Below are 72,089 nucleotides of genomic sequence, written 5' to 3' on the forward strand. Positions count from 1 at the left end.
ACGCCCAAAAGAAATAACATAGCATTTGGAAACGTTCAAAACCATACGAGTTTTCTTACACCAAATTGCAAAAGCCACTAGTTGTTGTTGTTGAAGAGAGAGGGAGAGAGAGAGATAGAAAGAGAGAGAGAGAGCAACACTTGGTTTGTTGATGATGTAATAAAGCTTCAGTTCGTTTGCGTCTTTTGTAACAATCCAGGATCAAGTTTGCACCATTCATGTATAACAGGAAAAGAAACGAACCAAGATGGCTGCCTTGTGGAACTCCGGACTTAACCAGGTTTGATTCAATTTATTTGTTTATTTATTTATTTATTTATTTATTCATTCAACATCAACAGACTACAATTGTTCTAATGATGGTTTGTTATACTATTACTAATCACAGAGTCAAAAAATTACAAATAGGGTACGGGTGGGTATTTCCAGTCCATTAAGCGGTAGCCTGAACAATATTCAGGAACTATGTTGAAACTATATTTATTCGAGACAAGATTTTTATACCAATTGATAGAATAATATTTACTGAATATCGGCGTCTATTTTGGTCTTAATAAAACGCTACTGAATTTGAGTTATAGTCGCGAGAAATGATGCAGTCGCTGCGACTAAATTGAGCCCATTTTCTATAGTGGTGTCTGTGTTTTTTAAATCCGACAGGTCGAAATAGCTTGCACAGCGAATAAATGCTTTTCAAAAACAGATCAAAAGAGACAAGAAAGGAGAGACCGAAAAATAACTCCTCGCTATTGCCTACATTCCGGGCTCATTGAATAGTTTTGCAGTGACAACAGCTTGCTGCTGGCGCTAGTGTATCACTGAATCGGTCATATACACTAGCGCCAGTCGTCACTCAAATACCAGATATGTCAGCACATATATTGGTAGTAGTGTAAGTAACGCACCATACGCTGGAATTAAAAACAAAATGCTGCTAACGGCTATTGAATGAAAATTGATTTATATATACATATCAGAGGAGAATTTTTGTGTTCTTCCGTGATAAAAAGAAGTAGAATTATTCTGTGATAGCATATTCACAGTTGTTTAGTTTCTAGAATAGGTAAACGTGATCATAATTGTGTGTTTTCCAAACCATTATCAAGAGCGGATACGCGTAAGCGATTGCTGCTAGTTTTTTCAGCCTGGTTATGTACTAGTGGAAAAACAGTGGTTTTGATGTTTATTGAATAAAATTAAGCAAACTACTTACATTTTTATGAAAATAGTTATAACACATTAAAGCCTATGAGTGCTACATTCGTTTCAGTATTTTTATATAGCGGCAAAGTTTTTATTTGGGAAAGTGTAGCCAAAAAAGGTAATGTATGCCGAAATTAGTAGCGTGATGGGAATACCCTCCCTTACCCTATACACAGATTTTCTTAATTGTCATTGATAGAGAAAAACACAGAAAAGTTTCGGCGGATAGTTTCACGTGACAGATTAAAATCAAAGACAGCGGCAACTCTATAGAAGACTCGCTGTACTCCGGTCATAGCACTGTTTTGTCCATAGTTGGTGCGTTGAAATGGTAGTCGCAGCATTGCGTCATTCCGCAGTGCCCTGGAACGTACATTCAGATTAATCATACCCAAAATGGCAGGACAATCGATTCTTCCCTGCAACATATCAGCAGCAAACAAAGCTCTCGCGACGTTCCTTCGCACCTTCCAAGTGTCTCCAAATGGATCAACCGGCATCGTCTCTCGTAACTCGGCAATCGGAACGGATCTCGCCATGGTAGATGACGGAGCGCAATACGTAAGGAGCGGCGTTGAATCGACTCAATCCTAGCAATTCCGTTTTGGTAATACGGATGCCAGACGATGAAACCGTATTCAAGAGTCGAACGGATGAGTGAGCAGTATAATGCCTTAAGACAATACACGTTGGTGAAGCCTTTACCGATGCGGAAGACGAATCCTAGAGTTCTGGATGCTTTGTCCACAATGTAGGAAATGTGTCGTCTAAACGATAACTGACTGTCCAAGATAATGCCGAGATCCTTCACTTGGTCGACACGTTGGATTTCAGTACCAACGAGCTTGTAGTTGAAAATCACTGGCTGACGGATTCGGGCGAAAGAAATAATGGAGCATTTTCAGGATTCACGAGTATGCAGTTCAAGTTACACCAATCCATAAAGGTGTCAAGCTCTCGTTGAAGACGAATTGCATCGACATTGGAGCGAAGTAAATCTGCAGATCATCGGCGTAGGATAAACGAGAGCCTTCAAGAACGTGGTTGACATCATTGAAGTATAGCAGGAAGATTAACGGTCCCTAATGACTGCCTTGTGGGATTACTGGCGAGGCCGAAAACGCATTAGATTGAAAACTTTCAACCGTCACAAGAAGTTTACGACCTACGAGATAGAAATTAAACCAACGCAGCACACTTCCCCTGATACCGAGTCTTTCCAATTTGGCAATTGCAGTAGCATGATTGATTTTGTCGAACGCCGCAGATGTATCAGTATAGATGACGTCCGTTTGAGCACGGTCCGCTAAGCTTTCCGCAATATATGGTGTGAGACACATGAGATTTGTAGTGGTTGATCTGCCGGCGATGAATCCATGTTGATCATCACTTAGGTATTGTTTGCAGTGTGACAGCAGCGGATTCATGATTACAAGCTCGAATAACTTCGAAATGGCACATAATGATGAGATTCCTCGGTAGTTATTGATGTCTTTCCGATCCCCTTTCTTATGTACAGGAAACATATGGGCAGTTTTCCATACGGACGGAAATACCCCGCTTGAGACGGACAGGCTAAACACCAGCTGAAGGGGGATAAGTAGGTCAGCGATGTGCTTTTTTAAAAACTCTGACGGTATGCCATGTGGACCGGCTTTAGTCGAAGATTTTAACGTTGAGGCGGCTCTAGAGATCATTGTTTCGTCGATGTTAAGAGTACCCAGCATATTCGCAGTCATTAGCGCAATATTATTGGCAGCCTGAGTAACTTGGTCGTCTGGGATCATTTCATCGCAAAACGTTCGCCCGAATTTATCAGCAAATAGTTGACTGATATACTGAGGATCCGAAGAAACCTCACCATTCAGGGTCATCGTTGAGGGAAGGCCCGATTCTTTACGCTGATCGCTAACACACTTCCAGAAAGTTTTCGGTTTCAACTTCAGATTACGCTGAATTCTGTGTAGGTGTCGTATATAGCATTCCCGACTGGTTCGTTTGTATGCAGCGTTCAATTTTATGTAATGCTCACGCAGGGAAAGGGTACTTCGAGTATGTCCTATGCGTAGCCCTTTTTTCCGAATACGAATACGAAGCTCGCGGGTCAACCAAGGTTTACTGTTTGGCGAATGTACTATCTTAGGTGCATGACGATCGATTGCGTGCCCAATTATATTTAAAAGAGTCAATGCTGCGTTGTCGGCATCGTTTCCGTCCAGAACACCAATCCAGTCGATAGTTGCAAAGAATTCGGCAATGCTTCGGTGATCAGCATTCCGAAAGTCGTACGAAACAGGCGGAATGATTTTCATATAATCAGAATGATGGTCGTGGAGGGCTAGGATTAGTGGAGGGTGGTGTCTAACTAGCTTAACCAGAGGCGACGGAGCGAGCGAAATCACTGGGGCAACATCCTGCACGCTGACGAAGCAGAGATCTAGACTGCGATTGTTCTCGTTGGTCACGTGGTTGATTTGTCGCAATGTGGCAGAGCTATAACAGTCGAGAAGCCGTAAAGCTCCGAAGTGTACAGTGGAGTGATCGGGATCCGGATAGAGAAAACCATTCCTGGATGGTTGCCACAAAAGTCCTGGAAGGTTGTTGAAATCCCCGATAGCTCGTCGGTTGCGGTAGCCACATCGATAACTGACATAACCGACCTGGAGTGAACATCGATTAGAGCGTCATCGCGTACTCGATCAGGCGGAATGTAAATTCCACACACAAAAAGTTTGCTGTTTGCGAGTTCGATACACACCCACACCTGCTCAATACTGCTCCATTGATCATTTTCAATCACTTTTGATTTCAGTTTTTTTGTTCACCGCAACAAGCACTCCGCCGGCCGCTGACTTTCGACTGTTTCCGGACCCACGATCACAACGGAAGACTTCAAATTCGAAACCGAACACCTGACAGGAGTGAGTTTGCGGGTCAAGCCAGGTTTTAGTTAACACGATGAGTTCGTAGCATTCATCGGATGCAGCCAGGAAGTAGTCGCTCACGTTGCTGTTCATCCCTCCGGCGTTTTGATAGTAGATGAGCACGTTGTCGTTGGCAATACGGGCCGCATAGAACATGTTGCTTTATGTTGCTGCATAAAGTTTTGCTGTATCTTTTGTAGTTACGGTGCTACAAAAGATAGAGCAAAACTTTATTCAAAAAAATTGTAGATAACAACTAGTTCTACAAACGTCCCAATATATAACTTTGTCAAATTTTGCTCGACTGAGACGGTACTGTCAAATAAATCATAATTGAGTCAAACTTATCGGACCATCCCTGGACTTAACTGAAAACGAAGACGAAACATAATCTTCTATTATTACGGACATGTCAAGCTAATATTAGATTGACTAAGCTTATATTTCTTAGAAAACAGAAATCTAACGAACGGCCATTTCCGTTGAATATACTGTTTAGCTGCCAATCAAGCTGTACTAAATGCGTCCAGCAAACAACCGGATGCAAAATTGTTACCAGAGCGAGTTATATTCGGATAGAGAAGTCCGTTGGCGTTGATCTGCCATGTGATGCTGCGAAAAATAAAGTCGCCGATAACGGTGATGTTTTCCTTAGTGTACAGCTGACTGCCGCTATTTACATAACAGTTTCATCTCCATAGAAACTGGGACTGTTATGCGAATAGCGGCAGTATATACACGAAATACATCATCTATGCAACATAGCAAGCGCTACGCGAATACTACTGCTATGTTTTCTATTCCGTGCCGTCTTGCATTTGTGTGATATCTACGCAGCTTTGGCTGTGCGAACCAGCGAAACACGATGGAAAAGAGGAGACTAACAAGTGTGAGTGTGAAGAAACAACACACTCACCTTTGAGTACGCTGCACCGACGCTGTGTGGTTCAATATTTCACTTCTCTGACCAACTGTGATTCACACAGGAAAGAGCGGGTGTAGTTCACCCGCGTGTAGAAACACAGTGAACGTGCCATCCCTGCAGCTGAGATACAATCCAGTCAAGCGATTTGATAAGCTTTTCGATGACATCAACATTATTGACTCGATCCGGAGGAAGATAGATGACACCGATGAAAGTATACACTCCCAACAGCGCCAGCGCAGCTTTAATCCAGAGTTGTTCGATTGCTGAATAATATCATAGCAAGCGTCGGAGCGCGCCAGTTTGCATTCCGTGCCGTTAATTCCTCCAAAGTTCTGATAATTCATCAGGAGTACTTTTCAGGACGGATTCGACAGAGTTTACTAAAGCAATATCAGTGCGAGTGAAAGGCAACCGAAAGGTGGCTAAGGTCATTCTCGATATTTTTTTAAACTGCTATACGCGCTAGAGGCCTGGTAAATGGCTGGATAATGCGGAATATAGACTCCATAGTGGTCGTTAGCCTCTTATCCAGCTTTTTTTTTTTCTGGCAACTCTGTCGTTGTTTACATCGTTTTCGAGTGTTTGCTAAATTATTTTCAATATTTTCAAGTGTAAACCGTACTTTTTATTTCAATATTCAGTGAAAACCCGCTTTTTGGACGATTAACTATCTGCGCAAATTGAAGTTCAGTTCGGTTCAATCGTGTGTGATACCAATTTCGATAGTGCTTCTGATTGTGATCAGTACGGTTCATACGTGCATTTTTCATCCAGCGCCTTTGTTTGTACGTGGCAGCATCCAACGCAAAATGGATACAAGAGTGTGCGGAGAATGTCACCTATCGATCAACGATCTCGAGCCTGTGCGTTGTGGATTTTGCGATTCCTTTTTCCACATCGGACAGCAATGCTGTGGTTTCAACGGCCGGGCACACAAAGATCTGTTCGCTCAAGGGAAAGCAATATTTATTTGCACAGCTTGCAAAAATGAATTGAATGGCAAAAGCATCCGTGCGTACTTAGCTGAAAAATTAAATTGTGTTTCGGCTCCGCCGCCGGTGGATGCTGTATCAAATCAATTCATGCAGCTGGTTGAAACAGTTGGATCCCTTAGTGATAAAGTGGATCGTCTAATGCAAAGTCGCTACGATCAAAACTCAACAGCTACATGGCCCAAGCTGGGTGTTAAACGTCGACGTGCTGATGATGAGCAAACGGTGCGTGAATCGGCTGACCGTGGCACCAGTACGATCGATTTTAGCGATCTGTCTGTTGCATCTATTACACCCGCCCCCCGTCCTGCTAGGTGGTGGCTGTACCTGTCCGGCTTTCAACCTACAATAACTAACGCCGATGTTATGAAAATTGTCTCTCGCTGTCTCGATCTGGATGAACAAGATAGCTTTGATGTAACTCGCCTGGTGCCAAAAGGGACTGATTCTTCGAAGTTGACGTTTGTTTCGTACAAAATTGGATTGGATCCGCGTCTCAAACAAGTAGCTTTGAGTGCCTCTTCCTGGCCAACAGGATTGTTGTTCCGGGAATTTATCAACACATCAAAAAACCGTTATGCTGGTTCGACTGTAATAATGAATCCACCCGAAGCAGTTTGAATTGGTTTTCACCATTGCTTTTAACTAATGACGATCGGAATGCTTGCATTTCTGATATGCTGACCTCGTCTTCGTGCTTTTGTCATTCGTCTGCTATTGCTGTTTTGGACCCGGGACACTCTTTATCAGGCATTATGGAAGCCCCTAATCCCTCCGACACAGTCGTGCCCGTAGCAGATATCCGCCATCATCGTCGTCGTCCCGGTCCTGTGTTCGGAAGTGGAGACGGGGTCTTCCAGCCTGTACTCTCAGGCAAGTATAATTGTATACCAGAGCGCTCGGTACCTGATGATTGCTTGCATTGTAGTATATCGAATCGTGGGTCAGCTTCTCCATCACATCGGCTGCGGATCTCTGACCACAACGTGCGCAACGACGAATGCTCACCGAATTACAGTGATAATACCAGTCTATGTAACCGACCTGATGCCGAATATCGCGTTATGACGTCTTCTCCACCGGGACGCAATGTGCAAAGTATTTCGGAAGCCCCTGATCCGTCCGACACAGTCGAGCCTCCCGCAGCCTGCGTTCATCATAGTCGTCCTGGTCCTGTGGTCGGAACTGGAGAAGGGGTCTTCCCGCCCTCGTACTCAGGCAAGTACTCATCGTCTGATGACGTTATACTGTCTGAAGTATCTTCATCTTCCAGTACCAATGCACGTGGCAACTTTCGTGCTGCCTCTAATCTACATGTTTTGTATCAAAACGTTGGTGGTATGAACAGTTCCATCAATAATTATTTGCTGGCCAGTTCTCACTGCTGCTACGATATCATCGCGCTAACCGAAACCTGGCTCAACGATCGCACCCATTCATCTCAAGTGTTCGACAGGAGTTACGATGTCTTTCGCTGCGACCGCTGCCGGTTAAATAGTCCAAAGATTTCCGGAGGAGAAGTACTACTTGCAGTTCGTCGAGAGCTGAAACCACGCGTTATCCCGAATGATGCTTGGTTAGGCGTTGAACAAGTGTGGGTTGAAACCAAATTGTCTGATCGTTCCCTCTTTCTGTGTGCGATATACCTGCCACCTGATCGCATCCGCGATGCAGCCCTGTTATCGGCCCATACTGACTCGGTTGCCACTGTGTGCTCTAAACTGAAGCCGTTAGACGAAGTCTTAGTTATCGGTGATTTCAATCTCCCAGGAATCAAATGGCATCCCACGCGATTAGGATTTCTGTACCCCGATGCCGACAACTCGACGCTATCACCAAGTACTGCTGCCCTGCTGGATTCATACAGTACCAACCTGCTGCAGCAAATAAACTACGTCGAGAATACTAACGGACGGATTCTAGACCTCTGCTTCGTAAGCAACACTGAATGTGCTCCAGCAATCTTCGAAGCTGCCGCTCCACTTGTTAAACACGTGCCCCATCATCCTCCATTGCATCTTGTCCTTGAAAACCGAGCCGCAAAACACTTCCGCCAGACTGTACCTGCAGTATACTATGATTTTAAAAACGCTGACTATGACACCATTTCTGACGTCCTATCAAGTATCGATTGGGTAGATGTTTTAAATTCGGACGAAATTGATACTGCAGTGCAAACATTCTCCAACATCATGAGTTATGTAATCGACAGGCACGTACCCAAGCGAATGCTTTCAAAGTTTTCGCGTACCCCATGGCAAACAAGAGAATTACGTCAATTGAAAACCGCAAAGCGAGCAGCTTTACGTCGTTTTTCAAGGCACCGTACTGTGATGTTGAGGGATTATTATGTGAAGCTAAACCATAAGTATCGACGTATGAGCCAATTATGCTATCGGTCCTACATCAGCTCTATGCAACGAAAACTGAAATCGAACCCGAAGTCGTTCTGGAAATTTGTAAATAATCAAAGGAATGAGTCTGGACTACCTTCCTCAATGATGTATAATGGGCGCTGGAGCTCCGAACCGCAGATGATTAGTGATCTCTTTGCCGCTAAATTCAGAGGTGTTTTTTCGGAGGAGTTTTTGAACCTGGAACAAATTGAATCTGCTGCTGAATCTGTACCCTTTCTTGGTCATTCGTTCACTCAAATCGAGTTAGACGAATCGATGATAAAGTCAGCAATAATTAGACTCAAAGCGTCTTACTCCGTTGGCCCTGATGGCATTCCATCTGCTTTGCTGAAAAAGTGCACTGCCAGCTTGTTGACTCCACTGCATCGTATTTTTAATATGTCAAGTTCCCGACTTTTTGGAAATCTTCGTTTTTGTTTCCTGTCTATAAAAAAGGGGAGAAAATGCATATTGAAAATTATCGTGGTATATCTGCCCTGAGCTCGGTAGGTAAACTTTTTGAGCTTGCTGTATTGGATTGCATTTTTGGATTTTGCCAACAATACATTGTTGAGGACCAACACGGATTTATGCCAAAGCGCTCAACTGTGACTAATCTTTTATCGTTTACTTCTTATATAACAGATAGCTATAATCATTCTGAGCAAACTGATGCAGTTTATTTTGACCTAACAGCGGCATTCGATAGTATTAACCACGAGATTGCCATAGCCAAACTGAAAAAGCTAGGATTCGGCGGCAGAGTTATCAGTTGGTTGCGTTCGTATCTCACTGGCCGTCGGCTAGCAGTGAAAATTGGTGATAATTATTCTGAAGAATTTTCTGCTCCATCTGGAATTCCCCAAGGCAGCCACCTAGGTCCGTTGATATTCCTTCTATACATCAATGATGTGAATTTTAAACTCGAAGTTCCCCGTTTGTCCTTCGCCGACGATTTGAAAATCTTCTATCGTATCAGCTCTATCGCCGACGCCCACGTGCTTCAGCAACAGTTAGACAACTTTGCAGACTGGTGTTGCACAAACCGTATGAAAGTTAATCCGAGTAAATGTGCCGCGATTACATTCTCAAGAAAAAAAGAACCTATCTCTTTCGACTACAAGCTTTTAGATACTAGCATTGGAAGGACTAACTGCATCAAAGATCTAGGCGTGCTATTAGATAGCAAACTATCGTTCCAGCAGCATATTTCATATGTAATCGGGAAATCATCTCGTTGCTTGGGATTCATAATGAGAGTGTCTAGGAATTTTACGGACATTTACTGCCTGAAATCTCTCTACTGTTCACTCGTTCGTTCAGTTCTTGAATATTGCTCGGTAATTTGGAACCCTCATTACCTCAATGGAGTACACAGGATCGAAGCTGTCCAACGAAGATTTGTTCGATATGCTCTTCGGCGGTTACCGTGGAATAATCCACTCCAGCTACCAAGTTACGAAAGTCGTGCACAACTTATGGGACTTGACTCACTGCAAGTGAGGCGTGAGCTTTCACGTGCTATGCTGATTGCCGATCTGCTAACCAATCACATCGATTGCCCTTCGCTTCTCGGCGAATTAAATATCAACGTCCGCTCTCGAGCTCTTCGTGATAGTGCCTTCTTCAGATTGCCTGTTCGACGTACTAATTACGGAACCCACGGTGCTGTCATCGGTCTGCAGCGAACCTTTAATAGAGTTTCTTCTGGATTCGACTACCACATTCCACGTTCTAGAATTAAAGTGAATATTTTAAGTATACTTAAGCATCATTAGGACCATCTGGGTCTGTTGACTGGTAACAAATAAACAAACAAACAATAAACAAACAAACTCCGATCCTCGTGCTACCAGGCGGAATACGAGCAACCTTAGCGGAGATTGGGTAACCAACCCCGGTGGAAACTAAGGTCGTATACTAACCGGAAATGAGGTATAGAGAGAGACTCGGTAGTGTTACTCCAGTACGGCTACACACCTAAATTAAAAAAAAAACTTACAAAATTCAAGCAAATTTGGAGCGGTATATTCAGCATCGACCTAGGCGACGGAACAAGGACGACGAATGGTGACTCGGTACTTGGAACTGCAGACCGTTAAATTTCGCAGATTGCGAGCGGGTGCTCATTGAACAGCTTGAACCCCGCAAACTCGGCATCGTAGCTCTGCAAGAAATCTGTCGCAAAGGAGAGAAGGTATGAAAGATCCGTGGCGGAAAGGCCCAATTTTACCAGAGCGGTAGCACTACCAACGAACTAGGAACGGGCTTTGTAGTGTTGGGCGGAATGCAGGTTCGCGTGATAGATTGGAAGGCGATCAACGAGAGAATGTGTGTATTGAGGATAAAGGGCCGTTTCTTCAATTATAGTATCAATATCAGATTATAGCTTGGTTCGACCCATGCACCTTCCAGCATTGGACAAAAGGTAGGAGTCACAACGACAACTTGTTAAGCGTAGCTACCTATTACCCCCTCCTACCTTCCTTTCCACTCTTTCCCCTCCATTCCCAAAAAAATCCTTCTACATTACTTTCCCTTACCGTCCCTTCATCAAATGTAGAACCATCATTTCAAAAAAAATATTAATCATAGCATCATTAACGTGCACTGCCCGGTGCACTGGGTAGACCCGACGATGAGAAAGAAGCGTTCTACGCGAGGCTGGACGCTGGAGGCAACGTACGACAGCTGCTCGTCACGGGACATCAAGATCGTCATCGAGGATATGAACGCCCAGGTCGGTAGGGAAGAAATGTATAGACCGGTGGTATGACCCCATAGCCTGCACACCGACACGAACGATAACGGCCAACGATGTATAAACTGCGCAGCTTCCCGAGGCCTGGTGATCCGAAGCACCTTTTTCCCGCGCAAGGATATCCTCGAAGCCACCTGGAGATCACCTGACCAACGTACACTGAACCAAATATTGATTCAGACCATTTCCTAGTAGCAGTACATATGCGCTCAAACCTGTCCACCATATACCGGACACGTCAAAGTCGCCCTCCTCGGCTTGATGTTCAGCAGCTGCCGAGGGTCAGTAGATAACCAGCAAGCTGCCGAGAACTACGCGCGAATACTGAATGAGGCACTGCCTTCTTCCGAGGAGTTAGGTGCTTCTAACCTCGAAGACGGTTGGAGCAGAAAACGCATGGACATCGGAAAGGCCGCTACCTAGGTATTGAGCCTCGGAGTACACAAAATGATTGGTTTGATGAGGAATGCCAACAAGCGGTGGAGGGGAAAAACTGCTTGGAAAAATTATCTAAGTATTGCCACTAGAGAGAACCTGGCCAAATACCGACGAGCTAGGAACCAGTTGACCACGATCCTGAGGAGGAAAAAGCGCCAAAAGGAGGACAGAGATCGTGAAGAATTAGAACAACTATTCCGAGCTAATGACACGCACAAGTTTTATGAGAAGGTGAACCAAACTCGGAAGGGCTATACACCGAAACCTGACCTGTGTAGGAACATGGGAGGGAATCTAATCCCAAACGAGCGCGAGGTGGTCGACAGATGGAAGCAGTTCTTCGATGAACACCTCAATGGCGAAGTCGCAGAATGAGGCGGAACGGAAATTAACCTAGGAGCGCCCATGGAAGATAGTAATGTCCTAGCACCTGATCTCCAAGAAGTCAAACGAGAAATCGGGCTGCTGAAGGCCAATAAAGCCGCTGCAAAGGCTCTACACTGGGTTATTTTGAGGATTTGGGAGGAGGAAAAGCTACCGGAGGAATTAATGGAAGGAGTGGTTTGTCCCTGGTGAACACCGCCTACAAGGTACTCTCCCAGATCCTGTTACGCCGGTTGTTACCGATAGCAGAAGGTTTCGTAGAGAATTATCAGGCGGGTTTCATGGGGGCTCGCGCAACTACGGACCAAATTTTTACTATCCGATAGATCTTGCATAAATGTCGGGAGTACAACGTGCCCTCGCATCACATCTTTATTGATTTCAAAGCAGCAGACGATACAGTCGATCGAGGCAAGCTATGGCAGATAATGTACGAACACGGTTTTCCGGACAAACTGACGCGACTGATCAGAGCTACATTAGATCGAGTGATGTGTTTCGTACGCATCTCTGGGACACTCTCAAGTCCCTTCGAGACATGGCGAGGGTTGAGACAAGGTGACGGTTTATCGTGTATGCTGTTCAACATCGCTCTTGAGGGGGTGATCCGACGAGCGGGCATCGAAACGAGAGGCACGATTTTTACGAAGGGTAGTCAACTTCTAGGCTTTGCAGATGACTTCGATATCATAGCCAGGAACTTTGCGACGGCGGAGGCAATCTACGCCAGACTGAAAGCGGAGTCTAGAAGAATTGCGCTATAAATAAATGCGTCGAAGAGAAAGGAAGAGGCCCAAAGGAAACAAACGCGCGTCTCCCACAGACGGTAACCACTGACGGTGACGAACTAGAAGTGGTAGAGGAGTTCGTGTATTTGGGATCGCTGGAGACCTCGGACAACAACACTAGTAAGGAGATCCAGCGGCGCATCCAAGCGGGAAATCGGGCTTACTTTGCCCTTCGTAAAACGCTACGATCAGGAAGCGTACGCCGCCGCACGAAGCTAACAATGTACAAAACCCTTATTATACCGGTAGTTCTTTATGGACTTGAAGCCGTGACGCTGCTCACGAAGGACATACGCGCCCTTGTCGTGTTCGAGCGGAAAGTGCTGCGGACGATATTTGGCGGAGTACAAACTGAAAGCGGAGAGTGGCGGAAGCGTATGAATCACGAGCTACAAGGACTGCTTGGGGAGACTCCCATCGTACATCTAGCGAAAGTTAGCAGGTAACGGTGGGCCGGACACGTCGTAAGGATACCGGACGACAGTGCGACGAAAATAGTCCTCTTCAACAACCCCACCGGCACCAGGAACAGGTGGGCCCAACGTGCACGATGGCTTGACCAGGTCGAAAGCGATTTGGGACTTCTGAGACGACTAGAAATTGGCGACGAGCGGCCCAAGACCGAGTTGAATGGAGACGAGTGCTTGAAACAGCTCGAGCCACCCCGGTTTTATGCTGAAGAAGAAGAACAAGAAGAAGGAGAATATGCGCTAGAGATAACCTGCAGTACCTCTGAAACACTTGTCAATACCCTGGCACCAATACACAACACGTCGTGCAGAATAATCTCCAACTTCCTACCATCTACTCCCAACCTGGCGGTTGGGACCGCCGAACTGGGCTCACTTCCCCTTGATCTATTTGTCTATGCTGTGGTGCGTCACTGTAGAAGAATAACCACTCTGTGTGCTGAATTCAAATAATTCAAGACTGTTATATAAGACACGTTATTTGCAGCCAGCCATAATTATATAAGCGCACAACAACATTGATTCTTTCCCGGGCGATTCGTTGAAACAAATTTGGTAAATTTCGCATCGGTCTGCGTAAATAATCCCAAAACGCAAGTTAAATTTATTTATACTGCTTTAAAGCCGCTTTTGATATCGTTAATCATACTATTCTTTTAACCTTCTGTCTGTACAAAAAAATACTTACGTTGTCTGTACATTGGGGTCAATTTGACCCCAAAATTCAAATCGCTATATCTCAGCTAAAAACTGACGAATTTCCGAATTTTCAAATGTTTTAGAAAGGTAATTTAATGCACTAAATGATAAAATTATGAATTGCGGCATGGCGGGGTGGTCCTTTTACAAGGAGGGGCTTTGGTAAAGAAAAGTCGAAAAAATTGGATTTTTTCAAATTTCTGACGTTTACATCACGAAATGTTTACCACCGAGAACGATGCTTTCTTCTACAAAAATATACGCGAACACGAGATCTTCAAAGTTACTTGTGGTATTTTACAGGATTTGCTCGCAAGGTGGTGGTTATCTGGAAAAATGGATCTTTTTTGGACGCAAATTTTTTGGGTTCTAATAGTGTGAATCGTTCTTGTTCTCGCTAATGTTGATTATATAGAAAAGATATGAAGTGAACATAGTTTGGTGGTAGATAAAACCTTGGTGAACGGTTTAGAATTCATCCGCCAGGTGGTGTAATTTTATAAATAATGGTCGCAGTTCAACAAGTTGATTGCATGCAAGTTTCTTGCCTTCGGCAAGATTGGTCAGATGGACTAGATTTATTCTATGATAGACAGTTTAGTACAGTATTTAATCACCAGGTGACGCTAGTGTGCTTTTTGATTTGTTTTATTTATTCTATATGAATATACTGTTTCGACAAAAGTCGTCGTCTTCGACATTAATTCGCAAAATAAAACTAGTAACAATTATTCGCAATACTATATAGCCGATTCAGCCAGGATGTATGTTAAAACGATCCGCAAAAATTGAACATAATGCCGGAAGAAAATGAATACATCACTAGCGTCCCCTGGCGACTGAATTTTGTACCAAAATTTTTAGAATAAAGTGGTCTCAACTATTTAAACAGTTATGCCGTAGACAAAATTTTTACATCTAGTCAGTATTCTAAGCTGCGATAACAAACAAAAACAAATGGACCACCTAGCGATCAAATTCTGAACCACACTACCAGCCATAGGTTTTATCTGTCACAAGACCATGTTTACTGCAAAGCTTGTCTTTCTGTCCAAATTTTCCGCGAGCAAGAACGATTTACACAAGTAGAATTCATAAATTTAAGACAAAAAAGTTGATTATTTTCACATTAACGCCACCTGGCGAGCAAATCCTGTAAAATGCCACATATAACTTTGAAGATCTCATGTACGCGCATATTTTTGCAGAAGGAACTGTCGCTCTAGGTGTTAAGGATTTCGTGATATAAACGTCCCAAATCTGAAAAAATCCGATTTTTCCGACTTTTCTTTACTAAAACCCCTCCTTGTAAAAGGTTCTTCACGCCAAGTGACCATTTAAAATTTTATCATTTAGTGCATTAAATTACCTTTCTGAAACATCTACAAATTCGGAAATCCATCATGTTTTCGCTGAGATATTGCAGTTTGAATCTTGGGGTCAAATTGACCCCAATGTACAGACAACGTAAGTTTTTCATAAAAATTGTCGCAAAACGTAAGTTTTCGAAATTTTTTGATCTTATAACTTCTATAATGAAAGATCTCTGGTAGACACACCTAGTCGCGAAAAAAGTAGATTAATTCATTGAAAAACAAAAAAGTTATAGCTTCTCAAAGTGTCCTGGGGTCAAATTGACCCCAGTGTACAGACAAAGGGTTAAGCAAGATGGAGAAACTTGGGTGTACCACAAGATTGTGTAGATGGTTGGAAGCATACTTTACGGATAGGCAACTTTTCGCACAACTTGGTAACTACCGGTCTTCCCCATTTGCCAATACTTGCGGTGTACCACAGGATAGCAATTTGAGACCACTTCTATTCTGTATCTACATAAACGATGCAGCGTTACTACTCAATCTAGGTGGAAGGTCTTCATCAGGTAAATGATGACACGGGCAAGATGGGCAAGGCACAAATCTTCCATACAATTGCGAAGAACGTGCTGCTCGAGCCACAAATGCTGATACCTGATACCTGATACCTGATACTACTCAATGAAGATGGAAAGCTTTTCTTCGCTGATGATTTGAAAATCTATCTTGTAGTCAGTCAAATCGAGGACTGCAGTATGTTACAGAAGGTTCTGACTTCGATTGTTGGGTTTAAGAACACTAAGTCGACATAGACAGGCTACGCAATCTTTATTTGGGCATCAAGTGCAAATCATTGTGTTCGGCATCAAACTTAGAAATGCCTCAATGCGCGCCAGCCACTATTCTTGAACCCAAATTTATTTTATTAGGATTATAAAGGCTCTAAATTAAGAGAGATGCTGGTTAAGTTATAGCCATTTCCACGGTGCTCCAAATAGCGTTATTATCAAAAAAAATTCTCCATAAAATCCGAGTATACCAGTCGATTTGTATTACTTTCCACCATCTTCAGTAAAAATTTAAAAAAAATCGTAGGCACAGTTTTGGAGAAACGGCCATTTAATGTCAAAAAGGCATAAATCTCGTAGAAAAAGACAAAATACATATACAATTGTGCTTATTTTATCACCCAATGATTTGCAATAATCATATTGCTGTCATTATCATAAAAAGAACATAGTAGGCCTTATTCTGCACTACAACAAAAGTTAATGTAAGATTTATTTCTTTGAGATAGAGTAAGGTGGGGCAAAAGTCCGATTCAATGATTTATCAGTGCCGATTCCGCATAATTTGACAACATTGATATGGACTTGACATACTTTGACAGCTTAAAGTCCATCGTATATATTTACTATTTACGAATCATAATTGCTGAGTTAAATGGAAATGTTCAATTAGTGCGGTTTGGATGTTTTATTTCGCAATACAGGAAACGCAATATAAACATAGTTGAAGTAGCATTTCACATTACTCAAGCATCTCTTTTGAAAATGCGGTGAGAAAAATTTACAAAATATATTTCTATTTTACATAATTTAATCAAATCCTGCCCAGCACCAAATGGGACAAAAGTGCAATTCAATTGGTGTATTAGCAAGTGCACTAATTTCATAAATTCAAAGTTCGAACTTTTGCCTCGCGGTCAACGCACTTTTTCCGTGCTAATTTGGCAAAAGTGCCATTCGGCACCTGATCAGAAAAATGATGAATTTTAATACTATTACTCCAGATGATTTATAGCTGAATGTGAAGATGTTGAGTTGTTACATCAATATTAAATTTAGTTTACTCTTGTGCTTCATTTCATGAAAATTGAAGACAACTTCAAATGTCGCACTTATGCCCCACCTTACTCTAATGGATATTCACGAAGAAAATCGTAGAAAAGTTTTACGAAAAATAAAAATGCCCACTAGCGTGGCAAAAGTTCGTTTGAATCCAATTCATAATTACAACGCATTATTTACTTGTCCATGAATCGCACTTTTGCACCGCCCGTGAATCGCATTTTTGCCCTACAAGACTTTTTAAGGGGTTTGATCAAATTATGGAAATAGAAATATATTTTGAGAATTTCTCTCACCGCATTTTTAAAATAGGTGTTTGAGTGATGCGAAACGCTGCTGCAATGTTTCAACAAGCAATAGCCTCCATATCAACAGGAGCCGTATTTGCCATATAACGAAATATTACATCAAAACCGCTCCAAAGTAACATTTACACTTAATTCAGCAATTATGCTTCATAAACAACAAATGTTTACGATAAATTCAAGCTATCTCAGTATTCACCCATTCATACTAATGTTGTCAAATTACGTGCAATCTGCACTGATAAACCATTGAATCACACTTTTGCCCCTCTTTACTCTACACATATTCACAAATATGCAGTTAATTAAAGCAAAATTCATTAATATACGAGAACAAATTGGAAAACTTCTTTTAATACTACAATATTTTATGTTTAAAGCTTGGCACTCACTAAAGAAGGCTACAAGTCCTAGCCAAAACGGCTTGTAGCCTTCTTTAGTGAGTAGCAAGCGACTTTACATAATAATTTATTCATATTTCCGTTATGTTGCATGCAGCATATCTCAAAAATATTAAAATACTTCTACCGATTATTTGGTACTCTTGTGTGCACTAAACAAGCGTATTTGTATAGCTATTGCGTCAATTTTCTACTGATTTTTGCTCTTTTCGTTTTAATAGGGCATACCTCCAAAACCGTGCCTACACTTTTTTTAAAATTTCATCCATATATAGTGGCAAGTGTTGCAAATCGGCTGGTGTACCCATATTTCATGGAGACTTTTTTTTTATAATAACGGTTATAATAACGGTAACGGGGAGGATTTTTTAAAATTTTGACTGAAGATGGTGGAAAGTAATACAAATCGACTGGTATACTCAGATTTTATGGAGAATTTTTTTTTGATAATAACGCTATTTGGAGCACCGTGATTTCATTAAATTTCTCTTCGCAAACATTTATTCTCATAATTACATTTGAGAGATTTAAAAGCATTTCAGCATAATCCAGTGTACCTCATATTGCTATTACGTCATGCAAATATCTCTGAATAGCCCATAAATTCAAACGAATTGCACACACTCGGTCGAATTAAATTCTACTTATTGCGTCGTTAAATTCACACAAACATATATTCCAATGGCGCATCTTCCAGTGGGTGACTCAACCAGACGGCATTTTTTGATTGACAGAAATAGGCTTAACGAAGCAGAAATAAGGCCTCAATCATGCCAAACTTAACCGAAAACACTGACTGACTGATGTTGATGATTGCAGCAGCAGCAGCAGTTCATTTTCGACGTCACGCTGCGAATGAACGTGCGTAGGTACACTTATTTAGCAGACATGCGAATGGCAACAAGAAGGACAACTCGGCTCGCAAATGGTGTAGAAAATTAATTATCACCCAAACGGCATCACATTGAAACGGTGCAATTGAGTGCAAAATAAACTATCAATTCATCATTCTCAATTGAGCAACATGGGCAGTATAGCAGCAAATATCCGGCAGGAGTGTCACGCAGTGAATCCTTGAAATATCTTGCTTAGTCCTGATTAGTAAAGTTTATGGACCAGAAACAAATTTTGGAGTAATAATCACGGCTGTCAGGAAAATAACCATTCGCTCCCTTTTTCTTTCAAATCGATGGAGGCGCCTTGTATCACACGATTCCGGTTTGTTTTCAATTGCTTAGCATCAAACGTAAAAAATGATTCCTTTTAATCGCGCTTAATTTGCTCTGTTTTCTACTGCCGAATAGGTGCCCTTCTCCCTTTCTCTGAATGAATTTTGCATGCTAACCTTAAGTTCACCAGAGCCAACCAAAGTCTGGCGCTTGAAAAATAGAGAATATTGTAATTAAAATAAAGGGTGTGAAGCTCAAAACCGCGTTAAGTTGATAATCTTCAATATGTGCTCAGTTACGGCAACAGCGATAGAAACAATGTTGAAGTAATGCATTGCATCCTTGGTACAAAGCTTTAATAATGGTGCACTGAACTGTAGACGCTAGCATTAAACGAAATAAGTCCACACGCATTTGCTGAAGAGATGCACGAAGCACTTCGTCTGCGGACAACGCTTGATGGCATGAAATAATTAAAGATTACTATCACTAAAGACAATGCAGAGTATTGACAGAGGAAATATTCCTCAAAGTCAAATGAAAAATAATAATAAACTTTCTGTCTAACGTCTAATATGTGACAAAAAGGTACGTTTCTAACATTTCTCTGAGGCTAACAAAAAATATTCCTGTGACACATTTTATTCGCTACTACCCTTGCCAGAACAAAACAGCCCTGCACGGGATTCAATCTCATACCGCAATGCGAGCGATGGCGAAATCATCACAGCAGAACGCGGCTATGCAACTACTATAATGATGAGGAGAACCATAAGTTTTATTCTGCCTCGTCTGGATCTTCGGTTTCGTTCGTCGGTCCGCTGGCCGGCCGGTCAGTCCGCGCTATCCGTGCTGGAACTGATGCTGGTGTAGGCGTTTGCTGCCAGCCAGCGCAGCGGTCTCCCGTCGCGGACATTTAGCAGCGATTGTGCAGAACTAATGCCACAGGATTTAGCGTTAATTTAAACTTTTTCCTTTCGCCAATGCACAAGCGCAGAGGAAGTGTGCTCCTAAATTTCCTTGTGTCTTTCGTTTCGTTTGATATTCTCTGCCCCCAGTTGTTTCGCCGGTTGACGGTAAAGCTTCTTCCATTATGGATTTCAATTAAACACAAAGAAAACTATAGCGCATTGCTCAACCAGTCGTTTAAATGAAAATGAAACGGCCCGATTGAATTGTTTGTTAAATTCATTGTCGTTCGTTGCTGGTTGTTGTTTGAAAACTTTATATAGTCATCTCGTTGCAGCAGAATTTTTTTGGACAACAAACTATCATTTAAATTCAAATTTTCCAGTAATTTTTATTAGACAATAATATTTTGAAAGTGTGAAAGTGCAGTAGTATTAAGGATCTCGTTAACATTAATCCTAGTAGTAAATACTACAAAATGTTAAGCAATATGATTGAGATCGTATTCCAAAGTAAACGCAAGTAAAATAGATACAAATTCTAGCATTATTTTTGATAATATTGTTTCAAATACAGACAAAAGCAAAAGTGTCAAACGATCCAAAATTGGTCGAATCCAATTTAGCGTAATCCCAGCCCAAGCCCTAGCCCTGGCCCTAGCCCTAGCCCTAGCCCTAGCCCTAGCCCTAGCCCTAGCCCTAGCCCTAGCCCTAGCCCTAGCCCTAGCCCTAGCCCTAGCCCTAGCCCTAGCCCTAGCCCTAGCCCTAGCCCTAGCCCTAGCCCTAGCCCTAGCCCTAGCCCTAGCCCTAGCCCTAGCCCTAGCCCTAGCCCTAGCCCTAGCCCTAGCCCTAGCCCTAGCCCTAGCCCTAGCCCTAGCCCTAGCCCTAGCCCTAGCCCTAGCCCTAGCCCTAGCCCTAGCCCTAGCCCTAGCCCTAGCCCTAGCCCTAGCCCTAGCCCTAGCCCTAGCCCTAGCCCTAGCCCTAGCCCTAGCCCTAGCCCTAGCCCTAGCCCTAGCCCTAGCCCTAGCCCTAGCCCTAGCCCTAGCCCTAGCCCTAGCCCTAGCCCTAGCCCTAGCCCTAGCCCTAGCCCTAGCCCTAGCCCTAGCCCTAGCCCTAGCCCTAGCCCTAGCCCTAGCCCTAGCCCTAGCCCTAGCCCTAGCCCTAGCCCTAGCCCTAGCCCTAGCCCTAGCCCTAGCCCTAGCCCTAGCCCTAGCCCTAGCCCTAGCCCTAGCCCTAGCCCTAGCCCTAGCCCTAGCCCTAGCCCTAGCCCTAGCCCTAGCCCTAGCCCTAGCTCTAGTCCTAGCACTCCTGATAATTTTGTTTATTCAAAAACCTATATCTACTGTCAAAATTTTAAAAAATATGGAGCAGTTTTTAGCATAGATTACTTCTTCATGCGCAAAGTAGTACCCACGATTTAAATTGTCAGTCGTTATTAATGTTTCAGTGTATTGTGCTGCAAGTACCGAAAAATAAATGCATCCAGCGAAACCGTATGCACTGCGGTTGCGGTGCGGTTAACTTTTCTCTCCAGTGATAGCTACTGAATCCAATACTGTGGGGAGTTCGTACGATTACGACGCCATTAAAATAAAATCTTTATAGTCCCCATTCAAGCAGAAAGTGCCAACCCCAATAAAAATAAAAACAAAAATTCATGGAGCCAAGGTTTCCTCTTTGGCATCCTGCGACGAAATGCGCTCCCACGCGTGTCGCGCATTTAGTATGACGGCGTTCGTTGTTCCTTTGTTTTTGGTTCTGGTTTATCCCGACATCAAGCTTTCGGGTGATTTTAACGATTCGAAATTTTCACCATATCATAGCCGAATGCGATGAAAAGTGTAAAAATGGCTGCTTTGCGTCGTAAAACGGGGTGTCGCATATGTTATGATTTATTTTATTCTGAACTCTGGTAGGTAGGTTTTTGACATTGTTGTGCACAGTGGGTGCTTTTTAATTCCGTGCAGAAAGCATATAGTGGTTACTGCTGAACTTGACCTTTTTCTTATTCAGCAGACTATACGCAGTCAAGGTATTAAAGTGCGGAATTTGGTATAAACGATTCCACCAGCCGTGAGCGGCTAACTAGTATCGTATTACGTGGCCAACCAAAAACCATAAACTGGCCAAAATGAGAATTATAATTAAGCAATGTACATGTACCGGAGACATATATCTAGAGGAAAAATTAACTGTCATTACTTTTTGTAGTGATCTGTACAGTATTCGTACAGATCACTAGAGAAAGTAACGATAGTAAATTTTTCCTCTAGATGTTTGTCACGTTTCCGAATATATGATTGCGCTGATATGATAGTAATGCTGGGCATAACTTTGATTTCGGTAATATTAAGATGATACTAACAAACAAGTGCCATAACAATTGCGGTCTTAACAAAAATATCATTACGGAACAATTCTCCAATTAACTTAGATTACTAACACCAGCCAAGCCAGTATGCTGGAAGCCGGCAACTGGGAGCTGTAGCAAAAGTGTGCCAAAGTTTTAATCGAATTCATAAGCGAAAGAGTCGAGTGGAATAGAAATTTGCCAAGGAATTGCGTTAAGCAGATCGTGCACATCACACTCGTCCCCAACGCAATAGACATTTCTTTCGGGTTTCTTTCGCCCTAGTCCTTCCCAGCCTAGGATCGTCTAGCGTCGCAGCTATGAAATGAATAAAAGATTTGGGATTTTCCGCTTTTCCGGATATTCTATTTCAACTCGGTTCAATCCTTCCCATTGTTGTTGGCGCGGGCATCATCCGTACGCTTTTTGTACCGCCTGAGGCGGTCGGGAGCGGAATGAAATTCTTTGCATAGGATGCGGTTTATTCCGGCCATTTATTGTCTGCTTCGTCGGTAGCTTTAGGTGCTGATGGTACCGCTGCCGGGACGGAGTTAGAGGGAACGGAAATGAGTATCTTCCGCTTTCTCCACTGGATGGGTCAACCCGACCAGTGAGCAAGTTTATTTGGAAACCAATTGTGCTATTAGCATGGTGCAGCTAAGTACAGTGCACATAGAAACTATGTTATAGTCTATTTAGAAACATAACAATATTGCTTTTATTTGAAATTAGTGGTTATAATCAGTAAATTGAGTCCCTCAAACCAAAACATTGAATTAATCTAAAACGTTCAATTGCTATAATTCTTGTTTTTAATCGTTACTAACAAAGCTTGTAATATCTGCGTTTGCCATTTGTTAGTCTGCCACAATCGGGATAGCTTCAATGTGATTATGTTTTTTTTTTCAGTAAGTCATGGGAAGCAGATAAAGTCCCGCTTCCTCAAATGAATTTAAATATGTACTACCATTATGTGAACTTATTTTCCCATACCGAAAGTTTGCTTTGCACTGTTTCCTGCTATAGCAATAGCAATTATCCATTTGTGGTTGAGCAATTTCGTCTAGAATTTTGTATTCGTCGGATCGACGCTCTTTAGTGGTAATGAAATCTGTTGTACATGCTAATTGCTACATTAAATTACATTTTTTACTTATCATATGATCACTTCTTTAAAAAACATTTAAAAGGCGTTCACCAAGGTGCTCGACAGTTTGAAAAAAAGTTGAATTTTTAGCACATCTTGACATCTTCAACCTTACTTACTGACTTAGGTGGCTTGCCGTCCTAAGATAAAGCCGGTTAAACAAAGTTTCTCCATGTAACTCGGTTGAGAGCTACCGCTCTCCAATTCCTCGGACACCGAGTACTGTCCGCCAGAGCTCGCTCCGCCTGGTGTAGCCATCATGCTCGCTGCGCTTCTGGTCGTCTTATTCCTACCGGATTTGAGGCGAACACCATCTTTGCAGGATAGTTGTCCGGCATTCTTGCAACATGCCCTGCCCATCGTATTCGTCCAGCTTTGGCCACCTTCTGGATACTGGGTTCGCCATAGAGCTGTGCGAGTTCATGGTTCATCCTCCGCCTTCATACTCCGTTCTCCTGTACGCCACCGAAGATCGTTCTTAGCACTCGTCGTTGGAAAACTCCGAACACTCGCAGGTCCTCCTCCAGGTCCTCCTCGAGCATTGTCCATGTTTCATGCCCGTAGATAACAACCGGTCTGATAAGCGTCTTGTACAGGGTACACTTTGTACGGGGACTTAGTCTGCTCGACCGCAATTGCTTGTGAATTCCATAGTAAGCACGACTTCCGCTGATAATACGCCTCCGAATCTCACGGCATTGTCCACCATTACCGATGAGCCAAGGTAGACAAATTCGTCGACTACCTCAAACTCATCGCCGTCGATCAATATACTACTCCCCAAGCGGCGTCGTTCAGCCTCGGTTCCGCTGGCCAGCATGTACTTTGTTTTAGACGTATTTACCTTTAACCCAATCTTTTCTGCTCCGCGCTTTAGTCTGGTGTACTGCTCAGCCACCGCCACAGATGTTCTGCCGATAATATCCATGTCTCGGCGAAGCAGACGAATTGACTAGTTTTGTTGAATATCGTGTCCCGCGTGTTGATATCCGCTCGGTTTATAACACCTTGTAGCGCAATGTTGAACTGCAGGCATGAAAGACCATCACCTTGACAAAGCCCTCTGTGTGATTCGAATGAACTTGATAATTCACCCGAAATTCGAACACAGCGCGCTGTGTACCATCTATCGTAGATTTAATCAGTTTGATGAGCTTCCTAGGGAAGCTGTTCTCGTCCATGATTTTGCATAGCTCTTTCCGGTCGATGGTATCATATGCGGTTTTGAAGTCAACGAACAAACGATACGTGGGAACTCTGTATTCACGGCCTTTTTGGTGGATTTGCCGCAGTGTAAATATTTGATCCGTTGTAGACCGACCTTCGACGAAGCCGGTTTGATAAGTTCCCACAAATCTGTTCGCAATTGGTGATAGTCGGCGGAAAATTCCGGCCGATTTGGGACAGCACTTTATAGGCGGCATTGAGAATGGTGATCGCTCGATAGTTCTTACAATCCAGCTTGTCGCCCTTTTAGCCGCCCGGTAGCTGTTCCGTATCCCAAATTCTAACAAATAAGCGGGTGCATAACTGCATACAAACGGCCAGTTTTTCTGATCCCATTTTAATCAGCTCCGCTCCGATGCCATCTTTCCCAGCTGACTTGTTGTTCTTTAGCTGCATAATGGTCTCCTTAACTTCGCCTATCGTTGGGGCTGGCACCTCTTCCTCGTTTGTTGCTCCGTCGAAATCGCTTACCCCGCCGCCATGGTTCTCCGCCTGGGCACCATTCAGGTGTTCGTCGAAGTGCTGCTTCCACCTATCGGTCACCTCACGATCGTCATTCAGAATACTGCGAGTCTTATCCCGGCACATTTCGGCTCGCGGCACAAAGCCTTTGCGGGATCCGTTCAGTTTCTGGTAGAACTTTCGCGTTTCCTCAGAACGATGCAGCCGCTCCAACTCGGCATATTCCTGTTCTTCCAGGTAGCGCTTTTTCTCCCGAAAGATTTGGTTTCGCTGCATCTTCTTCTGTTTGTGTCTTTACACATTCTGACGTGTGGCACTGCGCATCTTGGTCGCCTGCTTAGCGTTCTCATCATCCATCACCCTCCTACATCCATCGTCAAGCCAATCGTTCCGCTGATTGCGGGCTACATGCCCGATGGAGTGTCAGTCCTCGAGAGGGGCTTCGTCCAGCTCGTCCTCTTCCGGCAGCGCAGCTTCGAGTGAATGCGCATAGTTTGCGGCGCCGTCTGGCTGCTTCATCCGTGCGAGATCTAACTGAGGCTGGCATCGGTACCGCATGTTGTTCACAATGGAGAATCTTGGGCGCATCTTAACCATCACTAGGTTGTAATCCGAGTCAACGTTAGCGCTTCGATAGGATCTGACGTCGATAATGTCTGAGAAGTGCCCACTGTCGATCAGAATATGGTCGATCTGTGATTCTGTCTGATTTGGTGACCTCCAGGTGTACTTGTGATGGATTCTGTGCTGAAAAAAGGTACTACGTACGGCCATGTTCTTGGAAGCGGCAAAGTCGATAAGTCTTAGGCCCATTTCATTGGTCCGCTGATGTGCGCTGAACATTCCAATCACCGGTTTGTATTCCTCCTCCTGGCCGACCTGAGCATTGAAATCCCCGATGACGATCTTGATATCATGTTTTGGGCTGCGGTCGTATTTACCCTCCAACTGCGCGTAGAATTCATCCTTGTCGTCATCGGTACTTCTGAGGTGAGGGCTGTGCACGTTGATGATGCTTCTATTGAATAATCGGCCCTTGATTCTCAACCTGCACATTCGAGGATTGATTGGCCACCACCCAATCACCCGTTTCCGCATCTCGCTCATCGCTATGAAAACTGTACCCAGGGGGGCTCCGTAGCCGCAAGGTTACCGAGTCTGCTTTGTGACAAACGAGTGGTCGTGGGTCCGAATCTTAGTAGAATCAAGCCATTCGATGTCAAGTGACTTTAGCATGGGTTTATTCTCAGGCCCCTCATTTACCCTTCCTTCATGCTGAATTCTATATTTACTCTCTGAAGCCTCTTGACAGTACAAATTTCTCTCTTATAGTTAAGTGTACTGTTCACAGGTACGAAAGGGTCATCGCCACTCGCCAGGTACGGATATAATATAAGATAGTACTGGCAGCGAGGAATAAGTGGGTAAAGTAGATCAAGCTTTGAAGGAAGTGTAAACCCCAATAAACACAAGCACGCATAAAATATAATAAACATATCGCTCACTGATTGGCGATTATAGCAAAAAGAAATGCAGTGCAGGTCATACAGCAAACACCCGGGCGATATCACAATAGATCAACTGAGAGCTATGATGTTTTGAAAAAAAAAAGTAATCTGATTTCTAAACCGGCCTTTTTAAAAAGTTACTCTCGAAGAAAAAAATCATGTTTAGTGGAAAATGATTTCTTGCGTGGTATCCAACACATCAGGAAAATTTCATTCCAATCAAAAATGACCTTTTTTCAGCGTTTTGAGCTGAAATTGCTCGATGAAACAGATATTCTACCTCATATTTCAATAATAACAACTAATGCTGTGAACCATTTCGAGAAATTTTTAGCTTTTTAGTTAAAATTTGACAGTTTGATGTATTTTTTTATTTATTCCCTTTTGGCACAGACCATAGGTGATCCATAAAAAGTTTGATGGTTATTTCTCCTCGAGTGGTTAAAATCAGTTCAGAATGCGAACCATTTCATATTTGACAGATTGATAGTTGTTTTACTCAATGAGAGCATATATGAGGTGAGGATGAATATATGTTTCTATAACAGCGAATTTATTTACTCAGTCCAGGCTGGAATTGAATGAATTCTTGGTGTTCATTTGCTCATATTTGATAGATAAAATTTATCTCATTTCATTTTGAGTTGAATAAACAAACTTGTTACATGTTAAACATCCATACATTAATGAAAAATAAATTCAAGGAAAAATCAGTGAAACACATCGAAGCTCTTTCCTCACCTGTGGCATATCTCATTGACTCGCAGAAGCGAACCATCGAACTGTCAAAACTAACCATGCTCACGAATAGGGTTATTTTCGAAAAACCGTCGAACTGTCAAATTTTAACCAAAAAGTTAAAAATTTCGCGAGATGGCTCACAGCCTAAGTCCCAAAAAGTCGATTTTTGACCAAAAAAATGTTTTTTTCGAGATAACATCAGATCCCAACGTTCCATGCATTTTAAAGTCATTAGGCATTAAAATTTTTTTTCGAAAATCTCGATTTGACGTACTCCCACTTTTGGTGATTTTGTTACAAGTCAAACTTTGACGGTTGTGCGACACCAGTTAATCAAGTCCGATTGAGCTCAAATTTTGTATAGGCTGTTTTCTCATGGTAATGAACAATTTGCAGGTTATCCCGTTAAAATCCATTTTCATTGGCACTCTAATGATACATGAAGAACTTCTGGGGGGGGGGGGGTACTTAAACGCTTATAGTTAATTTTGATCGATTGTGGAATATCGCTTAATCGTGCTCATTGTTTACATTAGCCGACTCCACAACATCGACCAACGTAGATCGTGTTAAGGTGGCTTACCGTCGCTCCGATGTGCGGCAAAGGGTTGATCCCTATAAAGGGCGCTTGCCATCGTTGCGCAAAACGGGTCAAAGCGAATGATGAGACTATTACCTGCATGGGCTTTTGCGAGCAGGTCATGCGAAATATGTACGACTGAACTTGTCTGTTGTGAAAGTGCTTCATGAGCGAAAGAATCTCTCTTGGATGTGCGACCACTGCATCGAATTGATGATAATCACTCGCTTTAAACAGACTTTATCGTCCGTTGGCCAGGTTGTGTCTACAATGTCTGCCAACCAAGGTGAAGTCATTAGCGATTTGAAGCAGGCTATTTTGATTAACGGAAAGCGGATAGAACAGCTGTCTAAGAAAGCGCAAGAGACTGTCTCAAAAATCGCCGTTGGCGAATCTTCCATGAAACATCGTCGTGATGAGCGGTTCAGGATTGCCAAGCCGCTCCTGAGAGGTACGGAACCATCGACTTCTGAAGCCGTAATATCAGCATCTTTGGCTCGAGCAGCACGAGCAAGCCGTAATAACTCTTCCTCATCCGAAGGAGTTATTCTGGTCGTACCTGTTTAGAATTCAGCTCAGCGTCGATGCGGATGCAGTAATTGATCTGTTGAAGGAATGTTTGTTGTGAGATGGATCATTCAAGACCATTCCCTTGATCAAAAATGATGCAGACTTGTCTATTATGAACTTCGCCTCATTTAGAATCATAAAACTACGTGGCTCTGCGCTGAATACGGGGACATGGCCACAAGACACGTCCTTTCCATGTGAAAAATCACGTAAACTTCTCTATAGGGATCTATAGTTACGTGACTTTCAGTTGAACATTATTGGAAAATACAAAAAACATCATTAAATTCACGTAAATAATACTGGAAAAGTTGGATGGAAAGGAAAATATTCACATACCTTCTCCCGTAATTTCGACGTGAAAATTATTTTGAGTGTAGTCCCCGAAGGCAAGCGCAAACACTTCTTTAATAATACTTCCGATGACGCTCTCCCCGTTACCAGTTCTGTGCCTGACCCGCAGCGGAACTCCAATCCACTGCTGATTTACTATCAGAGCGTGCTGCTAGATAGAGTCCGTAGGATTGTTGCACTGGCCCCGTAACTGTCCTGTACTGTAATAGCCGGTTGTGAAGTCTGTCGATAAAGAAGGGTCAAGTCTTTTATAGCCCAAGGCTTTTCTTTGCTTACTACCAGAACGTGCACGACCAAAATCGATCACATTTTTACTGCTGTCACAGAATGGAACTTCGATATAATCGTTTTACCGGAGGCTTGACGAGAAGATCCACTCGCAACAGCGGGAGCGCATTTTCCGTCTTTAGAAGTGATCGCAACCTGTAGATCTGTTTCTAGACGATCGTAAAACCAGCGCTGCGTGCTATAAATGTAACCTTTTTGCACACTTTATGCAGGCTTTTAATTGTTTTCCTGCTTCCTTGGAACAAATTGCCTCCGCTGTTAGAAATACTCCTAACGAAGTCGTAAACCTCAATGCTTCGCGGGTAACTGAGGGGATTGTCGAGACTGCTATCAGCTGACTAAAATATTCGTTAGTGGCTGGCCCTGACGATATTCAATCTTGCATCCTGAAAAAGTGTCCTATTATTCTTGAAGTTCTCGACCCTATGAAAAGATCATCATCATCATCATCATCATCATCATCATCATCATCATCATCATCATCATCATCATCATCATCATCATCATCATCATCATCATCATCATCGAAAAAACAAAAAAATAGGAAAAATTTTAGGCAAATCAATAAACAATAAATTTTTGATCCTAAAGGTAAAAAATATAACATACAAAAAAATTTGGCAAAAAAGTAATTCGATTATCCGAGTCTGAAATAAAATGGAAAATGTCAAGAAACTATTATTGAAAACATCTGCTGGTTTCAAATAATGAATTTAATATTTCCATTTTAGTATGCAACACCGCTTACGCTACCAAAACGACATTCCACCCTCACTAGTGAAGCCGAAATGCTTTCACAGTAAAGCTACATAAAAGTGTTTATCCACAATAAATCGTAAGCCTGCTCAACTGAAATTAACAGGATTTAAAACCACCCCATAAAAGTCCACTAACCCCCTTGATACCCTGATTAATGCCCACTAATTCAATGAACTTCCAATGAACACCGCCCTGCGATGTCAAACCTACTTGTAATCCAACGAAACAAGGGCTGCGATTGGACCACCAGCAAAATCGGTAGCGATTAAACCAAATGCAACGAGCGGCACCCGCAAACTGACAGCCCGCTTCGAACCGTTCCTCGTGGAAAGCACGTGACTGCTTATCAAGAGCAGAGAGTAAGAGAAATTCGCACGCTTTGAGAGTGAAATGAAAATTCTCTTTTTCCACCCAGCTGTTGGGGACGCGATTTTCCTTTGTCAATACACAACACAAAACACACGACTCGATTGAATTCAGCCTACGACGATGACGACGGTAGGAATTTAGGAAATACAAACAACAGACGAAACAAGTGAGAAAATACCGGAGTACCGGCTAAGCCAGGACAATTTCAATTTAATGTGGATTAGTTTTGAAAATGATCGAATCATTGAGAGGCGAATGATACGTTTGAATTCGATTAGAGGTTATTTAGCTCAGTTTAGCTTGTACTTTTTGAACGGCTCATTGTATGATTTTTTCATTAATATACAAATAAATTATCGGAAATGTTAATTATAGCCCCGACAGCGTTACTTTAGAACAGTAATTATAGGAATTTTTCTATTACTTATCTTGTAAAAGGAGTCGAAGCCCGATTAAAAGATGAAACATTTTATAATTTAGTAGTTCAGTAGACACTGAACGGGTTTGTGAACGTTTTATTTAAACCTAGCCAAATGGAAGTGAATATTTCTAAAAAATGTTCATATAAAATAGTTTGAAATTGACAGCGTATGTATATGTTTTGAAGATTTCAGATAAGTGTAGAATAAAAATTATAAGATAACTACCTTGAGGAACATCTCAAGTAGGTGTAACGTAACGTGCACCTACTTGAGATATTCATCAAATTAGTCACTTTGGACTGCCAATCACTCATTTTCAGGTTTATAGAAGAATTAAACAGGTGCGATCAAATTTTTTTATTAACCAAACAATTCAACAAACGTAACTTTTGCTAATGTTTACTGGTGGTTGGTTTTGTCAAACGCAACCGTGAAATCAGTATAGAAAACATAAACCTGATGTATCTGTAACCAAATCCCATGCAACATACAATGCTAAAAGGATGGAATCCGAGGTACCGGATTGACGCGTCACCAATATCTGCCCCGTAAGAAGACCAACAGGTCACAGACTATCACCAAATAGTAGGAATTGCAATTTAAACCGAATAATCACCATCGCAAAAAGTCAATATGGTCAACAACTACAATTCACAGCTGGAAAGTTTCATCCTCGTACCATGAACCCAACGAACCTTTTAACATACGGTGTTGTATCATAACCCGCATCCGGTCATCCATTTCTGACCCAATCTCATCAATTCTATGGCTGTACGTTGTGCCGCCTTAGCGGTCGTTGTGAACAATTTTTATCGCTACGATTCGAACTACTACCCTTGTGGCGCACCAAATGACAACTGCAATGGAAGCGCTGGTGCTATATGTAAATGCGGTGAAAAAATATGCGTACCTGTAGGTGGATTTTTTTTTCTTTTTTTTTTTTGCTTTCCTAGTTAACCCAATCATATTTGCAACTGACCGACCCCAATAAACCAATGTAAATATTGACCGTGTGTTGGTCGATTCCGCACCATTTTCCGGAATTTCGTGAATAGACAGAACACCGCACTGGACCTAGGATGGACCGGATCCACCCTCTAGGGCGCTGGACGGTTATTAACTTCACATGAGTGGCTTTCGTTCTACGACACTAGCCGTATTCAGTGAATGACTTTTTTCTGCAAAAGTATGCATTTATAATAGCAATACTGGCTGTTACTAGTAATATTACTTCTCCACCTCTGGCGAGTACTCAACGGTAAAGTATTAGCATTGTAAATCAACACTGCACTCGTTACTTCATAATTACTTGATGTGTTCTAGAATAAATAGAAATTGTTTTGCAGTACTAGAAATGGATGAATTGGAACTTGAAACGAACCCTGCACCTCTTTGCAACAAGTTTGCAACATCACATGCGACCACTAGGGAAGCTGCTAATTTTTTCCGAATCTGCGAGACAATGGAATGTTTGAGCATTTTTCCCGCCCTTAACAAAGCGTATGCTATATTCACGATTTAAAACACACATTTCACTATACAGACGGGACGTTTTCGTATGTATTCTGAGCACTTTGCCAGATAAGAGAGAAAGTGTATATTATGAACAGTTTTTTTTTTCTTTTTTTTTTGTATTCTACCGTGGCTGCAAACACTCGCCACACTGACCGTTTTATGGGCTTAATTTTTTTGTCTTCTATAGTGCCATCTACTAGCGAATTACCCGATATCGTTTGAAGCAGAAAACTAAAATTTATTTTGAATGTTTTTATCTTTGTTTTATTTTATTCTGCATTTAAGTTATATTTTTTCAACATTTTTTGATAAACAAGCATGTTATTCATCAAAACTATATCGAAAACATCTACTGCTTTTTATTCTTTACAGTTTACACATTTCCTATTTAACGATCCTTAACAGCTGGAATTAAAATTTTACTTTTGACGTGTTCAACTAGTCGCAACCAACCCGAAGGAGCTCATATACTCTCTCTTTTATTTATATAGATTGAAACCATCATTGTGTGTATCCTCCAGTCACGGCACGGCACGGCATGGTACAGAACTGACAATACTGCCGAAATGGTTGGTGCTAGTTTGCTTACTGTCCGCCGATTCGCACATATCAGCAACTCTAACTGACCTATCGGCAGTGTTTGCAGAACAAATTTTCGGTGCTTCGGTGTTTTAAACCGCTATGCCACCAGTCGCCACACTGCACTGCATGAAACTTGACGGTACGATAACCGTACCAAAATGTGATTATGTTTCTGTTAACGACTGGATGAAAAACTTACCCATAATAAATTGATGAATTGAGTAACGAAGTAATTCTATCAACTCTTCTGCATTGCTTTGCTGAGGTTCAAAACGAACATCACAAAATTGAAACCACACTGTAGTATCTATCAGAATCCAGAATAGGCCCGATTTTGTTCCTAATCTTGGGTATTTATTTGCTCTCTTTTAGATTTTTTTATGGGCCTTTTTGTCCTGTTTATAGGAGACGAACCACTGCAACCAGCGTTTTGATCTATTCTGGTAGTAATTGATGCTTCTGCTGCTCCACCTGAGTTATGTTGGTCTTAAAAATCCCAATTTTGGTCTTTTGACGTTTATTTTTGTATTCCTTTCTTTTGAAACATTAATCCGACTAACTAAACCAATTACAATTACAAATATCCTACAAAGTAATTCAGTATGTTAAAATACACATGTTCTGTAAAGACTGTTTTTCACTAAGATACTTATTTAATGAGTTTAATATATTTTATAAAAAGTAACACACCCTTCAATTAATTTTATCCAATGTTGGTTCGGAAATTTTCCCATTTAAAAACAAAAGTCGGTATCATCACAATAGGCGGATTGATGGTCATACTAATAGTGTAAAAACATACTCTATTTCTGAACTTCTCGAAAGACACCACACTTGAGAAATTAGGCATTTTTTACGCAATAGCCAATAATAGTGTTTTTGTGATTCGCTTTTGATTTCTCGTGGCTAGTAGCAAGAATACGAGTAGGGGAATGTCGTTGTGGTTGGGCCATCTTTTAGCATTCCATAACTTCCGTTTAGAAAGCAATTTCAGAAACCTAAATACAACGTTGCAAAGGTCTAAGAATAAGGTATAGTTTTAAAAAATCTCTAAGTGATTGCTTGAAAAATAATAAAATATATGAAAAAATATATGATCCATCTCTTGATCGGATTGAACTCGCTTCCATTACCATAGCGATTATTTCAATCCCATTATCCTTCTTGCGACCAGCAAAAACATTATGGCAGCTGAAACATTTTATTACATTTGTTACTTCTTTCTCGCTCTCATTACATTCTAATGCACTGGCGTACTATGTAGGTATTGGAAGCAATCATGCGACGTTTTTCCTTTCAATTGACAAACGGAATACCCCCGAACAAACGACCGCCGGTAAGTGTCGTCCATATAATTTATGAAGCAATTTCCTGCATCACCTAAAATCGTCCGAAATGTCCATCGGCGGTGAGTACCGGAAAGGTTTCTTTTGCGCTCTGTGGGAATGTCAGGCACTAAAATGGCAAACCAGAACAAATCTCGGCCAATCATTTTGCAGAGGGGTTTATAATTCTAATAATCGTCAAACAGCATTAAAAAAAGACATTGGAGTAAATCAGCTTATGTACGGTTTCCCTTTTGCAGCTGTATTTTGCTGTGGCTTCCCTTTTTTTTCAGTGCGTCAGTCGGTGTGCGTTCAGTCGCTTGCGGTGTCCAGTAATCACAGCACATTGCCATTTGCGGTGGATTTCTTTGACTGGTCTTCAGCGGACCCAGCTGGAACATCCAGGATGATAAGAAGCAATGCCTGCTTTCAGACAGGAAAGTAAATACAACGGTGGCAAAGTCAGTCAGTGCATACCATCCCTGAAATGTTTTATTCGCAGAAAAAAATATGAGCGGGAAAGTCATTAAGATTATGGCAAAGGAAATGAAAACACGATGCGACCAGAGCGGTCATCTTAGAAAGTGCGATTTTTCGGAGCTTAACTTCGTTATAGTCCAGAACAGCGAATGTCGGATATTCGAGTAAACATTGCTTAACATCGCACCAAACAATAATAAGCCTCATAGCTGAAGTACCTTAGCCAAGTGCACACTTGAGAGTTAAAAACCATATAGAATACATTTTGCTTCACATTAATCAAGTACTAAAGCAATGTTCCCTATAAAATGCTCTTCCAGAAAAATAGCAACGCCGTTAAATATAATCAAATCCGTGCAGGGCCGCATAACAGAAGGCTCTCGCGAAATGCTTAGCCAGCAACAAGATACAAAACATTCCCTTGTTGATTCCTAGGCACAGTGAACTTGTGCAGATAAATGCCAGCTTACGTGAGGTGGGCGCAGTTGCGGCGGGTGGTCGGTCGGTGGTTCCTGCTCGAGAAGGAGGTTTGTGATGAAAGCACTGAGACACCACCACACTCGGCATTCAGCCATAGAGAGTTGTGTAGAGCTACTCCCTAGAGCAGTTGGGAATAGATAGTGTGGCAACATTTTTGTGCAAAAATTTCTCAAACAAAATACTTTGCAGAAGAGCTCCAGGCAATTTGTGTGCTCGTGAAAATTTGTCATAATTTGCTTGTTCTCCTCTCGGGTTATTCGCGTTGCTGCCCCAATCTGCCGAGTCGAGCTCAACACAACTGGTCTTTTATTGTTGCTGAAAAGGGAAAATTTGTCTTCCTTGCGCGGTACCTACGTAGATACAACATACGGCAGACAGGCTTAGAATGGATTCCAACCAGTTGAAGCTGCCGAGCGAATAACTAGCAACTGGTTTGTGGGTTCAAATTCCTCGGTCGGCAGAAGAGGAACAACGGCTTGCAATTTCCAAAGAGAATGAACTTATTTTATCAACGCAGTGTCATTCCTTTCGTCAGTTACGCCGACGGCTAAGAGATGTTTGCTGGTAAGTCTTCGAAAGTTCAGTAGACATTTGCTAGCAGAAACTATGGCTCCGAGGGAGCCGTCCAGATGGTTTGCAGTTTGATAAGAGTAATGCTTTTGTTGGAGGAATCTTGCGGTTTGCTTCTTCGTCAATTGTGTTGAAATTAACATGAATCGCAACTTATCTTCGAAACCTACACTATTAAGGTTCAAACACGGAGCGCTGATTTCTGGAATTTCAAAAGCAGTTTTTATGCTTAAAACAAAATATATGCTCACGAAAATTTTTTATTGTGTTCTTCGCGTCTGTCAGAACAACAATGATAAATTTTCTTGAACATATCTGTTGTTTTGAGCATAAAAATCGCATTTGAAATTCCAGAAATCGGCGATTCGTGTTTGAGCCTTAAGTATATGTCTTGAATTAACAATGTTGTAAATACAAATATAATTCCGTGCACAATTTTTATCTTTCAATGTTACTGAAAATTATTTACTGAATTGTAATTTCGTTCAAGAAACTGATTCAGTGACTACTTGAATGTACGATTCAACATCAGTCGAACATAGGAAAATCGTTTGGAGAGTAATAAATCATTCCAAGAAAATTTGCAGATCGATCCGGTAGAATCGATCCTGAAACTGCGTATTTAGTTAATAATAATTATTGCTGCCGGTTAAAGTTATTTAAATTAATTTGTAAGTATGAGAAAGCTCACACTGCCCTGCTGGCTCACTCTACGCTCTCAGGGTCGTAGCGTGTTCGGGGGACTCAGCACATTCGACTACTTACCGTCACAATCAAGCAAAGCGGAACAACGAAAGAAAGTTCAGGAGGAAAAGGGATCGGCTCTTTGAACTTAAAACTATTATTACATTTTAACTATTTATTCATCCGGGTTTAAGGTTCACTAATCACTTTGTGGTACCGATCACGAACACGACGCGTTGGGGCCCATCGATGACATGTAGGAAACGACGAGAGAGAGAGAGAGAGAGAGAGATAGAGAGAGAGAGAGAGAGAGAGAGAGAGAGAGAGAGAGAGAGAGAGAGAGAGAGAGAGAGAGAGAGAGAGAGAGAGAGAGAGAGAGAGAGAGAGAGAGAGAGAGAGAGAGAGAGAGAGAGAGAGAATGTACATACCTCGACCGCTTCACGGAATAGCTCAGGTTTGGCACGATGTCATATGCCGGCGGATGCACGCAACGCGGGCTCTCAGTTTCCCCCGATTTCCAGGAAAAACATCCAGAACATGTAGCAAGGCCTTACGACATTCCGCCGTACACAAAAGATAACGTTTCCCTGTCCTCTGCTGTCCCCTGTGGGTAGCGCGGCCTTAAAACGTTTCGCCACGCACTACTGTTTTCACGCATTGCTGCACGGCAAGTCAAGCCTTTTATCGTTGGTTTAGAAACTTAAGCCTTATTATAGATTTTCACTTTAGCCAGAAGGCAAATCACGACTTCAGACTGGTCACGCTGTTTGGCGGTACAAGATTCTGTGTACTCTACCATACGGTTCGAGCTCGACTAAAAACGTCTTTTAGGCCTTTCCACAATCGACCTTCCTCCATCCTCTGTCTCCCTCTCGCCGACTATCCCCTTCTTTCTTCTCTAACCGGATACAGTAAGTGCGTTTACAGTTACCCGAACCGGTTAAGAGTTCCCAGCGTTGTGTCAGGATCAAACGGTTTTATAGCGAAATGGCTTAAAACTATGTTAAACAAAAAATAACAAAATTTTTAACAAACTAACGACAATGTGTAAGAGCCGATAAACAAAACAAAACAAAATATTTACAAAATTTTACATTTCCATTTACATTTTATTTACAAATTTGTAATTGTAATCGGTAACAAATTTGATGATACATATTTGTTTAAGAAAATTTTATTGATATGAAACAAATAGAGGGTGTTAGATAGCTATTTGGTCTTCGATGGAATTATTTTTAGCCCAATCCTTCTAGGCTCCCCTTTCAGTCTGACGTAGATTGCCCCGCCATCACAAATTTCCTGGCTACGATAAAAAAAAATCATTTGCGAAACCAAGGACTTGTCTAGCTTTGGTGAAAATTCTGCACATCCATTCGATGCCCGGTCGTCGGACTACCCCCTCAAGAGCGATATTGAATAGCATGCAGGATAAGCTGTTACCTAGTCTTAACCCTCACCGCATCTCGAAGGGACTCAAGAGTGTCCCCGAGATACGCACGAAACACATCACTCGATCCTTTGTTGCTCTGATGAGTTGCGTCAGTTTATCCGGAAAATCGTGTTCGTGCATAATCTACACCAGTTGGTCTCGATCGACTGTATACTGCTTTGAAATCAATGATGATGTGATGCGTGGGCACGTTGTACTCCCAACATTTGGTCCAGAGAGGCGTTAGCCTCCATGAAGCCCGCCTGATAATTTCCTCCGAAACCTTATGCTATCAGTGACAGCCGGCGTAACAAGATCTGGGAGAATACCTTGTAGGCGGCGCTTACCAGCTTTATGTAGCAAGAGATCACCCTTTTTGCCGATAGGACAAGCCACTTCTTTCAACCATTCTTCTGATAGTTTGCTCAACTCCCAAATTTTGGAAATAACTCATTGCAGAACCGTTGCTAGGTTTCTCGACCATGGTTATAAAGCTCTGCTGATAGACAATTTTTACCAACTTTGATGGTCTTCAGCAACCCGATTTCCCGTTTGACTCGTTCAACCTTCTTCTGTATCTTCGCCATTAGAGTGATTATCGAAGAACCGCTTCCACCTGTTAACCACTTCGCGCTCGTTTGTGATCAGATTTCCTACACATGTCTGGCTTCGGTGTGTTACGAGATTACGTTCACCTTCAATTGGTTCACCTTCTAGGAAAACCCGGAATAGTTGTTCTAATTCTTCACTATCTTTGTTTTCCTTATGGCACTTTTTACGCCGCGTTCTCTTTAGCGATAATTTTTCCTAGCCGTTTTTTTCTCAAGAGCGCTATTGACATTCCCCATCAAGTAAATCATTCCGTATACACCAGAGCCGCGGTTTACCTAGATTGACCTAGTACCGCAGTAGCGGCTTTCTAGGATGACTGAGGGTATTCTGACCCAACCGTCCTCGCGAGTTGGACCACCTAGCACCTTAGAAGAAGATAGTGCCTCATCCAGTATTCGCGCCTAGGTCTCAGCAGATTGAGGGCCTGCTGCCTAATGTTCAGCCGAGGTAGACGACCTTGACGTGTCTGGTAGACGGTTAACAGTTTTGAGAACACATATACCGCTACTAGGGGATGGCTAATGTCAATATCCACACCCTGAGGAAATGTATGTTGATGATGATAGAGAAGAACTGGCCCTCTGTTAAACCGTGGTTCATTGCACTCCAGAAGGCTTTGTGGATATCTTTGCGAGGGAAAAAGGCGCTGTAGATCGCCAGGTTTTGGGAGGCTGCAAAGTTTATACAACATTGGCCGTTATAGTTATCGACTATAGTGTCCGTTCACCGGTATGTACATTTCTTTCCTATTGGCCTGAGCGTTCATATCTTCGATGACGAACTTGATGTCCCGGAGCGAACAGCCTCCAGCTGTGTGAAGAACGCTCTCTTCGCATCTACCTACGTGCAGACGGTGCTCGTTGATGATGACGGCCTTTTATCCTCAATATACACATCCTCTCGTTAAACGCATTCCAATCTATCACCGCACTTCCATTCTACCCATCACTACAAAACCTATTTCTAGTTCTTTGGTAGTATTACCGCTCTGATAAACCTGGGCCTTTCCGCCACGGATCTTCCAAACCATCTCTCGTTTGCGACAGATTTCCTGCAGAGCTACGATGCGATGCCTAATTTGCGGAGTTCAGTTTGTTCGAGTAACACCCAGTCGCCACCTACGAAATTCAGTGATATGTAGCTCCAAATACCAAATTTCCATTCGTCGTCTAAGACGATTCCGACTTTCTGCGTTTGTTCAAGTTCTCGTAGTAAGATGAAGAATAATTAGGTACGTTGCCTTACTACGACTACGATACCGAGTCTCGTGATGGGGCTGCCCACTTAGCTGTAGTGCCGAGACATTACTAGTAATTTAATAAGCTTACTTACTTAATTGATGTATGACAAAGCATAATTTCTCCGTCTATTTCGGTCCATGGCAGCTGGCCTCCAATTCCGCGGGCACCCAGCGCTCGCCAGGTCTCGCTCCACCTGGTCTTTACACCTCGCTCGCTGTGCCCCTACCTTGTTCATACCGAATTCGATGCGTAAACCATTTTTGCAGGATAGTTGTCCGGAATTCTAGCAACATGTTCTGCCCAACGTATCCGTCCAGCTATAACCAGTTTCTGAATACTGGGTTCGCCGTAGAAATGCGGGGAACTCGTGGTTCATTCTTCGCCTCAATACACCGTTTTCTTGCACGCCGCCAAAGATGATTCTTAGCACCCGCTGCTCGAAAACTCCGACTGCTCGAAGGTCTTCTTTGAGCAGTATCCGCGTTTCGTACCCGTAAAGGACAACCGGTCTAATTAGCGTTTTGTACAGCGTGGCACTTTGTATGGGGGCTCAGATTATTTGACCGCAAGTGTTTGTGGAGTTCATAGGTGGCCCGACTTCCGCTGATAATACGCTTTTTAATCTCACGGCTGGCTGGTATTGTTGTCCTCTGATGCCAGAGAGCCAAGGCATACGAACTCGTCGACTACCTCAAACTCATCTCCGTTGATTACCACGATACTACTCAAGCGGGCCCTGTCGCGCTTGGTCTCATCCACCAGCATATAGAGCACGGGAGGGCATCTATTTTTTCGGCCTATGGCCTAGTTCTAGTGGAAGAACAGGTAGTTTTGACGTTCTTTGAATAAAAAATAGTAGATTACTTACAGTCTTGAGAAAATAGTTATAATACATTAAGATTGTATATCGGCAAAGTATTTTTATTAGCGAAAGAAGAGGCAAATAGGCTGAATTTAGAAACCTGCTGAAAATACCCTCCCGTACCCTACTTCGTTTTAGACGTATTTATCTTTAATCCAATTTTTTCTGCTTCGCGTTGTACTGATCAGTACTGGTATACTGATCTTCCAACGCCTCAAGTGTTATGCCAACAGCATCCACGTCGATAGCAAAGCAGATAAATTGACTGGATTTATTGAAAATCGTGCCCCACATTTCTATGGTCGCTCGTCTTATAACATCTCAAGCGCAATGTTGAATAGTAGGCAGGAAAGACTATCGCCTTGTCGAAGTCCCCTGCGAGATTCGAATGGGTCCGACGATCCCCCCAAGATTCTGGCGAGAGCTGGATCCATCGTAGCCATGATAAGTCTAGTAAGTTTACCATAAAAACCGTTTTCGTCTAGAATTTTTCATAGCTCTTGCCGGTTTACACTATCATATGCGGCTTTGAAGTCAATGAACAGGTGATGCGAATTCGCGGCGCTTCTGGAGGATCTCCCGCAGGCTGAAGATTTAGTTCATTGAGAGCGACCCTCCATGAAGCCGGCCCAATAACTTCCCACAAATCAATTGGCTATTGGTGATAGTCGATGGAAGATGACTTGGGACATCACTTTGCAGGTGGCATTCAGGATAGTGATCGCTCGGTAGTTTTCACAATTCAGCTTATCGCCTTTCTATAACCTCGCAAATAATTCCGTCCTTCCACTCCTCCGGTAGTCGTTCCGTATCCCAAATCTTAACAATCAATTGATGCAAGCAGCTGGCCAACTTTTTCGGGCCCATTTTAATATGTTCCGTTCCAATTTCATACTTTCCCGCTGCTTTGTTGTTCTTCAGGCGCGGGATGGCTTCTTTAATTTCCCTTATCGATGGGGGTGTCACATCTCCGTTATTTGCTACACCAATGAGGTCACTTCCAGATCCCAGATCTGGAACTCCAGATTCCAGGAGTTCCAGATAAGCTAGTCCATCTCATCGAGGCTCAGTACGAGGCGTTCTCGTGCAAGGTTTTGCACGACGGCGTCTTGTCCGACCCCATAAAGGCCCAAGCACAATGCATACGGATTTTACTACGTTGCGGATATTTGACAGAAAACCCATGGAAAAACTGTCAAATTGCCGCAACGTAGTAAAATCCGTATGCATTGTGTCTGGGACTTAAGGGTTACTGCTGGCGCGAGACAGGGCTACATTTTATCACCGCTTCTGTTTCTCATCGTTATGGATGAGATATTAGTTGGAGCAATTGACAGTAGACCAAATCGAGGATTGCATTGGAAACCGTCTAACGATGGAGCAGCTAAATGACTTCGACCTAGGCGACGACATTGTCTTGCTCGCACAACGCCGAAACGATATGCAGATCAGGTTAGATGACCTCTCCGAGAGCTCCCAGACAGCAGGTCTCACAGTCAATGTAGCGAAAACTAAGTCTATGGTACTGAACACTGACAATTCCATGCAGGTATTCATTAACCGGTGCCTGCGATACATCATTCGTGCCTGGTGGCCTGATAACTGGATATCCAACGAGGAACTCCACCGTCGGTGTCATCAACGGTCACAGAAATTCGTGAACGTAGATGAAAGTGAATCGGACACACCTTGAGGAAAGGAGCGAACGAGGTTTGCAGAGAAGCACTCGACTGGAATCCACAAGGACAGCGTAGAAGAGGCAAACCCAGAGGCTCATGGCGACGGAGCTTAACCAACGACATTCGGGTTGTAGACGAGAACCTGTTCTGGCGGCAGGTAAAGCAGTGGAGATCTCTGATTTCATCCCTTTGTTCTGCCGGACCGGCGGACATGGACACATAAGTAAGTAAGTAAATGAGGTCATTTCCTCCACTATCATGGTCTCCCGCCAGCACGCCATTTAGGTGTTCATCGTAGTGCTGCTTCCACCTTTCGATCTCCGCATGGTCATCTGTCAAGATACCTCCATCTTTAACTCTGTACATTTCGGCCCGCGGCACAAAGCCTTTGCGAGATTCGTTGAGTCTCTGATAGAACTTCCGTGTGTCGTGAAAGCGGTACAGCTACTCGAGTTCTTCGCATTCCTTCTCCTCCTGGTGGCGCTTCTTCTCCTGGTAGAGTTGGGTTTGCTGTCTCCGCTTCTGTTTGCATCGCTCCACATTCTGACGGGGTGCTCTACGCAGCTTTTGCACCCGCGCTGCATTCTTCTTATCCAATATCTGTTGGCACTCCTCGTTAATCGATTCGTTACGTCGAGCCGTCTGCTGTTTCTTGAACGCTCTGATTATTTGGGATACGGTTCAATGTGCGATTCCGAGCTTTTTACCAATCTGTCGATGAGAAGCATTTATATTTTTAAAGTAAGTGCCCAAATTCGTTTGCGCACCTGGTCTGGCTCCAAAGATATCTCGCGTAAATACCTAAATACCTACTCAAACAAATGTTTTTGTGATTTCATATTTACACCTATAACCAATCACAAATCTCTTTCAACTATATAATTTAAGAAAAGCGTTGACTAACCTGTCAATCCTCGTTATACTTATGTCGCTAGAATTTTTTTTATGTTCGCTACACAAAAACCACTCGTTACAGAACTGTAGAAATGTGATTTTTTTAGCCACTCGATTGCACCAGCATTTTTCCGCCGTGAACAGGATAACTTTGCAGCAACGCGATCCTTTTGTCGCATAGTCTGAAACTACAAGAATGCCCCCAGAAGGTAGGTATATGGCATTGGCTTTGGCTGCTCGCCGCGATAGAGGGAAGAAGTAAGAAAAAAAAGCTGGCACTGGAGTGGTTTCCACAGATCAGTCAGTGTGGTGATGTGATTGTATAGCACAGCAGACATTGCGGGCGGCTGCGGCATTTGCTCACACACATGCTGCACATACATACAGACACATACACATACACACAAACACAAACACATTACAATCAGAGCTCAAACCTGACTACACCGAACTATGAGCCAGCCAAAGCGGAAGGCCTGGATCTGCACGTTCGGCATCCGATTTCATGTGTGGATACGCTTCAAGTACGATTCAATTTCTGTACTTGACAGGCTGAGTGGATGAATTACAGCTCTATTAAAGTGATTGTTTTCCCTTTGCTCGGGTTGACTGTGCAACATTGGGGCCTGGCGAAGTTTGGCAGTTGGGGTTTGGTAGATTTTTTTTTTTTGTTTTTTTTTTTTTCATTTATTTTCGATCTATTACCTTTATGTCATTTAGTTTCGGGTTGATTTTGTATTGTGTATTTTAATTGTGAGCAATTTTAAAACTGCTAAATATTTTGATGTCGTTTTGAATTTGTTTCATTTCCAGCAAAGGCATACACACTTAAAAAACTCGGCAAAATTTGCCGAGATTTGAACAGCCAAGCGTTCAGTGAAAATTTCGGTGGTGCATATCGACGTTTACGGATCTTTACTAACGTTTGGTAACATAAAAAATTGTACCGAACGCTCGGCCGTTCAAATCTCGGCAAAATTTTGCCGACTTCGGCGCTTTTTTTAAGTGTGTACTATACCACCGCGCTCTGAAGGGTAAGGAACCAACGTTGTTTTATCAAAACAAAAATTTTATGAACCATTTTAACTTCTTTTTGCCATTAATACGAATCACCTCTAATTAACCCAATGTCCCAATCCTTTAGTCGAAATATTTTGTAACTAAATGTCTTTATGACAATATACATAAATATATATTTTCACATCGTCCAAGTGCAACGAAAAATTGGTTCACCTGATTAATAACATTCGAAAGAAATAATATATTCATTTAGATTTGTTCACTCTTAAGCAACCAAAGATATTTTCAAATGCCTGTGTCAACAAAGTAATTCCTTCCCGTTAGTCTCTTTTAATAAATAATACTCAGAATAATGTGATGAAGCAGCCCCGTTTCCAAGTTTGGTCACTTATCGAAGATATCACATTTACATGCTTTTAGTTCGGTTTACATGCAACAAAATAATTCAACGAAATACTACAAGCCCTTTTAGATCATAATATTTTGTTCAACAATGGGCACTTTTTTCCGGAGTAACTTTCCTATTTGAATAAAGCCCTTGAAAACGGCTACATCAATCTGAAATCCGCATTCCATTCATGCCTACGACCGGTTTTGACATCGTTTCCGGTCCGTGCACAACAACCTTTTCACCGCCAGAATGATGCCATTTCACGCCAGGAAGTGGAAAGAATTTTGTATCCCCCTCTGAAAGGACGAATTGTAACAGCAGCGTAACGCTGCTGCCCTGCAAATGGTTCCGAATCGCATTTAAAGAAGCACTCATTTCGAAACTGTTACCGTAATACTGAATCACGATGTTCGTGCTTTGAATGGCAATTAGGTTGCGGTAGAAAAAAACTGATATCAATATCTGCTTTGCTGGGTTCTATGTGAAAACAATATTTAGTCAACAAATATAGGATGCCTTACTCCGTTAGGTCATGATCTCAAGAGTTTGAAGAATGATAAAGTTGACTAATAAAAAATACAGATCAGTTGTTGCTTTTCAAATTTTCCGCTAGGAAAGCTCTCAGATAGAAGCAGACAACACAAAACCATAATCGTATCTATGAATCGATGCGAAATGTCTCGAGTGTTTTTGTGCCAAATTGATAAAACTCTAAACAATTTTCTCAAAAACAACCCCACCATCAGGACAATGAGACTCTCGCCTAGCACGTATCCCCGTGTACAGAGTGTCTTCTTGTTTCGATGTCTTGTTTAACGGCTTGGTTTTGTGGTTATAGCCTAAACGTGTTCTCATTGCATACGGGGCTCGTGCTGCTGCTGCCATTGCTGCTACCGGGTGTCGATGAGGTAAATGGCGACGCACATCTGCTCGGCTTGTCCTGTTCTACATGTTCTCGATGATTTTCCGGCGATGCATGCCTCCCCAACCAACGGCACAACTAGCAGTTCAAGCTTCTAGCAGCAGGAGAAATCATATACACATACACACTGGTAGTCAGGCGAAATGATCACAAATTGTTCCTTTGTAACATATTTCAGCGATGATAATTGATGAGGAATCTCGTCACGACAGGCACACCGACCGCATTCGTGAAATGGGTTATAGGGTTGATGATGATGGCGTGGCTTCGTGGACATTTCATGGCAAATTCTCAACCGCTACCACTCTCGGTTGCAAACGATGATTGAGTCCGAGTTATAAAAACGAACTCAATTGGATTGACGTTGGTAACAGCTTTGAACTAAAATAGGGTATATGCATGTAGAACATTAAGGGGGATTTCTTTTATAAGCCATTATGTTACCTCAAATGTTCAACACTTGTCCAGAAGTTGAAAACCTAGAATAAGTTTTAACACTATCTAACTATCCTGTATTTGTATTGAAGACCGTTTAAACACAAAATAAAATTGAGCATAATTCGCTTAAAGATTAAAATAGCTATCAACAAATACAAAAGGAATAACATATTGAGTTTCAAAGGAACTAGCTTGATTTCCATGCAAAAGCTGCCCCGAACCTAATGAAACTTTATGCAGTAATTGCCTATGGACCGTTTTGGCAAATTTTTAGATAATTTACCCCATCTCTCGCAGTGTATTCCTAAACCAATCATAAAAAGATCTGTAAAAAATTAAAGATGTGTTACTCACTGCAGAACAAATTTAATTTTTTTTGAAAATTGTTCGATGGGAAAATCATAGTGAAAAAATCGAAAATGGGTTAATGAGTATTTTTTTCAGTATTTCAGAAATGGCGCTGCCGTTGATTGTTTTCCAAGAGTAAATTATCCAATCAAATTTATACGTAATATTTTTTTTGAATTTTTAGAAAATAAGGAAGATGGTCAATTTTTTTTAAATTTCAGTATTAAAGTTTTGGTTATATATAGTCCAGGAATACTTCATAATGATACCAAATTTGAACTACTGATAATTTGTGATGGCTAGAAAAGTGGATTCTACGTAAGATGTAAGATTGAAAAGAGCAAAAATTTTCGTGAGTATTTTTTTCAGTATATGAAAGAGTACACCTGATTTTTTTCCATCATTGGATTACTAAATCAAATCTCGGGTACTTTTTCATTTCGACGTATCTGACAATGAGAGATTCTTTTCGTGTCTCCTCTCTTCCGCTGTTTGCGGCGATATGATGCAGTGGCGCCTGTAACTCTTCTATCGTGTTGACATTGCTAGTATTTGTGGTGCTAATGTATAACTACGATTCAATGATACACTAGCGCCAGCAGCAAGCTGTTGTCACTGAAAAACTAGTTATCTTCAATGAGCCGGTATCTAGGCAATACCGACACGTTATCCATCGGTCTCTCTTTTGATCTGTTTTTGAAAAGCATCTAATCCCTGTGCAGGCTATTTCGGCCGGTTGGATTTAAAAACCACCCATCGCTGCCACTGCAAAAATCGGTCGCCTGCGATGGGCTGGGCATGTCGTGAGGATGTCGGACGACTGCCCGGTTAAAAAAGTTCTCAATAACGATCCGACTGGAACGAGACGGCGGGGCGCGCAGCGAGCAAGATGGATCGATCAAGTGGAAGGCGACCTGCGGACCCTACGTAGACTACGTGGCTGGCGAATTGCGGCCATGGACCGAGTAGAATGGAGACGACTTCTTCGTACAGCAGAGGAAACCACGGCCTGGAGCTGATTAAGTAAGTAAGTAAGGATTTAAAAAACACAGACACTACTATAGAAAATGAACCCAATTTAGCCGCAGCGACTTCACCATTTCTCGCGACTATAACTCAAATTCAGTAGCGTTTCATTAAGACTAAAATACACGCCGATATTCAGTAAATATTATTCTATCAACTGGTATAAAAATCTTGTCTCGAATAAATATAATTTCAACGTAATTCCTGAATATTGTTTAGGCTACCGCTTAATGGGCTAACAATAACCTCCCGTACCCTAGTATATGGTGTCTATTTGCAACATTGCAAATGCAATCATGTTATAAATGCTCAGATAATGATTTGAATGTAGTACCAGTTGACAAAGCTTCATTGTGGTTGCTTATATTACCACGATAAAACTAGTTGGTTGCGACACATCTCTTATAAACTTACAATAAGTGGGGCGTAGCAATACAATATGGCGCACTAACCAAAGTTGATCTTATTGCGGTTGCTTGTTGTTGTTAGTTTTATGGTGCTATTATTATGGTAACTCCCTGACCCAACACCTGAGTTCAATACCGAAACCATTTTGCCGTTTTCCAGCATTTTTTTGGGTGCTAAGCAACGATTCGTCAAAGCCAACTGTGAGTTGCCGAGAGTAAATTATTATTGATTGATTTTCTTGTCAGAATACAATTAGAAACTAAGGTTGATTGTTCGAATGTGTTATTTTGTGTACAAAAGATTGAAACAACTAGTTTTCAAAAATGGCAAAACTTTGAGGGCGCCTTAATTTTAGCGACTTATCATTCCAATATGTACGATAAAATTTAATGTGCATATGCGGACTACTACGGAAACTGCTGAAAATTTATTATTCATTCTTGCGGATATTTTATTATGTATAAGGATGACCTGACAGTAAAACTTCCACTTTTCTGCTCACGGCTGTATATTTTCACGTTGATGAAGCTCTCTGGGTGGCTTTTTACGCAGTAAGCTTTATGCTTTGTAGCTTAGTCGAACAAAGTGAAAGCTTAATTAAATTATGGTGGTTGCCATCAAGTAGTGGAAAGTCAAATCGGTTTTAGCGTAATCGGAGTTGAGTTTATGACCTGACTCTTCAATAGGTTATAAAAACCTTCTGAAGAATGGGCCCCTTGGTCGGAAGACAGTTTTATAGCGGTCACCAAAAGGTTCTAGTGGAGCCCATAGTTTTATTAGCGGTTTCATGAAACTGGGCATGACAAACACTAGACGAACGTAATAAAACTTTAAATGCTGCTAGGGAAGGACACTGAAAACACGCTTGTGGAAGGATTTGAAGGATTCTAAGTAGCAGTTCTAAAACCACTTTTTACCTTTGTTATACTATAACAAAGGTTTAGGAATTGGTCGAAAAACACGAAATTGATCCGAGACCCGGTGGGCCGAGTCACATATACCAATCGACAGGGTTCGACGAACTGAGCAATGTCTGTGTGTGTGTGTGTATGTGTGTATGTATGTGAGGGGCGCAACTTTTCTATCGCCTGTTTCTCGAAGATGGCTGAACCGATTTGTTCGCTATTACTTTTGTTTGAAAGGTATTATTGCCTAATATATCACTATTGAATTGTTTCGAGGTCTGACATTTCGTTTAAAAGTTATAAGTAAAAAAGTGAAAATTATGTGACACGATTTTCTCCGGAACCGAATGACCGATTTCAACGATTTTGGTATCGAATGAAAGCTCTTGTTAACGCTAAATTTTTCGGGAAAATTTTATTGAAAACAAACAAGTAGTTTACAAGTTATACTTAAAAAACCTGTTTTGACAAGGTAATAATTATCGCCTGTTTCTTAGAGATGACTAAACCGATTTAGGCGCTATTAGTTTCATTTGAAAGGTAGCATAACCTAATAGATCACTATTGATTTGTTTTTTGATTGGACGTTTAATTTGAAAGTTATGAGCAATTGAATACAACACATTAAATTTTACAATAATTTATAACGATTTCATCTAAGATGATTTATCTAATTTGAATTATTTTAGCATCAAATTAGAGATTTTAATGCTGCAAATATATCTGCAAAATTTCAGAAGAATCGGTTTTGCCGATCAAAAGATATTAACCCTCCAACACGCGCGCCAACTTTTGTAATACGGTTACTCGCGCGCACAATGGCCCAAAGCCAAAAAGACATGCGCACTATAGTTTTGCCTGGGAAAACTTGGTTTTAGGTTTATCGAACCTTTGGAAGAGTTTCTTGAAATTGAAAGCTCTATCGTCTGGTAGAATTTAAATTTTGATTAATCCCCCTAAAAGTGAAATAAAAAAATTATTTGTCTTCAGTTTCAATATTACGCATTGATGTGTTCTGCAAAGTTTTAGAGCATTTCATTACAAGAAATTTTGTTGAATACAGTAACCTTCTATCTATTCAGCGAAGATAGCAAAATCTTATTTATTGTATATGAATTTGTAAAATCAGTTTTTCTTTTTTAGCTCTTTTTGTAATTATTGTATGACTTGTTCATGTACTACAAAATTGTACAAATAGTAAAAATACACAACTTTGATGAGAATAGCATACCTCTATGTTTGCTTGTTTAGGAACCGTAGAACTTTGATTATAAAAAATACCCAAATTTTGACCCCGAATTACTAGACTACCAGCAGACGGATACATTTTAAACATTTTACATTTGCTGATAGTTTTGCTACATACAGACACCATTTTTCCATATGAAGAAATGAGAGAAAATTCCAGTTGGGGTCAATTGCGGTACACCTCACATGCTGACTGCTTCGTTTCTGTGATGTCAGTTTATGCTGATCTATTTTCCCAACAATTTAAAATATTAATGCATTGAATAATTATGACATTTTGCTCATAACAAGGTAATTGAAGAATATACGTTAGTTAAACAGCGATTTGTAACTTTATAACAATATGGCATTCAAAAACCTACACGTGTTGTACAAAATGTGTGAGTAATTGAAGGTTAATAAAAATTGATGAAATTTATTGATGTCAATCAAAAAGAATGGCATTACAGGAATTTATGCATAGTTCAAAAACCTATAAACTAGACCTTTACTACGGAATGTATATGTTAAAGAATAATATTTCCTCTTACAACTTGCTTTTATTTGCACTTACTCAAATTAGTAACAACCAACTTACCCTTTCTCAGTAATTTCATGAAAAAAGGAACTATCAAAATTTATAAGTGCTCCTATTTTGTTCAAATTTTGTAAACTTATTCAATTTCCAAAAATTTTATGAAAACCAACGCACTACGCAACGTTAACCAATAGATGAATTATGTTCCAAAGACGTGTCGATTTCTATCTCAAAGAGTAAGTAAGACCGTAGAACAAAGGTTCCTTTCACCACTAGGTGGATTAAATCGGGTTTTTTTCCTTGAAATTTATAGTGTTTTTATTGTGGTATTATTCACTTTCACTTCTGGTTTTATCATGGTATTACATAATACCACGAAAATACGAGTCAGAACACATTTACAGCTGGCTATAAATCCATAATAAAACTGTTAATAAAGCAAATTTATTGTGGTTGCTTATATTATCACGATAAAACTAGTTGGTTGCACCAGGGCTTGAAAAGGGATCGAAAGTTAAATGTGACTGCCGTGGATGCATGCACTTTTCGCATTCAAACTCCGTTTTCTGAACGATCATTTGACTGTTTTTTGAATCCAGTCAATCTACCGCTTGCGCTGCTGTCGTTTTACAATTCATGCGGCCGCTCTGCAAAAGCAAACACTCGTACTCCCGCTTTGCGCGTTCATATGAACAATCTGAACTGCAAACTGACTGGGAGCATAAGATGACGTATTTTTTCAAAACTTGTCTCCAAATCGGCTGCTCACAGTAATAGTTTGTCACCCGGACGTCGGTCCAGCGCAAGCAAAATGTCCGTTTGTGTTGGACGGAGTCCGACCGACTTCTTCAATGCACATGTAGTGGTTGTTTATTTTTGTAGTATTGAATTCGTTCTACTGCGTTCAATCGGCGTTTGACTGAGCAAACTGCCAGTTGTGTTGTGCATAGCATTCGTATTCTACCACTAAACGGACGGTGTGAGCTTGAATGTACGTTGGTGTGGCTGCCACCGCCTACTTAGCTTCGAGGTACGATGCTGGTCTAACAAGCCAGTCGTCGCATGTTCGAATCTCGGCTAGACGGTACTTGCTTGATAGAGTCAGTAGGATCGTTACACTGGCCCCGTAATTTTCCTGTACTCTAAACAGCCGGCTGCGAAGTCTGTCGATAAAGAAGGGTAATGTCTAATGACGGTTTAAGCCCACGACTTTGCTTTTTGGTGTGGCTGCGGTAGAAAAAAAGGATCGATAGAAGCCCTGGGTTGCACCACGTCTTTTAAAAAACTTACCGTACATGTGGCGTAGCAATACAATATGGCGCACTCATCAAAATTTATCTTATTGCGGTTACTTATCAAACCACAGTTACGTGAATTTCATTTGATCATTATTGAAAAAAATAATAGCACATTTTCACATAAACGTATTAGTATGTGTGAAAACTACGTTGAATTCACGTAAATAGTTTGGGAAAAGTTAGATGAAAAATATTCACATAACTTTTCCCGTAATTTCGACGTGAAAATTATTTTGAGTGTAGTAATTTATTTTGGCGCGCAAACAAAAATTCTTCAAAGCAAAGTGTTTTGCAAAAAGAAAGTTATTATCAATCGGTTTTCTTATAAACTGTCCTACTTACTTACTTTACTTTACTAGCCGAAAGCCGGGGTGGCTCTTGCCGTATTAATAATTCCTCTCCGTTTTACTCGGTCCTGGGTTACTCGTCACCAATTCTCGTCTCGACACACGCAAGTCGGCTTCAACCTGTTAGAGCCATCTAGCACGTTGCGCCTCTCTATTCTTGGTACCGGTGAGGTTCTTGGAGAGATTTCACAGATTTCACTGCACAGTCGCCATCCGGCATCCTTGCAACATGGCCAGCCCACCTTAGTCTCCCAACTTTCACCAGGTGTACAATCTCCAAGCAGTGCCTGTAGCTCGTGATTCATACACCTCCGCCACTCTCCGTTACCCGTTTGTGCTCCGCCAAAAATAGTTCGCAACACATTTCGTTCAAATACGGCAAGTACACGTATGTCTTCGGCAAGCAAAGTTACTGTCTCAAGTCCGTAGAGAACTACCGGTCTGATTAGCGTTTTGTTTGTACATCGTTAGCTTTGTACGGCGGCGTATGCTCCTTGATCGAAGCGTCTTGCAGAGAGTAAAGTAGGCTCGTAAACTATCCTGTTTTCCGTAAAACTATATTTCGATATTCTTGTGAACACTATAAAATTTGGGGCGAACCAACCACCGGTCGAAAACCCCATTAAAAAGTAAATAAATAAAACTATAAAACTGCCACAGGAAGCAACTAAAATAATTTTGCTATAAATTGACATTAACTAACAGAATATATTTATTTTGTTAAAACAACCAGATTTTGAAAATTACAAAATTTAAATGATGCGTTCAGTTTATTCACCTATTAAATCAATATGCGATGCGATAAAATAAAATGCGCATATGTTGCAAACCAACGGAGACTGCAGAAAATTTATTAATTATTTTATCGGTTATTTTACCATAGTCGCCATAAACCAAATCGGTCAGGATGATCTGACAGTAAAACTTTAACTTTTCTGCTCACGGATATATTTTCAAGCTAGCAAAACTGGCGGATAGATTTAACTTTTTACCAGAGCAGAACTGTATGCTTTACATGCTTTAGGCTCCCGTATCCTGTTCTGTAGACTGAGCCCGTTAGCGGAGTCCTTCGTCGGAGAGTACCAAGCTGGTTTTCGTGGGGTCGCTCCACGACGAATCAGATGTCTACTACCGTGCGTCAGCTACTAGACAAGTCCCGGGAGTGCAGTTTGCAGACTCATCATCTGTTGGTGAACTTTGAAGTGGCGTACGATTCAGTCAAACGAAATGAGCTGTGGCAGATAATGCCAGAACATGGTTTTCAGACGAAACTAATTACGCTGATTCGTGCGAAGCTAGATGGGTCAAAATTATGCGCCAGAATAGCGGGTGAGACTTCAGTCGCTATTGAGACGTTTGATGAACTGAAGCAAGGGTCATTCTCTAACCTGCTATTCAACATTGGAAGATGCACTACGAAGATCAAATGTAGAAAGGAATGGGACCAGCATCACGAAATCGCACATGCTTATTGGTTTTGCGGATGCAATATAATCGAAATCAATCTTAGTGCAGTGGAACAGGCCTTTAAGCCTTTTAAATGAGAAGCAGCGAGATTGGGACTCTCCATTAACACCGCTAAAACGAAATACATTGTTGCTGGCAGAGAACGTGGGAGCCCAAATTATGTTGGTGCTGAGGTGTTGCTGAAAGGGAACTATATAAAATAGTGAAGGAATTCATATAGCGGAACCAAATTTAGGATTTTCACTTTCTGATGTAAAATAATAAAATTTGGTTCAAATTCAACAAAGTCAATTACACGTTTGAGTTTTAACTCGGCGTACATGTCACTGAAAGTGCAGAATGATATAAATTTTGCATAGACAATATAATTTTATATTTCTTCATTATATGCCAAGAAATGACTCAGCTTTTTGTCGGTATGCATCGTGAGAAGATGCTATAAGTAAAGTAATCCGCATTTCATCTAAGAATACTTAACATGCACTAGTATACAGTGTTCATGATTACACCAAAAGCCTTCGCTTCAACAGAACAAAACAGAAAATAGCACAGCTGTGCTGTCTTCTTCGATACGATATCTCTAACTGCAGACATATGTTAGGGCTACGTTGGGGCTGAAACGGTAATCCTCGCAAAGACTGTCAAAATCATCAGGCGGAGCTCCTCCGATCGTTCTACTCGCTCCAAAAACGGAACAGCAAAAGTTCATAGTTTTACTCCTCCCGCTATTGGTTTGGTTCACTATTTGTTTAGTCGAAACCGTGAAGCGACAAATCTTCTCAACATGAGAAACATTAGTACGGTGGAGCAACGTACATTTGGTTTGTCGCACCGTGAGCTACTTCGTAGCGTAAACTTTCCAGCTCTCGACTCATCAATTGCACGAAATCCTCAATTAATTAGCAATGTTTTGCCAAATCCGTTCAATTAAAATCAGATTAGAGATCCCTATAAATTGTGCCCTTGTTTTTGCAGCGGGAAAAGCAAACTCGGGTACGAACGACTAAGAGCCACCCGGTCTGTGGTGCAACTTACGGCGTGTGCTGTCACATATATCCCTCGACGGTAAATGTCCCGCGTGGATAATATTGTAGGCGAAAAGAGCAGCATATTGTCTTGCACTGCAAGCAGTAGGTACTTAGCCGAAACGAGACAATATCATATATCATTGGCAAATTGGAGCTATTGTGGAATGATTTTGGTGGAATGTGATTATCGAGTTGGGTTGAAATCCGCATTGATGGATGATTGTTCAGCTGCACAAATGCTTATGTAGTTCAACAACCGCTTCTCGTGTGGAGAAAGCGAGAAAGGTTTATGTGATCCATTTGATACAATCAAATTTTCCTTTTCTGATGGTTCTTTTCTCGAACAGAGCAACTACGAAGAAGAAGTGCTCTTCTATATTCCGAAATATTCAATATTTTCTCAAGCGTCACGGAAGGATAAATAATTAAATGCGTAAGGCAAAATCAGTAATTTGTTACGTATTTGAATAAAATTATTATAAAAAATTGTAAAATTATTGATTTTATCGGTAAAAATTTAGTTAAAAATAAATAGCAGAGGGTGAAAATTCAACTATAAGCTGAGCCATACTAGTATCCTGTCTGATATGAGAGCTAAAAACTAATAACTGACCAAGCGTCGCACTAAAGTTCAGAGACAAAATATTGATTACAACATTCTTCGGAAAATTTGTTGTCTGTTATTCGCTTTGTCACTCGAGACGATAGACAGGCTTGATGGTTATTAAAATAATTCTACTTTCCATGTAGTGGTCTATTTTGTTAGACATGAACCGAATGAGTTTGTCTACTGAAAACGACGTACAGGCAGGTGGTTACATTTTAATAATTCAATTTACTGAAAGATCTTCCGCCACATATATTGATAAATATTGTTCACGGAAGTTAAGTTAAGCGGTTTAACACTGGTGCATTTGAAATAAAATCTAAAATTAAAAAACTGTGAGATATAATATTCATAGTAGCCTAGGAGCCCAGTTAGCTTCGAGGTACGATGGTGGTCTAACAAGCCAGTCGTCGTATGTTCGAACCTCGGCTAGGCGGTCCTTGCTAGATAGGATAGTCAGTAGGATCGTTGCACTGGCCCCGTAATTTTCCTGTACTCTAACAGCCGGCTGCGAAGTCTGTCGATAAAGAAGGGTAATGTCTAAAGACGGTATGAACCCATGGCTTTGCTTTGCTTTTAGTAGCCTAGGAGCCTAGGACACTGTTTTTCAGTTCCGTACTTCGCAGCTTTAAAGATGTAATTTATTTAATCTAAATAACGCGATGTTTACTGTGAATTTGCACTTCTTACATCTTTTCAGGGCCCTGGTCTATCTGATGATGGTAAACAATCTGGTAATAGGAATAGGTAATTGATTTTAGATTAAAACTTAATTAGGAAGCAATTGTAACTAGGCTAGTTTGCCAATTGTTGCTCACCACCCAATTGTTGCCCACTTCTCGGTTTTTGAATAATATCTGAGAATATCTATATTATCGCAGCACTCCAAATAATCAAAACACAAATATATTTCATTGCCTTCAAATATGTGTAAACATGATTGTTAGCAAACAAATATTTGGAATAGTAAAATTACCTCATAAAATCCAACTCTTAGTAGAGCCAAAATACGTCGAATGCTTCCAGTGTGAATTAAGAAATCACTCATCAAATTTAAGCTTATAGATCTCAACAAAAAGCAAATTTACCCCATATTACTTCGTATGCATTTCAAAATACCCACATTCATAATGTTTGATTAATTAAATAACTATATGTTACTATTTTTGTGTTCTAATGCATAGTGGTTAATAATTGGAAAAAAATTAGGATTTTGTCCATTTCTTGCACACCATCCGCAAATGCCGCTAAGCTAGGCCCTACTGTACCATTCTTACTTGATCCAACTCTTATTGAAAATTTACCACTATTTGGATGTCGGATTAAAACAATACCAATAATTTTCGATTTCTCTGGAGACTAAATCAGCAAAAGCCTGATGATATTACCAGCGTATAACAATTTTCGTGAATAGAAAATAATGTTCGTATCCGTAATCCACAGTCGATTAACGGAACAATGTGTGCGGAAGTTTATTATGCGAAATTCTTGAGAAATGAACATAATAACGCAAAACAATACTTCAGCTTCTATTCAACAGAGAAAAAAGTTATGTTGTGGCTAAAAGAACTTAAAAGTCGAGGTCTTTCTTTTTCGCTCGAAAGTAAAAAATCGAAAAACTTCGCATTTGAAAAAAACAAATCCCAGCCAAAAACGTATACTGCATTTAAATTTGAAAAAGGAAAGATACTGGAAAACCAAATTATATTAATTAATTTTAATTAATACATATATTAATTTAATGCAATAATTTTTACCTGTTCTTGTAAACCATTGTTCGGTGAAGATTGAATTACGTTCAAATACGTGTCAAAATTGTAACGGTAAGGTACTTATAATTGGTAAATCTGTTTATAAGGAGTTCTTCTTCATGTGTCAGTTTTCTGTACTTGGTATTTCTCCTAATTCCATATTTTCTTTGCCGTGCAACAATTGGATTGAAGGTGTGCAATATTAGGCAAAGGACATTATTCAAGTGGGCAACAATTGGGTCTGTATGCTGTTTAACAAAACCTCAAATTGCATAATATGTGCAATATTCCAGGCTATGAAAACATACCAAATGTTTTAGTGAAAGAGTTATTTTGTTTATAGGACAAATTTCGATTTTAGTAACGAAGTAGTTTCCCCGAGAGATAAGATAAACTGAACGTTCCTGCCTTAGGTGTGCAACAATTGGCAAATTACCCTATAGTTTTAATATTTTTTTGAAACGATGGTTCTACAATTGATGAAGGGACGATAAGGGAAAGTAATGAAGAAGGATTTTTTGGGAATGGAGGGGAAAGAGTGGAAAGGACGGGGTGGGGGGGGGGAAGGGTAACTACGCTTAACAAGTTGCCTTTGTGACTCCTACCTTTTGTCCAATGCTGGAAGGTGCATGGGTCGAACCAAGCTATAATCTGAGATTATAACCGGATTTGAACCCATAACACTCGCCAGAGGCGCTGGACAAAAGGAGTCTGCACAAACCCCCTTATTAACCGTAGCGACATGGGTTGGGCTATTTTTAGACACAAATTGTGCCTCTTCCTCCACCTACTGTAGAGACCACCGACCAAGAAGTTTTGATCTAATTCGATTTTACTTTCAGGACGACGACACTATGCAGAATGGAGCTCACAAGAGGGACTTAATGTAAACCCCACCAAAACAGTCGTTATACCATTCACTAGGCGAAGGAAACATACTATTACTCCCCCTATACTGAATGGTATCAGACTGGGCTTCAGTAATAAAGTCAAACACTTCGGAATAATTCTCGACAAAAAACTGAACTGGACTGCCCACCTAGATTATGCTGTTAAGAAAGCAACTTCGACTATCTGGGCATGCAGGTCACTGTTTGGCAAAACCTGGGGATTGAAACCTCAACTAGCCTTTTGGTCATATACTACTATTGCACGGCCTAGGGTAACCTATACTGCAGTCGTATGGTGGCCAAAGATGAATGAGGTGACAGCCCAAGCCAAACTAAACAAAGTTCAGGGTCTGGCCTGTCTTACAGTTACCAGTGCCATGCGTACATCACCTACTGCAGCCATGGAGGCAATGCTTTGCTTGCTGCCTTTGCATCTTCATGTGAAGACGGAAGCAGAGCTTGGCGCACTACGGTTGCAAAGGAGTAAAGCCATACTCGAAGGTGACCAAATCGGTCCTCTTCGCATACTTCTGGAATTCAATCTGACACCCTTAGTAACTTCAGTCTCTGACTGCATGAAAGCCAGGCCCAATATGGACGTTCCATATGAGGTGATTGAAACAGATCGCTCAATGTGGAATAATGGAGGGCCAGATCTTCCATCTGGAACTATCTGTTTTTTTACAGATGGTTCAAAAATGGGGGCCTGCACAGTCCGGAGTCTACGGACCCGGCATCAGGGAAACTATCTCATTAGAAAAGTGCCCCACCGTTTTTCTAGCAGTAGTATATGCGATATACATCTGTGCAACAATATGCTTGAAACGAAAGTACAGGCATGCGAAAATCGGTATCTTCACCGACAGCCAAGCAGCACTACTGGCACTCAAGTCCGCCAAATGCGTGTCCAAATAGGTTTGGGAGTGCAGCACAGCATTGACGGAACTATCCCGCCAAAACAAAGTTTTATTACTTTGGGTGCCCGGTCACTGCGGAATCGAGGGCAATGAATTTGTTGACTAATAAATAATAATAACTAATAATTTTAGGGAGGTTCTTCTAACAGGTCCGAATAGCCACACGCGTTCGTACTTCGAGTTGTAACATAAAACTAACTTTGCTGAGTTCGATCAGCAGGCTTTATTTACTTTTCTGTTTATCCAGACTATGCTCGTAACACGACAGTGCTAACAGAGATTATTCAATTCTATCTGTTGACATTACAAAGTACTGTGCACGAAGGTGTATAGTTTAATTCATTTTATAGATACAACACTGACAACCTAGCAAGACAAGGATCAGCTCAGCAATTCATTGGTCCTGAACCTAGAAATAGTATCCCGTTGGAATTAAACACAAGCTAAACAGTTTTTCTACCCAAAACCTGCAGTAGCTAAAAAACTACTCCATTTAACTCGTAGTGAACTACGCACGATCACGGGACTCCTAACAGGACACAGCCCCACTCTTTATCATTCAAAGAATATCGGCAAGGTATCATCCGACACCTGCCGCTTTTGTAACTTTGAACCTGAAAGTTCAGCGCATCTGCTCTGCTATTGCGGAGCTCTTGCATTATCAAGGCACAACTTCTTAGGAAGTTTCCTTCTTACTCCATATCAGGTATGGAGCCTAAATCCCAAAACGGTCATTGGCTTTATAAACCATGTAGTACCAAATTGGGGCACAGGATTACAACTATTCCGCTCAACTCCATCAATGGGTATGAGCGATCCGTAAACTGTGTACAGCAATCGGGGCCTGCCACAAAAGACGATCATTAAGACTGTCGCAGTGGCCTTTTAACACAATGCCCTTCTGGCATACAAAAAAAACTGGCTTGTACCGAACATTAACTGGGTTGCGGTCGAGCAAACTAAGTCCCCGTACAAAGTGCACCCTGTACAAGACGCTTATTAGGCCGGTTGTTCTCTACGGGCATGAAACATGGACAATGCTCGAGGAGGACCTGCGAGTGCTCGGAGTTTTCGAACAACGAGTGCTAAGAACGATCTTCGGCGACGTACAGGAGAACGGAGTATGGAGGCGAAGGATGAACCATGAACTCGAACAGCTCTATGGCGAACTCAGTATCCAGAAGGTGGCTAAAGCTGGACGGATGTGATGGGCAGGGCATGTTGGAAGAATGCCGGACAACTACCCTGCAAAGATGGTGTTCGCCTCAAATCCGGTAGGAACAAGACGACCAGGAGCGCAGCGAGCAAGATGGTTAGACCAGGTGGAGCGAGATCTGGTGGAGAGTACTCGGTGTCCGAGGAATTGGAGAGCGGTAGCCCTCAACCGAGTTACATGGAGAAACTTTGTTCAACAGGCTTTGTCGTAGGACGGCAAGCCACCTAAGTAGGTAAGAAACTGGGTTAAGGATCATGCTCAAAACATGAAATATTTGTCATTGGACGCACAACTTACGGCTGAACAAAAAAAAATAATATATAATCTGGATTATCATTTACCACTGGTCCACATTTATCAATTTCCTTGAAGATAGTTGATATGTTGCACCATTTATTGTTACAGATTGATTAGAAATATAATTGCCTTTCAACTAACATAACTCGTTGTTCGAGTTCATCACTTCGAAAATTGCTGCACCACGTTACATGTATAAATATTCCGTCAACCCCTTTTTCATATTAAACACAGTTTTGAATAAATTCTTTCAGTATATGGCTGCAATCGGGCGAAAGAAAGGGTTTCCAAGCGCACTTCCCCAACACAGACATCGAGTTGGTTTATGTTTATAGCGGTCCGAAGAAATTTTGATGGGACGAGAGAACTTTATCACCTTCACCTTTATCACCAAGCACAGATATCAAATTATTATAAGTGTGAACGTCGTTATGAATCTTCAACCTGTTGGGAGGAGGGAACTTTGTCGCTTTGTTTTATAAAAATAAAGGAAAAATGTAACGAGAACCATTAAATGCAAGTGTAAAAACTGGGATGAGTGTAAATTTAAGTACGGTTGTAAACAACCGGGTTTTGGAAGGAATTCTTTATATTTATTAACTTCTAAGTCGAGTCGATGTGTCGATTTTTATACCAAATAACAAGTAAGATGATATAACAAAGGTCTACCACAATAGATCTAAATACTGGTCGCAGTGGTCTCGTCTCCAATGAACAAAAAAACAAAGGTCCCTTTCACCACCAGGTGAATTGAATCGGGTTTTTAATAATATTTTGAACTACTTAGAAAAGGGTATGAAATGGGGAAGGCAAATGAGGAGCGTCCAATATAGCTCTAACCATCCCAAGCCCCTACCTAGCGCCTCCACGTGGCCTTACCCGGAAATGCTCTTTTGAGTAGCCAAGCTAGGAGGTGCGATGATGGGTGGCTCCCGGCTGCCTGATCTCAAAACTGCGGGTTTGGCTGACGGCTGAGCAACACGACCTTGTTAGTAGGTAAGCTTATCATAAGTTATTTTAATGATTTGTTTCGTTTTAGCTCATGGAGCAAGCACCTCCTACTGTACAGTGAAAACTCGGGCCGAAGAAAGTTTAAATAGTGCTCATGGATACCAGAAAAAAAATTAAATTAATAATGGAATCACTCATGTAAACTCAAATGATGCAACTCTTTTCCTTTCGAAGGACTGCTGGTGAGATTGTTCTGGTTTTGTCTATATATCTTCATATAATATATATTCATATAACACATATTTTATTACATTGCCATATACCATCATTATCATAAAGGGGAAGGAGCATCAGGGTATCGAATGAATCGAAGACTGGATGAGGGATGTGGTAACCAGCCCAAGTCATATAAGGTCGGAGAGGATTTTGACGCGCCCTTCTAGCACACAAATCATCACGCAAGATAAGTTTGCACGGCGAAGTTATGTATCTAGAAACCTGGAGGAGTGTCTTATATCCCGTGGAATCATATAAGCGACATTGCTTATAGATCCACCCAACCCCTTTTGGTCCTTCACAAACAGCATTGATATGAAAGTTGCTAGATAGATAAATTCGATTCTGCAGTAATTCTACTTGCATACAATGGGAAACCCCTGAGGTGTTGGTGGCTAACCCCATACATACATACATACACATTTTTTGAACTACTTAAAAAAGTTAATAATTCGGAAAAATTAATTGACCCAATCCCCAATCGATTAACTTTTCCGAGAGTCCACAGTAATGAGATAAATCGTCTCCTAAAGAACACAATATCAATCACCCTCGTACTGCATTAATTCAGCTGCATTTTTGTAGCGATGAAAATCCTTAAAAGAGCACTCAGTGGACAAAAGCCTTAAAACCCTGAACCTGTCGGAATTTCGGACTTAGAGCGATTTTCAGGGCGTGATCAACACTACTATGCTCGAGAGCAAGAAAACACACTGGCAACATTTTCATACTGTTTTTTATTAATAATAGTTTACTTCCGATCTTTGATTATTGTTATTTTGTTTACACAATTTAACTATTTTGATTTGGGTGTTATAGCTGTTATTCTTTTTGTTATATACTGGTATAGAATTCCTCCTCAATATATAATTATATATATGCTATCTTTGTTTAGTTATAATTAATTTATTTATTGTCTCATCAATTTATTTAGTTTCCATATTATTTACCATATTCACCAGCAGTACCCCGTTGTCACTCATTTCTTTTCTTTTCATTCATTTATCCGCAACCATACTAGTATTTTGAACTGCATTTAACTGTTGATATACGACTGTTCTATATTATACTGACGAAAACCGTTACAGGCTCCAAAAGAAAACCCACCGTGTTATTGGAAATAATGTTTCATCAATGCGTTTAATTTGTGGTAGTACATTAGTTCGCTATTTCATCATCTAAACCTGCCTCATTATTCAACACTCACTCACTCAAACAGCCCTGCTAAATGCTTCTCTTCAGTTTAAAAAAAGTGGTATTACACTAATCTTCTCAACACACGGCAAAATTTTACAACGTCCGTGCCCCGTGTGCGTATGTGATCCGATCGAGCGGGAGAGAGAGAAGATAAATGTTACAAAATCTACTCGCTACTTTTGATGTTATCGATTATCACTGAACGTACAATTGTATCCGAATATGATTTATCGTAGCTTTGCTTGTCAGCAGCCAACACGACGCAACGGAGAGAGAAAGGGAGAGAGAGCATATATTCTGAACGCTGGATGAGCTCAAGTGTCAACATGAATGAGGGCTTATGTTTATAAGGGGTAAGCCAATAATGATTTGAGATACGTGTTTGAATTGTACAGATAATAAACGGCACAACTTTTCACCACGTCAATGTTTACTATGTACATACTATTTTATTTTGTTCGGAAGAGCGCAAAAAATAATCTGATGTTCGCGGTTGGGGCTGAATATTGTGTGTTCAAGGTTTGAGTAATTAGAATGAATTCATTTTTTAGAACTACTTTAATTTAACCTTCAATCTGTTCTCTTCTCTGGATATGTAAGTGTGTGTGGGTACCTTGCTTTTACACCAGTAAAGTCATTCATTTTTTATATTGATAGTAACTTGTATTCAACAATGGTGTGATTACTGTTATTGGTAATAATTTAGCAAAAGCAATTTAATACAAACACTAATGGGAAGATTAATTAAGCATTGAATTGTGTAAATAGTATCGTTCGAATTATATTGAACTGCTTGGTATATCATCGCTTCGGAAAACAGCTTCGTTATTGAGGGTTCATTTACCTAACCAAACAATAGATTAAAATAATTAATATAAAACAATTAGATCGAATAATTTCATTGTGAATTAGCGAACAAATTGAAATTCTTCCTGAGCTATTGGCCTTGCGGATTACAGATATTCAGTTTGCTATTGCCTATGACATCTAATCGAAGTTAACATAATAAATTTTTTTATGTTAAAATCTGATTCAATGAAAAATTAAAATATAGAATATGTATATGAACACATATTTAAAAACAACTGCTTTATCTTTTCCTTTTCATTTCAACTCCCAACTATTTACATTCCGGAGACACCCAATGCATTACAGAGCAGCTTCCCAAAATGTTCTGGTATTACATATCGTTTTAATGTTTGATTACACCCCATTGTTCTGTTCTGCTTCGTTACAGCCAGAGCATCAGCATCCTTTCCCCCGCCGGCACCGGCACAGTTGCCGTCCCAGTCCGCAAAAAACCCACTGTCACACATTCCCGGTAAAATGTTTTCGGAAAAGTTTTCATATTCATTGCACGGAAAAGTTTTGCATTTCATAAAAACCCGTAACCAGCCGACAAGCTAGTCAGCAGCTTCTCTTTCCCATGGGGAGTTGGGATGTTGGTAAAAGTTTGCTTACAACATTTCAAATTTTGCTTTTCCCTGCATACTTCCTTTTGCGAACCACAGCCTAGCCATAGAGGGAAAAGTGACGCTGCACAAGAAAGTGATAATGGAAGAAGAGAATCCCAGAGCATGCCCCTATTAAAACGAATGAAGAACTGCTAAAAGCGTGATTTTGTCAGCTAGATATGATGATGTCGGGACCATTGTTGCTGCTACTGCAAGTTGTTTCCTGTGATAATGGACTATTATTATTACGACACCTATTCGATGTACGTTCGACTGTGGCATGTAAGGCTCGGAGGCATGACAGCTCCACTCGCTCTCTGTCGGCGCCCAGCAGAGCAAAACCCCACCAGTTGACTTCGACAAAGAGCATTTGTCGCCGGCGGAAGGTACGCAGGCTGAGTCTCCTGGCATTCTGCAAGGCGAAGGGAGCGCAAAGATAATTAATAGACAAAGTTTGGGTTCAAACAACCGAAAACTGCAGTTTCATAAGCAATTACGATAAATTCAATTGTGTCGGGACCTCCGCCAGGCTTTGACTACGGAAAAGTTTTGTTTCAACGCCAGCCAAAACCGGCGAATGGTTACTTTGAGTGGGACAAGTCCTGACCTCGAATAAATTGAAATTGATGGCATTTTAGGCTGTGGTTGCAAATTGATACCTTTTGCAGTGGGTAATGGAGTGGCTCATTCAGTTCTGCGGAACCCAATTCTGGAGATCTCTGCGCAAATGCGCGGCGAGAACGGAACTGATTAAAGTTATTACGAAACTATTCCTCTCTGTTTAGCTATAATCCGGTAAAGTACGAAGCCGCATGGTTGTTTACGTTTTGTTATTCCATATAAATTACCATGCGCATCCATCTTTTCAATCCTTATTCTTCACACAAAAATTTTGATTTTCTTCCAACTTCTTCCTACCAAGCAGTTCAAATAATTTTAAACCGTAAATACTTTTTCAGTATGGGCTGCATGCAGCATACAAGCGTAAAATGCAATTTGTAAAGATATATACAATGCATCCAGTAACGTTCCTCGTGCGGTGCGGGTAGGTAGTGCGAACAGCAGTTCCTTGAAATCCATCAAAAGCTTTTATTGAAATGTCATGTCTGGGTTCGCAGTCATGGTGTGACTATAAATTACAATTATTACTAATGTTATTGTGGTTGTTTATTTTTTCTCTGCGGGAATCAGCAATTACCACCATCGCCGTCCGCGTCCGCATGACCCTAACTAACGGACAGTGTCCCTCGCAAATTTGCCTGCCTGCTGTACAACACCGCACTATATTTACATCTGCTCGGTATCTGTTTGCGTTTCCCATGGTGGTATATCTATTTAATGTATATTTACAGCATTGTAGTGTCTATTTTATTTTTTGCATAAATTACGGAAGACATCTATTGTTATTAATATTACTATTATTTTAATGATTATTTTCGCCACTTCATGCTTATGAGGACAATCTTGCTAGCAGAGTGCGGTCGGCCACCATTCATCACTACTGATGTTGGCCGGGAGTGGGAGCAGCTTTTTTCACTCGATCGCAGCGCAAGTCCTTACGATGCGACAAGCAAGCGGTTTTTATGGCCAACCAGGTTCCACAAAAAGCTACCGCCGCGCTTTGTTGTTACCGTGCGCCACTTTACGATGCGACCGCGGAAGCCCCACCCGAGCGCGGAGCGCAGCGGCTTCAACCGTGGATGGTAATTATATTTTATGGGCTAGCTAATACGCGTTTATTTGTGTCTTGTTTTTACCAGTCTCATATAATTTTTGAATGAGTAACTACTTTACATAATTAGAAACGTTCACTTGCAAAGTGGATTGCGCTGGAGATAATTTAATTAAAAGAAATAATTTATAGCGATTTTAAGTTAATGAACATACGCGTATCAGCATATTAATGTTTCAGATCTGTCACAATCCTGTACAGAAACTAGTGTTTTGAAAGAAACCATTGAGAGTTGTGGGTTCAAATCCCACCTGGACAGCCAATTTGATCCTCACAAAAATACATTTGCCTCTCTTAAGAAAAGTTACCATATATTTAGACTACTTTTAGTTTATTAGCACATTTGAGTTATTTTTTACATACAGTAAGGTCATTACAAATATTTTAAAAATTTTTGTCCCTCCGGTGTTGGGGGGGGGGGGGGTGAAAAAAACACAAAGAGAATTTTTTAATCGAGCAACAAAAATGTGGATTTTAGATATTTTTATTTAAAGTTTAAACGTGAAATCCAAATCTACTCTTGCTTTTAGTATACACGTTGTTATTTTCCATGCAAAAATCTACGAAAAAAAGACAAAAAGGAAAGAAAATTTTTTTGGCCGATTTTCGGAAATCCCGCTGTTTGAATTTCCATTTCTATTTCATGCTAGAAGGGTTAACCCAACTCGTACACTCATTTTTCATGATTTTCAGGCTGTAGAGCCCACAGACAATTGATTTCATAAAAAAATTTAACTCATATCCTACAAATTATTTTTTTTGGCCCTCGATTTTTCAAGCCAATTTCCTAGGGAAGGGTGACAAAAACTTTGAAAATGATTTGCAATGGCCTAAAATTAAATACATTATTGCACAGTGTAGGCTATAGGAAGCATGTTACACCTAAAAATAAATTTTTGATCTTCCACCCAAATTCCAAAGTAGGAGTGAAAATTGCAAACATAACAATTAGTGATGAAGATATACCGTAAAGGCACCTAATTCTGCGCACCCCACATTTCAGGTAAAACTTCCAAATTCCTACAAATTTCTATCATAATTAACATAGGGTCTTTTTCTAATTCCCGTAGTAATCAGGAAAGCCATTCTAATTTTCATCATTTGCTGGATGGATTTAATGAATACTCCAAAAGTTCTTGTGCTGATTTGACTAAAACACACTTACCTTCCGATCCGTGAACTTTGCAATCACTGAAAAGCGAACATTAAAGCATATTTTTGAAATTACGCAACTGACTTCATTGCTAAAATTCGTCGTACCGTTTTAAAATCTGTCCATCAAAATTTTTCATCGTCCGAACGAAAAATCACAACAATGTTTACGAAGCTAACGCGCATGTATTTGTGTAGGACGGCATGACAAATGTTATTCTACAAAATTTCTGCAGGTCAGGCAAGTTTTTCTGGCTGTAGAATAACGACAATGCCTTGCGTGAGTTGTTTTCATTTATGAATGACGGAAATTAAAACGATTAGTCGACATTTTCTGCTTCATCGCCCGAAAGAATGTAGGAAATTTGGCTGGTATGACTTCTTTAATGATAAAAAGCATTTAAATAGATCTCAGCTCACTTTGATTGATCGCGTATGATAGACAACTAACTAAAATAGTAGGGAATGACTAGTTTTGCATTGTGTGTCATAAAAATGCTGATATTTTTAATAATTTGTGTTGGATAGGACGGGAATAGGCAACATACCCTATCTAGGAAAATAAATTTACAAAGTGCTATTTATTTGAGAATGCTTTGATTTTTAAGGAAAATATGTATTGCGCAACATTAGGAATGGTTAAAAATTATACTATGGTAAAGGTCTGCGGATAGGAAAACAGAAAGGTACTAACAACTAGGAAAGGGCTTAATTTTCTGATGGATTTTAATGTCACTTGGAGATAAATTCGACAAGCAAAGCAAAGCCATGGGTATAAACGTCCGTCAGCGCTTGACCCTTCTTTATCGACAGACTTCGCAGCCGGTTATTAGAGTACTGGAAAACTACGAGGCTAGTGTAAAGATCCTGTTGAGTCAATAGCGGCACCGCCCAGTTGAGATTCGAACCTACGACGACTGGCTTGTTAGGCCAACATCGTACGCCGGAGCTGACTGGGCGGGCAAAAACAAATTCGACAAGGTCAGTTTAAAAATGGAAAAACTTATAGGAAAAAATGGAAATCAAGTGAAGCAAATTGTTTTCAGAGAACCTACATGAACCGGTTAGCATTTGGGTTAGCTATTTGTCAAATTGATACCACGATTATTTAGAAGGTTCTGTAAGTGTAACACTAAGATGAGTATAGATAAGTGAAACGACTTCGGCAGGAGACGAGTAAAGCGCGGAGCAATCCCAAGCAACCAAAAGTTCCGATAAAAGTGGATTTTTTAGTTTAATTAGCTACCCAAATTATCATGAATAGAATTCTATTCAGCTTAATTTTTAAGCAACTAACCGTACTTTCAAGTTTCAAGTAGGAATGCTAAGCAACTTTCAAACAGAACTAGAAAGTTCGCAAAAAGTTTGCATAGGTCGCTGTATAGAACGCTGTTCAGCTCGAAAGAAAACTTCGATAATCTCAAAATTAAAAAGTAATTTTCCACTTTCCCCTGTTTTTCCCTTAACTAAAGCATTTGTTTTGGTTATTAATGTTAAGCTTAGATCGAAAACCTAGATCAGAAGAATAATGATTGTTTATTAATATTAATTTATTTTCATAACTTGCCCCGAGTTTCGAACTCGAGTACTCCTCTTGGTAACCTAGATACATACCACTACTGAAATATGAGATCTGCATAAATTTCACTCGATGTACTGATTTCTCATTTACTGTAACATCAAGGACAGCCCCTGGTTTCTTTTTGAACTTGAAAGTCATAATCTGAACTTGAAGTTCAGTAAAAATGGTACGCGCAAAACTTCATCTGAACGTGAAAGTTTTGAAATAGTACGCGCGAAACTTCATCCGAACGTGACAGTTCAGAAAAAGTACGCGCGAAACATTTTTCGAACTGGATAATTCGAAAAAAATACGCGCGAAGCTTTATGTGAACTTGCGTTTGACAGTTTACCAGTTTGTTTTGAATGTTGCTGCTGAAACAAGCGGTATTTTTTTCGCATTTTTTCGCAAAATCCAGCTTAGTAATTATATATAATGCAAACAATATTGACTGACACAAAATTAATGACAGCTTCATTGATTACAGATATGCCGTTTGCCGTAGTCGAGACTATGAACGCAAGGGGCCACAATGAGCTTTCGGCGGTGCCAGAAAAATAGATCCGAAGCTCCAAATCCAGAAGCATTATGCTGTGGCCCAATTCACAGCGAGTTCAAGATGTGAAAAAAATGCTTCGGGATGCCAAAGCGGAATGGCATCCGGTCCTACGATGAGGCGATGGGCTTATGTAAGGAACTCTCCGGTGAGTCCTCATCAGATGCGCGGCCAGCCAACGCAAGAAAAAGGTTAACCAAAATCCTGTTAGCTTTCAAAACATGCTGGTTCCGGATAATGCAGGTCTATAGTTACTATATATATAGTTCGGCGGATACAAAAATTGGGAGCCAAATAAACGTCAAAAGCGAAGCCAAACGTTTTTCAAAATTCGAATTGTGAGACTAATGTTAATAAACACACTTTATTTTCATAGAACTAGTCATTTTCAACACCCACTAGCGATTATTTTTCGTAAAAACCTACACATTTCTCCATAATTTCAAATTTAATTTCAAAAATCAGAGTTGCCAATTCGCCTGGTTTTCTATCCGCCGAACTATATATATATATAGTAACTATATGCAGGTCTGCCTCTACCTCCAGTAATTGCAAAGCTGGAACCACCAGTCGCTCCACTACGACCAACCGCCGCACCGTTGCAGCCACACCCACAACCCATACCAATGCAACCACCACTCGCTTTACCGCAGGCATAGAACAAACCATTTTTTTTATTATATTAGAAAAATTCATTTTTTGTTTTAATACCGCAATATAAATTTCACTATTCAATGAAAACGCCGTTTCAGTGTCTGCGACGAAGTTGAGCTTCAATTTCAAACTTTCAAATCGCATGTCAAACTATCAGGTGAAAACTAAGGTCGTAGGTTGAAAGGGAAGGAAGGTGCATGCACTGAATGCTGTGTTGGTAAGAAAAATTAACCTTTGCTATGTCTCAAGATCGTCATCTTGATGTACACCCAAACTGACAGGAAAGCGATGTATAGACCAGTGCGGTATTCTGGTCCCATAACCAGCGCACCGAACGATGGTTATGCATCAATCTTGCAGCTTTCCGAGGCCTGGCGATCAGAAGCACTTCTGTTCAACACAAAGATATCCACAAGGTCACCTGATGACAACCTGACCCCTGACTAACTAACATTGAATCAAATCGACCATATTCTCATCGACGGTCGATTTTTTCTCGTATATCACCAACATATGCTCCCTAGGGGGTGCCGACTTCGGTTCGAATCAATATCTAGTAGTAGTTATAGTTACTATATATACAGTTCGGTGAATAGAAAACCAGGCGAATTGGCATCCCTGATTTTTGAAATTAAATTTAAAATTATGAAGAAATGTACTGGTTTTTACGGAAGATAATCGCTAGCGGGTGTTGAAAATGACTAGTTTTATGAACACAAAGTGTGTTTCTTAACATTACTCCTACATTTCGGATTTTGAAAAACGTTTGGCTCCGCTTTTGACGTTTATTTTGGCTCCCGATTTTGTGTCCGCCGAACTATATATATAGTAACTATAGTAGTAGTACATGAGCACTCAAAACTATCGACGTTATACACATCGTGATAAAGCTACATTCCTCGGTTGAACATTAGGCAATTGAACAACCCGCAAACTGCCGAGAGCTACACGCGCCTACTAGGGAAGTCTACCATCCTCTATGGACCACAAAATGTCGAATGGAGGAGGATACGTTCAGCTATCAGTGAAGCTACAAACGCTTTGCTAGGTGAAAAAAACCTCGGGTACGGAAATAACCTGTTTGATGGAGAGGAAAAAACCTTGGAAAAACTAGCTAAGCATTGTCACGGAGAAAATTTGGCCAAGTATCGATGAGCGTGAAGTAAGTTGAGATGATCAATGACCATGGTCAACGAGTACAAGATGGTCAACAGGTAGAAGCAGTTCTTCGATGAGCATCTCAATGACGATATAACAAAAAATGGCGCGACAGAAACTAACCTGGAAGTTCCCACAAACCGGCTCCCGGTCTCGAAAAGATTCGATCGGAAATCGAATAGCTGAAGACTAATAAAGCCGCCGGAAAGGATTGAGTACCGTTAGAACTACACAACAATAGTAGGGTATCGCTAGCAACGGCAATTCACCAGATAATTTCCAGGATTTGGAAGGAAAAGAAACTAACGACGATCGACTCGATTAATGTCATTAGCGCAACATTGCGCTGATCAACACCGCCTACAGGGTGCTCTCCCAAATCTTGTTATGTCGTCTATCCCCCCAATAGCAAGAGATTTCATGCGAGTTTTATGAAGGCCCGTACTACTACAAATCAAATTTATCAAATTAATACACCATGATACAAAACGCTAATAAGAACGGTTGTTCTTTACGGACAAGCAACGTGGACAAGCAATTAATGAAATTCAAAAGAATATCTTATGTTGCTCCTTTTCTATAATTCTTGTAACCGAAACTAGTTGGGATGATAGTGTACATAGCGAGGAAGTTTTCGGTAATAGATATAATGTCTATAGAAATGATCGTAATTATCAATTGTCTGAAATGAAATCAGGTGGCGGTGTATTAATTGCTATTCTATCAGAGCTAGACTCAGACATCATAATCACTCCATCATTTACCGAATTTGAACATGTATGGGCGAAAGCACGAATAGCTGGTGAGACACATATCTTTGCGTCCGTCTATTTTCCTCCAAACAATGCACGTAAAGAAAACTATGAAAAGTTTTTTGAAGTCGCGGAAAATGTCTTATCTGAGCTCTCTCCTGAAATAAAGCTTCACATATACGGAGATTTCAATCAACGCAATCTTGACTTCATTACAGACATTGACAACGAGAGCATTCTTCTGCCAGTCGTTGGTGAAAACGAAACCTTGCAATTAATATTTGACAAATCTGCCAATTTGGGCCTTTATCAGATTAATCACATAAAGAATAGGCAAGATTGCTACTTAGACTTATTGTTTACTAACATAGGCGAAGACTTCTGCGTAACTGAATCGCAAACTCCATTATGGAAAAACGAGGTATTTCATACCGCCATCGAATATTCGTTATTTATACATGAAAATCTGCGACCCTACGAGTGCGAATATGAAAAAGTATCGGACTTTCAGTCCGCAAATTATGGGAACATAAAACAAAGGCT

This window comes from Sabethes cyaneus, chromosome 3 (genome assembly GCF_943734655.1).
Source record: "Sabethes cyaneus chromosome 3, idSabCyanKW18_F2, whole genome shotgun sequence".
NCBI classification, from domain to species: Eukaryota; Metazoa; Arthropoda; class Insecta; order Diptera; family Culicidae; genus Sabethes; species Sabethes cyaneus.